Below are 72089 nucleotides of genomic sequence, written 5' to 3'. Positions count from 1 at the left end.
TTACCTGTTTAGACCATTACCCATTTAGATCGTTACCTGTTTATACCGTTACCTGTTACCTATTTAGACGTTACCTGTTACCTGTTTAGATTGTTACCTGTTTAGACCATTACCCATTTAGATCGTTACCTGTTTAGACGTTACCTGTTACCTGTTTAGATTGTTACCTGTTTAGATCGTTACCTGTTTATTTTGTTACCTGTTTAGATCGTTACTTGTTTAGAATGTTACCTGTTTATTTCATTACCCGTTTAGACCGTTACCTGTTTAGACCGTTACCTGTTACCTGTTACCTGTTACTTGTTAGACCGTTACCTGTTTAGATTGTTACCTGTTTAGATCGTTACCTGTTTAGATCGTTACCTGTTTAGACCATTACCTGTTTAGATCGTTACCTGTTTAGACCGTTACCTGTTTAGATCGTTACCTGTTTAGACCGTTACCTGTTACATGTTACTTGTTAGACCGTTACCTGTTTAGATCGTTTTCTGTTTAGATCGTTACCTGTTTAGATCGTTACCTGTTTAGATCGTTACCTGTTTAGATCGTTACCTGTTTAGATCGTTACCTGTTTAGACCGTTACCTGTTTAGACCGTTACCTGTTTAGATCGTTACCTGTTTAGATCGTTACCTGTTTAGACGTTACCTGTTACCTGTTTAGATTGTTACCTGTTTAGACCGTTACCTGTTTAGATCGTTACCTGTTTAGATCGTTACCTGTTACCTGTTTAGACGTTACCTGTTACCTGTTTAGATTGTTACCTGTTTAGACTGTTACCTGTTTAGATTGTTACCTGTTTAGATCGTTACCTGTTTAGACCGTTACCTGTTTAGATCGTTACCTGTTTAGATCGTTACCTGTTTAGATCGTTACCTGTTTAGACGTTACCTGTTACCTGTTTAGATTGTTACCTGTTTAGACCGTTACCTGTTTAGATCGTTACCTGTTTAGATCGTTACCTGTTTAGACCGTTACCTGTTACCTGTTTAGATTGTTACCTGTTTAGATCGTTACCTGTGTTACCTGTTTAGACGTTACCTGTTACCTGTTTAGATCGTTACCTGTTTAGATCGTTACCTGTTTAGACCATTACCTGTTTAGACCGTTACCTGTTTAGATCGTTACCTGTTTAGACCGTTACCTGTTTAGATCGTTACCTGTTTAGATCGTTACCTGTTACCTGTTTAGACGTTACCTGTTACCTCTTTGGATTGTTACCTGTTTAGACCTTTACCCATTTAGATCGTTACCTGTTTATACCGTTACCTGTTACCTGTTTAGACGTTACCTGTTACCTGTTTAGATCGTTACCTGTTTAGATCGTTACCTGTTTAGACGTTACCTGTTACCTGTTTAGATCGTTACCTGTTTAGATCGTTACCTGTTTAGACGTTACCTGTTACCTGTTTAGATTGTTACCTGTTTAGATTGTTACCTGTTTAGACCGTTACCTGTTTAGATCGTTACCTGTTTAGATCGTTACCTGTTTAGACCGTTACCTGTTTAGATTGTTACCTGTTTAGATTGTTACCTGTTTATTTTGTTACCTGTTTAGACCATTACCTGTTTAGACCATTACCTGTTTAGATCGTTACCTGTTTAGATCGTTACCTGTTTAGATCGTTACCTGTTTAGATCGTTACCTGTTTAGACCGTTACCTGTTTAGACCGTTACCTGTTACTTGTTAGACCGTTACCTGTTTAGATCGTTACCTGTTTAGACCATTACCTGTTTAGACCGTTACCTGTTTAGATCGTTACCTTTTTAGATCGTTACCTGTTTAGACCATTACCCATTTAGATCGTTACCTGTTTATACCGTTACCTGTTACCTGTTTAGACGTTACCTGTTACCTATTTAGACGTTACCTGTTACCTGTTTAGATTGTTACCTGTTTAGACCATTACCCATTTAGATCGTTACCTGTTTAGACGTTACCTGTTACCTGTTTAGATTGTTACCTGTTTAGATCGTTACCTGTTTATTTTGTTACCTGTTTATTTTGTTACCTGTTTAGATCGTTACTTGTTTAGATCGTTTTCTGTTTAGATCGTTACCTGTTTAGACCGTTACCTGTTTAGACCGTTACCTGTTACCTGTTACTTGTTAGACCGTTACCTGTTTAGATCGTTTCCTGTTTAGATCGTTACCTGTTTAGATCGTTTCCTGTTTAGATCGTTACCTGTTTAGACCGTTACCTGTTTAGACCGTTACCTGTTACCTGTTACCTGTTACTTGTTAGACCGTTACCTGTTTAGATTGTTACCTGTTTAGATCGTTACCTGTTTAGATCGTTACCTGTTTAGACCATTACCTGTTTAGACCGTTACCTGTTTAGATCGTTACCTGTTTAGATCGTTACCTGTTTAGATCGTTACCTGTTTAGATCGTTACCTGTTTAGATCGTTACCGTTACCTGTTTAGACCGTTTAGACCGTTACCTGTTTAGATCGTTACCTGTTTTGATCGTTACCTGTTTAGACGTTACCTGTTACCTGTTTAGATTGTTACCTGTTTAGACCGTTACCTGTTTAGATCGTTACCTGTTTAGATCGTTACCTGTTTAGACCGTTACCTGTTACCTGTTTAGATTGTTACTTGTTTAGATCGTTACCTGTTACCTGTTTAGACGTTACCTGTTACCTGTTTAGATTGTTACCTGTTTAGACCGTTACCTGTTTAGATTGTTACCTGTTTAGATCGTTACCTGTTTAGACCGTTACCTGTTACCTGTTAGACCGTTACCTGTTTAGATCGTTACCTGTTTAGATGGTTACCTGTTTAGACGTTACCTGTTACCTGTTTAGATTGTTACCTGTTTAGATCGTTACCTGTTTAGATCGTTACCTGTTTAGACCGTTACCTGTTACCTGTTTAGATTGTTACCTGTTTAGATCGTTACCTGTGTTACCTGTTTAGACGTTACCTGTTACCTGTTTAGATCGTTACCTGTTTAGATCGTTACCTGTTTAGACCATTACCTGTTTAGACCGTTACCTGTTTAGATCGTTACCTGTTTAGACCGTTACCTGTTACCTGTTACTTGTTAGACCCTTACCTGTTTAGATCGTTACCTCTTTAGATCGTTTTCTGTTTAGATTGTTACCTGTTTAGACGTTACCTGTTTAGACCGTTACCTGTTTAGATCGTTACCTGTTTAGTCCGTTACCTGTTTAGATCGTTTCCTGTTTAGACCGTTACCTGTTTAGATCGTTACCTGTTTAGACCGTTACCTGTTTAGATCGTTACCTGTTTAGATTGTTACCTGTTTCGACCGTTACTTGTTTAGACCATTACCTGTTTAGATCGTTACCTGTTTAGATCGTTACCTGTTTAGACCGTTACCTGTTTAGATTGTTACCTGTTTAGACGTTACCTGTTTCGACCGTTACCTGTTTAGATCGTTACCTGTTTAGATCGTTACCTGTTTAGACCGTTACCTGTTTAGATTGTTACCTGTTTAGACGTTACCTGTTTCGACCGTTACCTGTTTAGATTGTTACCTGGCATGCAGGTGTTAAAATGCTACATGTTGTTGCTCGTCATTCTACAGTCTCTCTGAAGTGTTGACATTTGAGATGTGGCCTGGCTCACCTTAACTACTTGGCGTCCTTCTCCTAGCCTGTCAGACAGACAGACAGACAGACAGACAGACAGACAGACAGACCAGCTTTAAGCACCAGCTGTCAGAGCATTTTACAGATCACTGCACCTGTACTTATTAGCCTATCTGTAAACAGCCCATCTATCTACCTACCTCATCCCCATACTGATATTTATTTATTTATTTTGCTCCTTTGCACCCCAGTATCTCTACCTGCACATTCATCTTCTGCCGATCTACCATTCCAGTGTTTAATTGCTATATTGTAATTACTTCGCCACCATGGCCTATTTATTTCCTTACCTCATTTGCACTCACTGTATATATACTTTTTGTTTTCTTTTGTCCTACTGTATTATTGACTGTATGTTTTGTTTATTCCATGTGTAACTCTGTGTCGTTGTATGTGTCGAATTGCTACGCTTTATCTTGGCTAGGTCGCAGTTGCAAATGAGAACTTGTTCTCAACTAGCCTACCTGTTTAAATAAAGGTGAAATAAAAAAATAAAAAATAAAGACAAACAGACAGACAGACAGACAGAGAGAGGGAGAGAGATAGATGGAAGGAGAGATAGATGGAAGGGATGGACGGGAGAGACAGAGACACAGATGCTGCACAGAGAAGTAATGCAAGGGACATTAACTTGAAAATAAAAATAAATGAAGGTTCATTGACAAACGGTCGGCTCGCTCTGCATAGGACATGACGGAACGTTCCTTGTATAGAGAGGGAAGAAGAAGAGGCTCCCAGGGGAAAATGTAACTCCTGGAGGGGGCTGGAACACACACACCACTGGTGCCTCAGTGATGTCTCCTTAGGACAGAGGGGGATAATTCATCCTCACATGGACACGTGTGGACATTGTAGGTTCCTCCTATGTTTCGTCTGGTCTTCAGATAGCGGTCCAGTATGCATGGTCTTTATGAACAAGCGTTTAATATCCTGGGATGAGACCATATGTCTTAGCAGAGAGACAGTTAAGGTCACTGTCTCAAACCATATGTGTTAGTCGCCTTGCATGAGTTTTGGCAAGCCAGATTGGCTCATGGAAGCAGGAGCCTATCTCCTCCTTCTATAGCATAAGGTAGCCTGATGTAAAATCCCCACACAGGACACTAGTCTCTTGCAGGGCCTTACTCCCAATCTATCTCCTTAAAGCTGAGGGTCAAGCAGAGAAACATTGAGTCCCATTTTTACAGTCTTTGGTATGACTTGACCAGGGAACAAACTCCCAACCTTCCAATCACAGGGAGGACACTCTAACCACAAGGCCACTGAGATGGTAATATATGTGTTTACTGATGTATTTTATATTTCAGTCTTACAGAACTGATGTCTGATGTGGACAATCAAATCTCCCTCACGTAGGTCACGATTCCAACCAATCTATTTAATGTATAACTGACAACTTAAAAATGCTAGCAAGGACCATTCTTCTTTCCTACAAGTACAACACATGCAGGGAACACATGCCATTTGCCGTGAAAAAGCTCAATGAACTGAGGAGGGCTCATCTCTGGGCCAGACCTCATTCCTCTTCGGAAACTGTCCCGTGATTTCAGTTGGCACTATACTGTATGGTCTCTCCACTGCCGCCAGACTGAGATGTGATGATTGGCACGGAGCAGGGTCATGGTCACACTCTGTGAAGGGAGAGGTTTGTCATGGACTGGTGCCAACTCAGAGTTGCGCAACCCTAAATCTGAGCTCACCTCTGTGTTAATTATGGAATGTGTATGTGCGTGTGTGTGTGGATCGGGGTGTTTTAGCCAGACCACTAGACCCTGTCTAAGAAGAAGACAGTCCAGAGAGAAATAGAGGTCTCAGAAGGAAAGAGGGGTCTCAGAGGGGTCTCAGAGAGAAAGTGAGGACTCAGAGGGAAAGAGGGGTCTCAGAGAGAAAGAGAGGTCTCAGAGGGGTCTCAGAGAGAAAGAGAGGTCTCAGAGGGAAAGAGAGGTCTCAGTGGGAAAGAGGGGTCTCAGTGGGAAAGAGGGGTCTCAGAGAGAAAGACAGGTCTCAGAGGGAAAGAGAGGTCTCTGGGGGAAAGCTAATTTGAAGTTTAACTGAGTTGAACTGAGATCACGGTTGGTCATGATAAGCCTCCAAACCTAGACAGACGCCCTTAATGCCCAAATAAAGGCCCAAATTGAACCCCACTCCCTCTGTAGTGCACTACTTTTGACCAGGACCCATGGGGAATAGGGTACCATTTGGAACACAAACAGAGACTTCAGAGACCTTTTCAACTGCCCAGCAAACAATTTCCAGTAAGTCTTCCCTTCCTAAAAACTTGTTTATTTGTAGGATCTTTCCTTGGTTTTTGTTATGATGGACAGTGAATGTAATGTGTTTAATGGATGGGTTTCTATTGTCGAATTTCTCCTTTTATCAGTCTGGCATCTAGGGAAATGGTTTGGGGTCTGTGTGAGTGTGTTTGTGTGTGTGTGTGTGCACGTGCGTGTGTGTCAGGACCCATTGAGATGGGAGATAATACAAGCCACCCTCTCTTCTTACATACATCTCTCTCTGGAATTGAGCTGTTGAGACTGATATAACACACACACACACGCACACAAGCACACGCACACACACACACACACACACACACACACACACACACACACACACACACACACAGACAGAAGAAGCCCAAAAACACACACACATGTATTTTGGTAACTTCATTTTTTTCAAAAAATCGCTTGAGACGTCCTTCCCTCAAAACAGCACTGTACTGAGAATGAGTCACAACTCTACTGTAGGCCTAAAGAGAAAATATAATAGATGTGATGTAGCCTAGATTTGAACCATGGACTGCAATGATACCTCTTGCACTGAGAGGCAGCACTTTAGACCGCTGAGCTACTCAGGATCACCAATGAGCTGACATGAACACATATAACATGTCATATAGGATATAAATAAGTAACTGTTGATATGGCATGTGTCCATCACTCATCATATGCCCAGGTAACTAACCGTGCAACTCTTGGACCCCCTCTACTGCAGACTTGGTAGAAAAATGGACAGAGAGAATCCATTCTGGAAGATTTGTCCATCTACAGCGCCCTCATGTGGTGATATAGGTGACAAAATGCCACAATTACAAGAAGAAAAAAAACACTTCACTACAATATCTATAAGAGAAAGTAAGAAAGAAAGGAAAAAGGTTGTTCCTAAGATTAATTATCATTCTGTCATTAGGTGCTTGATAGTATTTTGGTTGAGAGAGTGATCTCTCCTGCCATAGATGAATCACCTCAGATGCTGTATCAAATGGAAGGAATATGTTTTCTGTTATCCTTAAGAATTCCATGGTCAGCATGATGCAGAACCTCCCTGAGTTTAGTCTTCCAAGAGCGACCAAGATCTCTCTCTCTCTCTCTCTCTCTCTCTCTCTCTCTCTCTCTCTCTCTCTCTCTCTCTCTTTCTCTCTCTCTTTATTAAATTCAAAGGGCTTTATTGGCATGGGAAACATGTTTACATTGCCAAAGCAAGTGAAATAGATAATAAACAAAAGTGAAATAAACAATCAGAAATGAACAGTAAACATTACACTCACAAAAGTTCAAAACGAATAGAGGTATTTAATATATTATGTCTATATACAGTGTTGTAACAATGTGCAAATAGTTAAAGTACAAAATGGAAAATAAATAAACATAAATATGGGTTGTATTTACAATGGTGTTTGTTCTTCACTGGTTGCCCTTTTATTGTGGCAACAGGTCACAAATATTGCTGCTGTGATTGCATACTGTGGTATTTTACCAAATAGACATGGGAGTTTATCCAAATTTGATTTGTTTTCGGATTATTTGTGGGTCTTTGTAATCTGATTGAAATATGTCTCTAATATGCAGCTCAGCCTGTCTTCTCTTGAGAGCCATGTCTGCCTACGGAGGCCTCTCTCAATAGCAAGGCTATGCTCACTGAGTCTGTACATAGTCAAAGCTTTCCTTAATTTTGGGTCAGTCACAGCAGTCAGGTATTCTGTGTTTAGGGCCAAATAGCATTCTAGTTTACTCAGATTTTTTGTTTATTCTTTCCAATTTGTCAAGTAATTATCTTTTTGTTTTCTCATGATTTGATTGGGTCTAATTGTGTTGCTGTCCTGGGGCTCTGTGGGGTCTGTTTGTGTTTGTGAACAGAGCCCCAGGACCAGCTTGCTTAGGGACTCTTCTCCAGGTTAATCTCTCTGTAGGTGATGGCTTTGTTATCGGAGGTTTGGGAATCGCTTTCTTTTAGGTGGTTATAGAAGTTAATGTCTCTTTTCTGGAATTTGATAATTAGCTGGTATCGGCCTAATTCTGCTCTGCATGCATTATTTCGTGTTTTATGTTGTACACAGAGGATATTTTTTCAGAATTCTGCATGCAGAGTCTCAATTTGGGGTTTGTCCCATTTTGTGAATTCTTGGTTGGTGAGCTGACCCCAGACCACACAACCATAAAGGGCTGATTCATGTATTTTTCGGCAGATCCTAATTGGTATGTTGAATTTTATGTTCCTTTTGATGGCGTAAAGCCCCTTCTTGTCTCTCTCTTTCTCTCTCTCGCTCTCTCTCTCTAAATGTGGATGACACATTTCAGTTGAAATAATTCAGTTGTACAACTGACTAGGTATCCCTCTTTCCCTTTGTCTCTCAATTCAATTGGCTTTATTGGCATGGGAAACATACGTTTACAATACCAACCATTTCAATTGCTATATTATTGGCTATGTACAGTGTTGTAACAATGTGCAAATGGTTGAAGTATGAAAGGGAAAATAAATAAACAGATAAATATAGCTTTTATTTACAATGGTGTTTGTGCTCCACTGGTTGACCTTTTCTTGTGGCATTAGGTACCAAGCTTGTTGCTATGGTGGCGCACTGTGACACTTCACCTAGTTCATATGGGAGTTTATCAAGATTGATCTTTCTCTCTCTCATCAGAATCTTGGTGGCTCTGTTATTTTTGACTTGCATCACCAGACAAAAACAGGAACACATTTCTGTTGTTGTCTTCAGAATTCAGAGTGCACTCGAGCACTGTACTAAGTAAAAGGGACCTGTATGTACCAGAAGTTATACACGTATCTGTTTACATTTAGCATGTAACCGAGGCAAATTAAGCATCTGTTTAACAGTTTTGGTCTTTTTAAAATATTTTTTTCCTTTTTTGGAAAATCGATTCTATATGGTGGTCAGCTAGAATTTTCTACTGTTGGATCTATTCTCTTCATAAACCAAACAGCTCTTGAGAAGTCTGGTATGGTGGCGTAAATGTCTCTTGCATAAGAGTTTTGTAAGAGTGTGTCAGCATACTCTATCTTCCACTGGCTGAGAGCCCTCCCAGTCCCATCCACTACTCTGGCATGGTCCACACAGACACTTGGCCAAGCAACTTCCTGAACAACCAGCTGCAGCAGTAAGTGTGCTCTCCTACTCAGGTCTGTAGTGTGCTGCTATGGAAGATGCATAGGAATGCAGACTTTGGCCCATGGATGCAGTCTGCAGTCGTCTGGACTCCCCCACACGCGCCCCTCACTCAACAGTTGTGTAGTCTGCGTCTGTGGGGTTCAATTCAGTTCAAATGGCTCATATGGTTTTGTGTGTCCTATTTATTTGCAATCGGAGAGGAGACTGTTATGATAGAAGTACCGTTGCACTTAGTGGACCATAACCTCTGGGAAATACATTTTTCCTAAGTACAGGTCTGTGTGTGGGCCACCTTATTCCAACACAGTGATTTATAATTCAGTTTTACCTGGTGATGTCACTTCATCCATCAATGTTGTAAGGTGTCCTCAAGATGGCTCTGTGACTCTAGGCCTCTCTTCCACTCAGCCCTGCATATGTAAGCTACGACCGAGGTTCAAACCTGCTTATCCTGCATTCCACAAGGAAAGGATACTCATCATCACTAGTTTTGGGCAGAGACAACCACACCAAACAATCAAACAAGCACACAAATACTTCACTACATGACCAAAAGTGGACACCTGCTTGTCGAACATCGCATTCCAAAATCATGGGCATTCATATGAAGTTGTCCCCCCTTTGCTGCTATAACAGCCACTCTTCTGGGAAGGCTTTCCACTAGATTTTGGAACATTGCTGCAGGGACTTGCTTCCATTCAGCAGCAAGAGCATTAGTGAGGTTGGGCACTGATGTTGGGCAATTAGGCCTGGCTCGCAGTCGTTGTTCCAATCCATCCCAAAGGTGTTCGATGAGGTTGAGGTCAAGGCACTGTGCAGGCCAGTCAAGTTCTTCCACACTGATTTCAACAAATCATTTCTGTATGGACCTCGTTTTGTGCACAGGGGCATTGTCATGCTGAAACAGTAAAGGGCCTTCCCCAAACTGTTGCCACAAAGTTGGAAGCAGAATTGTTTAGAATGTCATTGTATGCTGTAACATTAACATTTCCCTTCACAGGAACTAAGGGGCCAAACCCCAACCATGAAAAACAGCCCCAGACCATTATTCCTCCTAAACCAATCTTTACAGTTGGCACTATGTATTGGGGCAGATGGTGTTCTGGCCTCTGCCAAACCCAGATTTGTCCGTTGGATTGCCAGATGGTGAAGCGTGAATCATCACTCCAGAGAACGCGTTTCCACTGCTTCGGAGTCCAATTGCGGCGAGCTTTACACCACTCCAGCCGACGCTTGGCATCGAGCATGGTGATCTTAGGCTTGTGTGCGGCTGCTCGGCCATGGAAACTCATTTCATAAAGCTCCCGACAAACAGTTTCAGAGCTGACGTTGCTTCCAGAGGCAGTTTGGAACTCGGTAGGGAGTGTTGCAACCGAGGACAAACGATTTTGACGCACTACTCGCTTCAGCACTCAGCACTGCCCTGTTTTGTGAGATTGTGTGGCCTACCACGTTGCGGCTGAGCCGTTGTTGCTCCTAGACATTTCCACTTCACAATACCAGCACTTACAGTTGACCGGGGAAGCTCTAGCAAGGCAGACATTTACGAACTGACTTGTTGGAAATGTGGAATTCTATGATGGTGCCACGTTGAATGTCAGTAAGGCCATTCTACTCCCAATGTTTGTCTATGGAGATTGCATGGACGTGTGCTTGATGTTATACACCTGTCAGCAATGGTTGGGACTGAAATTCCCGAATCCAGTAATTTGAAGGGATGTCCAGATACTTGTGTATATACCATATTTTGTATATTGTGTGCACTTTGTTATTTAACGGGGTCACATCAGTATTGTGAGGAGGCATACCGTTGGAGACAGTTGTCTGACTTCTCATCGCCATTGCATCAGGCTTCACCCATGGTGATGTTCTACTGATTCCCCAATCCTTTTAAATTAAAACAAATTCTCTTAACAGGCACAATAGCACAATCTGACTGCACTAAAGCTGACCAAACCTGTTCTATGATTATCAATCAATCATCCTTTTAGACAAATATTTTCAAGGATCATTTTTAAGATGCCCCAAAAACATACTGTATATCAAAACCGAAATACCAACGGTATAATTACTTCAACCCCCTCAGCTCCACCATCTACCAGAGGACTCAATTTATTTGGACTTAACCACACCATTTCATCAGGAATTGGGGCAATAGTCTTGTTTGCAATTCAGACTGACTGGGGACTGTGGGTCCCTGGTCCCACCGTAGCCTCAGTCCCATCTATCCACAGCCATCTAGTATTCTTTTGTAATGCTGCATTAACTGGAGAATATGGTGGGTCATCCACAATTCTCTTTATAGAAAGCAATGCATGAGACTGAGAGGCCCAAATGGGCTTATTGAAATAATGAGTGCATACATCCAACATCTGACACCCACTCTAAAAAACACAAAACAGAATCACAAGATGTTTCTCGCTTTTGAAGAGAACAAACACATCGGTGATATTTAAAGTATTCTGTTTATTTCTCTTCCTCAGATATCCACTGAAGAAGAAAACAATATTATTGCAGACTTCCAAAGCGGCCCTTGTCTGAAGTGAGTGAAACTAATCAGGCTGCTGTGTTGCCGGCCCAAGGTCTTCCCAATGTGATTAACATTGTTCAGCCCCCCAAGTCAGGCAACATGAAAGGGAGAGAGCACAGCAGCTCTAAAGAGAGCTCCTTCGTCTTTGCAATTTACTTCAATCCTGCTTGCTTAAACTTGTTTACAGAAAGATAAATTCCCAAACTCCATGGGCCAACATCACTATCTTGTCCATGATGAATAATTTAATTGGGTGATAACCTTAAACTTTATGTTTTGCCTCTTTAATATATCTCCCCAAACAATGCAGGGAAGCTCCAAACTGAATCTGTGTGCTCTTGCTTGGGCAGGGCCAAAAGAAGTAGCAAAATATAATTAATTGCCAATTCTATATCTCTCAATGTTTGTAGAACTTTCTAAATTTCAAATTGACTGTTAAATTCAAGACACATACCAAACCATGGAGACAAAAAAAGACAACAGCACTTTGTGTGTTGCTTTCGCAATTGAGAAAAACTGTAACATTTGAGAAATACTGTAACTGATATGACCTTTTCATTGTGAAACCAAAATGTACCCACATTTGAACTGGTTAATTGGCATTATACTGTGATACTGCAACCTATTTGTTAGTGGGTGTCATTAAATGTGAGAATGACTTGCCAAATGCGATGTACAGTGCCTTGCGAAAGTATTCGGCCCACTTGAACTTTGCGACCTTTTGCCACATTTCAGGCTTCAAACATAAAGATATAAAACTGTATTTTTTTGTGAAGAATCAACAACAAGTGGGACACAATCATGAAGTGGAACGACATTTATTGGATATTTCAAACTTTTTGAACAAATCAAAAACTGAAAAATTGGATGTGCAAAGTTATTCAGCCCCCTTAAGTTAATACTTTGTAGCGCCACCTTTTGCTGCGATTACAGCTGTAAGTCGCTTGGGGTATGTCTCTATCACTTTTGCACATCGAGAGACTGACATTTTTTCCCATTCCTCCTTGCAAAACAGCTCGAGCTCAGTGAGGTTGGATGGAGAGCATTTGTGAACAGCAGTTTTCAGTTCTTTCCACAGATTCTCGATTGGATTCAGGTCTGGACTTTGACTTGGCCATTCTAACACCTGGATATGTTTATTTTTGAACCATTCCATTGTAGATTTTGCTTTATGTTTTGGATCATTGTCTTGTTGGAAGACAAATCTCCGTCCCAGTCTCAGGTCTTTTGCAGACTCCATCAGGTTTTCTTCCAGAATGGTCCTGTATTTGGCTCCATCCATCTTCCCATCAATTTTAACCATCTTCCCTGTCCCTGCTGAAGAAAAGCAGGCCCAAACCATGATGCTGCCACCACCATGTTTGACAGTGGGGATGGTGTGTTCAGCTGTGTTGCTTTTACGCCAAACATAACGTTTTGCATTGTTGCCAAAAAGTTCAATTTTGGTTTCATCTGACCAGAGCACCTTCTTCCACATGTTTGGTGTGTCTCCCAGGTGGCTTGTGGCAAACTTTAAACAACACTTTTTATGGATATCTTTAAGAAATTGCTTTCTTCTTGCCACTCTTCCATAAAGGCCAGATTTGTGCAATATACGACTGATTGTTGTCCTATGGACAGAGTCTCCCACCTCAGCTGTAGATCTCTGCAGTTCATCCAGAGTGATCATGGGCCTCTTGGCTGCATCTCTGATCAGTCTTCTCCCTGTATGAGCTGAAAGTTTAGAGGGACGGCCAGGTCTTGGTAGATTTGCAGTGGTCTGATACTCCTTCAATTTCAATATTATTGCTTGCACAGTGCTCCTTGGGATGTTTAAAGCTTGGGGATTGTATCCAAATCCGGCTTTAAACTTCTTCACAACAGTATCTCGGACCTGCCTGGTGTGTTCCTTGTTCTTCATGATGCTCTCTGCGCTTTTAACGGACCTCTGAGACTATCACAGTGCAGGTGCATTTATACAGAGACTTGATTACACACAGGTGGATTGTATTTATCATCATTAGTCATTTAGGTCAACATTGGATCATTCAGAGATCCTCACTGAACTTCTGGAGAGAGTTTGCTGCACTTAAAGTAAAGGGGCTGAATAATTTTGCACGCCCAATTTTTCAGTTTTTGATTTGTTAAAAAAGTTTGAAATATCCAATAAATGTTGTTCCACTTCATGATTGTGTCCCACTTGTTGTTGATTCTTCACAAAAAATACAGTTTTATATCTTTATGTTTGAAGCCTGAAATGTGGCAAAAGGTCGCAAAGTTCAAGGGGGCCGAATACTTTCGCAAGGCACTGTATTTTTGTTGTTCGGACAAAGTTGTATTGTATTGTATTGTAAAGAAGTCAGCCGATTATTTAATTGTTTATTAAATTATATTCTTAGCTAAGAAATATTAATATTTAATAGTATTAGCCATAATTAATAAATGGCACCATGCAGGGTTCTATATGGAACCATTTAGGTTCAGTGAGGAACCTTCTAGGGTTCTGATCAAAGAACCCTAGAAAAGTGTTCTACAGTATATAGAACGTTTAGGGATACCATATATGAAGCAAGCAATACAACCCTATTTGTTTTTATAAGGAACCTTTTTTATAAGAGTAGCATACCTTTTTCAATCAAAGCACATATTTTGCCAAGTGGCGCGTGCTGTTGTGTTTTGGCATGAGAGAAAAATGTGACCATTTGTGCAATCATCCTTAAATCTCATAAGAAATTAGGTGCTGTTTTCGCTCTTGCAGTAAAGTAATACTATGATATTATATTCAGTTTTGTTATGTAGAATTGTATCATCATGTGATCTTGCATTCATTCAGCTTTGATCTGATTTTATTAAACGAGCACTGCACCATTCTCCATTCATCACTGAAATTCGCCAGAGTAGCCTGTTCTCTGGACAGCCGAACAAGTAGAACAGAGACTGTGCAGAGACTGTGAGTACAGTAGAGAATCCGGCACATGCGCAGAAGCTTCAGACTTCTAGCTGTTAGGAGGAGGGTTCCAGAGAATTCGGATCCACAGCCACTCACTAAAAACTATTAGGAGAGAGTTCATTCTTAAATCAGCTGAGCTGACCCTCCTTTGTTCATTATATACTTGAATATCTAGCTCTATTCTCTTCTTCTCCTTTTGATACATTGCCAATTGTTTGTATCGTGAGGGCATCATGTGTGAAATTACAATACATTAAATAGTCAGATAATATTTCTACATATTTTATAGAAACTTTTCCTCTCTGTGCAGCGGAGGAATATCGGCACAAGGTGGTATATGATCTCTTCCTGTAGCACTTTGAATTGTGCCGTCTCAATTTAGACCTATTAAACACTATTACATCAGCAATATGAAAATCATATTTTAATATGTAAAACGATTTTTTAAATACATATTATATTCTGTTTTAATTCCTAATATCAGTAAATATGGTATATTAGAGTCTTTAATACTCTTCAGAGATTAACCACCAGCCACTCGTTGCCTGTGTGCTTATGCAGGGATTCAGCTTTATCAAATATTAATTCTTCTAAACTTGCTCTTTTAAGAAGATTTCTTTGATGTTGCTTAATTTCGCACAGCCTAGGCAAAACTCTGCGTCTGGTGCTGGTATCCATTGGAAAGTAGACCAAGGGGCATGATTCATTGATGAGTAGTGTTGAACCATAGACTCACATCTGTATTTTATATGCTTTAAAACTGTCATTAATACAATTCAGTTATAGAAATCAGAAAACAATTTGTTATTTTGCTCACTATCTCTGCTTCTATTTCTTCCTGTCTCAGAGTTCTAAGGTATGGATGTCTGGGATCGTTCCAGTTTGTGTAAACGTTTGCGTGCAGATAAACTCGTAAACAATATCTGTTGTATCACAGCTGTGTCAAATGGGTTGTATATCAGTTGTACAACCTGAGCGTGTTCTAGGCCTTTGTTGAGGTGAGCAGATACTGTACAGACTGAGCCGTACTGAAAGTTGATATACAGTGCCTTGCGAAAGTATTCGGCCCCCTTGAACTTTGCGACCTTTTGCCACATTTCAGGCTTCAAACATAAAGATATAAAACTGTATTTTTTGTGAAGAATCAACAACAAGTGGGACACAATCATGAAGTGGAACAACATTTATTGGATATTTCAAACTTTTTTAACAAATCAAAAACTGAAAAATTGGATGTGCAAAATTATTCAGCCCCTTTACTTTAAGTGCAGCAAACTCTCTCCAGAAGTTCAGTGAGGATCTCTGAATGATCCAATGTTGACCTAAATGACTAATGATGATAAATACAATCCACCTGTGTGTAATCAAGTCTCTGTATAAATGCACCTGCACTGTGATAGTCTCAGAGGTCCGTTAAAAGCGCAGAGAGCATCATGAAGAACAAGGAACACACCAGGCAGGTCCGAGATACTGTTGTGAAGAAGTTTAAAGCCGGATTTGGATACAAAAAGATTTCCCAAGCTTTAAACATCCCAAGGAGCACTGTGCAAGCAATAATATTGAAATTGAAGGAGTATCAGACCACTGCAAATCTACCAAGACCTGGCCGTCCCTCTAAACTTTCAGCTCATACAGGGAGAAGACTGATCAGAGATGCAGCCAAGAGGCCCATGATCACTCTGGATGAACTGCAGAGATCTACAGCTGAGGTGGGAGACTCTGTCCATAGGACAACAATCAGTCGTATATTGCACAAATCTGGCCTTTATGGAAGAGTGGCAAGAAGAAAGCCATTTCTTAAAGATATCCATAAAAAGTGTTGTTTAAAGTTTGCCACAAGCTACCTGGGAGACACACCAAACATGTGGAAGAAGGTGCTCTGGTCAGATGAAACCAAAATTGAACTTTTTGGCAACAATGCAAAACGTTATGTTTGGCGTAAAAGCAACACAGCTCATCACCCTGAACACACCATCTCCACTGTCAAACACGGTGGTGGCAGCATCATGGTTTGGGCCTGCTTTTCTTCAGCAGGGACAGGGAAGATGGTTAAAATTGATGGGAAGATGGATGGAGCCAAATACAGGACCATTCTGGAAGAAAACCTGATGGAGTCTGCAAAAGACCTGAGACTGGGACAGAGATTTGTCTTCCAACAAGACAATGATCCAAAACATAAAGCAAAATCTACAATGGAATGGTTCAAAAATAAACATATCCAGGTGTTAGAATGGCCAAGTCAAAGTCCAGACCTGAATCCAATCAAGAATCTGTGGAAAGAACTGAAAACTGCTGTTCACAAATGCTCTCCTTCCAACCTCACTGAGCTCGAGCTGTTTTGCAAGGAGGAATGGGAAAAAATGTCAGTCTCTCGATGTGCAAAACTGATAGAGACATACCCCAAGTGACTTACAGCTGTAATCGCAGCAAAAGGTGGCGCTACAAAGTATTAACTTAAGGGGGCTGAATAACTTTGCACGGCCAATTTTTCAGTTTTTGATTTGTTAAAAAAGTTTGAAATATCCAATAAATGTCGTTCCACTTCATGATTGTGTCCCACTTGTTGTTGATTCTTCACAAAAAAATACAGTTTTATATCTTTATGTTTGAAGCCTGAAATGTGGCAAAAGGTCGCAAAGTTCAAGGGGGCCGAATACTTTCGCAAGGCACTGTATGTCTTCTCAACACCCACAAACATAGAGTTGAGATTAGCACAGGTTCAAGCTGCAGTGCGGCGCCCCTGGATGAAGAACATGCTGTGGGGTTAAGGGTCTTACTCAAGGGCCCAACAGTAGGGGAATGTTTTAAGGATGTGAACCCAGCGGCCCTCTAGTTGTCAGAACAATTCCACCTGTTTTTTTCCAGCGCCTGGCCCAGGATTCAAACCATCAACCTTTTGGCCACGGGTCCAACTCCCTAGCCACTGGGCTACCTAGCGCCAGAACAGTATGGGTTGTTGCCTGACTGATTCCAGAGAAGAAGAAAAAAGGAGCAAAAACATGAGTTGATCTTCAGAAATAAGCATGAGCTAATCTTCCAAAATGAGGACAAAATGTTATGCAGACATATAATTATTATGACGTAGAAGAACAACTATGAAACTTCATGAAACATAGTCCCCTCAATTGACACCACTGAAATATAAGTAACAATTAGCTAATTGCCAATATCAGGCTGGGTCTGTAGCTCTATTTGGCACATACCATAAAAAATTATGTTTATTTGAAATAGTTAGCTGGCTAGTTTCTGAAGTGGTGAATTAAAGTAGCCTAGATGTTTCCTAGTAGCCTAGCTAGCTTACGAATGTGCTCAAATTCGATTAACATTTCAACTTTGTGGTTAGAGCGAAAGGTTGCTAGATCAAATCCCTGAGCTGAAAATCTGTCGTTCTGCCCCTGAACAGGCCAGTTAACCCACTGTTCCTAGGCTGTCATTCTAAATAAAAATTTGTTCTTAACATATTTCAACCCTGCAGGCGCTACACAAAACGCTGAAATAAAATATAAAACATGCATTACCTTTGACGAGCTTCTTTTGTTGGCCCTCCAATATGTCCCATAAACATCACAATTGGTCCTTTTGTTCGATTAATTCTGTCCATATATATCCAAAATGTCCATTTATAAAGCGCATTTGATCAAGAAAAAAAACAGCTTACAAAAAACGCAACGTCAAAACAAAATATTTCAAAAGTTGCCTATAAACTTTGCCAAAATATTTCAAACTACTTTTGTAATACAACTTTAGGTATTTTTAAACGTTAATAATCGATCAAATTGTAGACGGGGCAATCTGTGTTCAATACAGGAATGAAAACAAACCAGCGCTACATTTCACGTCTTGAGCAACTCACAAAAGCGTTACCCAGTTCGTGGTTGGCCTACTACTTCATTGCACAAAAGAATAACCTCAACCAAATTCCAAAGACTGGTCCAGTGGAAGCGGTAGGAACTGAAAACAGGTTCCTAAGAAATATCCCTTGGCAATGAGAACTCAGGGAACAGAGAGAGGCAAAAAATAATAATTCTGAACATTTAGTCCTCTGGGTTTTGCCTGCTACATAAGTTCTGTTATACTCACAGACATGATTCAAACAGTTTTAGAAACTTCAGAGTGTTTTCTATCCAAATCTATGAATAATATGCATATCTTATATTCTTGGCATGAGTAGCAGGAAGTTGAAACTGGGCATGCTAATTATCCAAAAGTGAACATTCTGCCCCCTAGCCCCAAGAGGTTTTAAGTGACCTGCCTAGTTAAATAAAAACATCTAAAATCCTAGCTCATATGACTTTGGCTTCATACATTCAAATGAAATAATAAACTTTGCTAACCTTTATACATGGAAAAATAATGTGCATATTGGTAGGATACTTGCAAGTTGGTTCAACCACCATCCTCTGTCTGTCTTGCGTGGTCATGCTGGAATGTCAGTTGGGTTTTTAATTGGAATGGCAGTTACATTATGAATAGACCAAAAGGTTCTACATAGAACCCTTTTTTTGAGTGCATGCTTTTATTAAACAGATTATTTGCTCTTGCTTCGAGCTAGCATTTAGTTTCCAACAGCACAGGTTTATATGAACCTTGCCATTTGCCAGTCAGACCTTGGCAAAAATGTTGCAAAATATGAATTCGGTCTTCCCCCTGCCATAGAGAGCTAATGTGTTGGATGTCAGCTAGCCATTTTTCTGCCCTGGCGAAATCATGCAGTAGCATGATTGCAAAACAGTTGAAACAAATTAAAAGGGAATGTTGTCATTTCAGAGTTTAATGTGACTGAGTAAGCTTTTGTTAGCTGTTGTTTTCTGAAATCCCCATTACACTGGGGTAGGGATAGAACCATCAAGGTTCTTTGCCTTCACTGGGTATACAGTGAGGGAAAAAAGTATTTGAACCCCTGCTAATTTTGTACGTTTGCACACTGACAAAGAAATGATCAGTCTATAATTTTAATGGTAGGTTTATTTGAACAGTGAGAGACAGAATAACAACAAAAAATCCAGAAAAACGCATGTCAAAAGTTTTATTTTAACTTTGCATTTTAATGAGGGAAATAAGTATTTGACCCCCTCTCAATCAGAAAGATTTATGGATCCCAGGTGGCTTTTATACAGGTAACGAGCTGAGATTAGAAGCACACTCTTAAAGGGAGTGCTCCTAATCTCAGTTTGTTACCTGTATAAAAGACACCTGTCCACAGAAGCAATCAATCAATCAGATTCCAAACTCTCCACCATGGCCAAGACCAAAGAGCTCTCCAAGGATGTCAGGGACAAGATTGTAGACCTATACAAGGCTGGAATGGGCTACAAGACCATCGCCAAGCAGCTTGGTGAGAAGGTGACAACAGTTGGTGCGATTATTCGCAAATGGAAGAAACACAAAAGAACTGTCAATCTCCCCCGGCCTGGGGCTCCATTGCAAGATCTCACTTCGTGGAGTTGCAATGATCATGAGAATGGAATCAGCCCAGAACTACACGGGAGGATCTTGTCAATGATCTCAAGACAGCTGGGACCATAGTCACCAAGAAAACAATTGGTAACACACTACGCCTTGAAGGACTAAAGTCCTGCAGCGCCCGCAAGGATCCCCTGCTCAGGAAAGAGCGTCTGAAGTTTGCCAATGAACATCTGAATGACTCAAAGGACAACTGGGTGAAAGTGTTGTGGTCAGATGAGACCAAAGTGGAGCTTTTTGGCATCAACTCAACTCGCCGTGTTTGGAGGAGGAGGAATGCTGCCTATGACCCCAAGAATACCATCCCCACCGTCAAACATGGAGGTGGAAACATTAGGCTTTGGGGGTGTTTTTCTGCTAAGGGAACAGGCCAACTTCACCGCATCAAAGGGACGATGGACGGGGCCATGTACCGTCAAATCTTGGGTGAGAACCTCCTTCCCTCAACCAGGGCATTGAAAATGGGTCGTGGATGGGTATTCCAGCATGACAATGACCCAAAACACACGGCCAAGACAACAAAGGAGTGGATCAAGAATAAGCACATTAAGGTCCTGGAGTGCCCTAGCCAGTCTCCAGACCTTAATCCCAAATAAAATCTGTGGAGGGAGCTGAAGGTTCGAGTTGCCAAACGTTAGCCTCAAAACCTTAATGACTTGGAGAAGATCTGCAAAGAGGAGTGGGACAAAATCCCTCCTGAGATGTGTGCAAACCTGGTGGCCAACACTAAGAAACATCTGACCTCTGTGATTGCAAACAAGGGTTTTGCCACCAATTACTAAGTCATGTTTTGCAGAGGGGTCAAATACTTATTTCCCTCATTAGAATGCAAATCAATTTATAACATTTTTGACATGCGTTTTTCTGGATTTTGTTGTTGTTATTCTGTCTCTCACTGTTCAAATAAACCTACCATTACAATTATAGACTGATCATTTCTTTGTCAGTGGGCACACATACAAAATCAGCAGGGGATCAAATACTTTTTTCCCTCACTGTATATATATATAAAACCTTTTTTAGTAGGGCTTTTTAATCTCGTCCAAAGAACCAAAAGGTTTTTTATAAACTGGGTGGTTTGAGCCTTCAATGCTGATTGGCTGAAAGCTGTGGTATATCAGACCGTATACCACGGTTATGATCCCAAAAATATTTTTACTGTTCTAATTACATTGGTAACCAGTTCACAATAGCAATAAGGCACCTTGGGGGTTTGTGGTGGACGGCCAATATACCACAGTTAACGGCTGTATCCAGGCACTCCTTGTTGTATCGTGTGGAAGAACAGCCCTTGGTCCTGATATATTGGCCATATACCACACCCCCTCATACCTTATTGCTTAAATATAGAACACCAAAGAACCCTTTTTCTAAGAGTGTACAGCTTGTTAACACCATCTGCTCGAAAATTCTCTCACGGTATGTCCATTAAAACAACACTTCATAACTCAAGATATTCTCATGAAACTGATTGAGATAAAATTGTTGTCAAAAAGTTTCACCGGTAAACCTTGAGGAATTATCATTCACGATTGACAGTAAGAAATGTGAAGGGAGGGTGACCACAATATTTTTTTGTGTAAAGTAGAGGTAAAGAAACGCCTGTGCAGAAGGTGACCTGGATCTACAGCTCCGGAGAAGAGACTTCCAGGGGGGGTGTGACGGGGGCAGAACGGGGTGGTTACCTTCGCATCCACAACCTTCTTTTTAATGTTAAAATGTCTATCATGACAATACAAGTCTACTGTTTCCCCCTTTGGCAGTGTCAGAGGGAAGTATAGAAATGCTAAAACGGGACAGTAAAGGTGATTTCATTAGGCCAGAGAGATTCAGGCTAACACCTCTATAACACACCAAGGTCACTGTCCAATTAACATGCTAAAACGGCTAGAGGACTCCAGCCTGACTGAAGCTGCTATAGCCAACCTTTCTGAATAAAACATGGACAAAAACACAGGAAAACATGGTGATACCAGAGGGATTCGTCAAATAGATTCTACATTTTGAGCAACAGTCTTTAAGACAGGTGGCTGAACACACAGGTGACCTTGAGTTTATGGTTGATGCGTGTGTTGAGGCCTGAAACAGCTTTCATTAGTGACTCAGAATCTCTGTGCAGCAGGAAAGATAGGGTGTGACCCATATGCCACCCATTTCCCTATTTAGTACACTACTATAGGCCCTAGTCAAAAGTAGTGCAGTATATAGGGAATATGGTGCCATTTGGGATGCAATTCTTCAGTACAGGGGATGAAACACAGGCAAGAGCCTCCTCTCCATGCTCCACGTTAGAGGCAAATCTCCTCCCTCTCGTTCTCCCACTCGTCCTCCCTCTCGTCCTCCCTCTCGTCCTCCCTCCCTCCCTCTCGTCCATCCTCACTCACTCTTGTCCTGCCTCCCTCCCTCTCGTTCTACCTCCCTCCAGTCCTGCATCCCTCCCTCTCGTCCTCCCTCCCGTCCTGCCTCTTGTCCTGCCTTCCTCCCTCTTGTCCTGCCTCCCTCCCTCTCGTCCTCCCTCCCTCCCTCTCATCCTGCCTCCCTCCCTGCTTCCCTCCCATCCTCCAGTGAAATGGTGAACTCTGTAATCTTATGTATTCTATCGCTTGCCCCATGTTTTAGACTGGTTCTCTGCCTCTCTCTTTGTTAACTGGCTTCAGTATAATGGTGTAGTTTTCTGTGATGTTCTGACACCATGGCTGGAGGCAGGAGTCTGCAGCACCCAGGATCACAAAAAAAAGTGAGCCAGTGAAAAATGGAGAAAATGGCTCACAGTACCCCAAGGTAGGGAATAAATTGCCGAGGATAACTAGTAGCGTGAGGCACAAACAGCATAATAAATTGTCTGAGGTTTTTGAGCTACTCGTTTTGCAGACCAAAATCAAACTTTGGGAATGTGCGTACACTTGGCAGGCCATTAAAAGAATGATTTCATGTTCTGAAAACAGAGGCCTTGTGTCAATTCTGATATCTCTCAAAAAGAGACAACACTCTTTGGGAGGGATTACTACAGTACCATTATGCTATTGCTTCCATCTGAGTACATACAATGATACATTATGGGTGGCAGGTAGCCTAGCAGATAGAGCGTTTGGCCCGTAACCGAAAGGTCCCTAGTTTAAATCCTCAAGGTGAAAAACCTGTTGAGCAAGGTACTTAACCCTAATTGCTCCAGGGTCAGCATTGATCATTTCAGACCCTGGCCATGACCCCACTCTCTGAGGGTATCACAGTGGGAGTTGGGATATGCAAAACACACATTCCTAATACACACTTGTACATGTGTAAAATTTGACATGACCCACCTAATTATTATTGTATATGGGTTATAGAGAGACTGAGTAAAAAAAAAACTCTCATCTTATGTGAATGTATCTTTAAATACATACGATATGATGAATCTCTGAACTCCATCCATCCCTTAAATAAAGAACCATGCCTAAAAAATAAATTGGTATTGCATTGCAAATATTCCTAATTTTCAGCATTAATGATTAATGATCCACACATTTAATAATTTAATCAAAATATTTTGCACTTCCTATTAATATTCAATATGCCAAATACTTCAGACATTTCAGAATCTGTGTCCACACACTGTTTCTTGTAGATAATGGCTGTTGCTCCCAATATAATTATCTCCATACTTTACATACAGTACAAAGACTTTGCTCTAAACATTTGTTTCATTGAATGAATATTTCATAATGTAAGAAATGCAAGAGTTTTAGGGAGCTTGTTGTACCCACCCAAGGCTTGAGATATTTCCATATTTTGGTTGACAATATGATAGATGACAATTACATATTTTTGTGTCAAAGGTAACCTAGGTCATGTGATATACAGTAGTGTATTCTAAGATTTACCTTGCTTTCATCAGATGGTGAAATTAGTTTTTCAATGGGGCATGCAAGATCCAGTACTAGATTCACATTGGTAGTGTGACAGGACAGACATAAAACCTTTAGGGATAAAAACATAATTACTACTGAAGAACAAGCCCCTGATTCATCGATACAAAATGTTCACTATTGTTACCATTGCACAGTTAGCCATTCCTTGATATACATTTAAATTACTAGTATTATTAGATTAGACTAGATTAGAAAGAAGGACAGGGATTGGCTAAATCAAATCTGACCTGAGAGATGGTGGAAAAGAAGAACAAGCAATTTCCCAGGTATTACTGCTATATTTGCTCATGGCAGAGGCTATTATCCAGAAGGTACTGTTTAACTGTAATTGAGGCTCTGTCAGCAATATCATTTGGAAAAAAAATTCAACAAAGGTCTTTAAAATCAAACCATTTATCGCCAGCTTGTTGGAATTTATCTTGTGATGAAATATAAATGAAGTCTCATGCTGGAGTAAACAAGACCCTAAAGATAAACAATTTAACAGGAAATTAAAACGATCCAGATTGCAGGATAAGAAAAATAACCATATGGAGGACTGTACAGAGGTGCCAATTGGAAGATGTGGTATCCATGCTGTACAGTATGTAGTAAAATGGTATATTATGACTCTCATGTGTAGCTTGAAATGCCCAACTTGAACCATATAGTAGCAGTCTACACATTTACTCTGCAACTTTGTCCCTAAAATAATTTGAGCAGAGATACACCATAATGTTGCAGATGATCAACAGTAATAATATTGATATCAAAGAGCGTCCACCATTGGTTCAGTGTAAATCTAACTAGCCTGTTGAAAACACACTGCCTATCTGACACAAGAGGATTGAAACATATTGAAAAGCTTTATTGTGGAAGCATTTGATATGCTGTTTACTTATACATAACATAACAACAGCAACGGTAACGGGATGGATGGTTGGGGTCATGTGCTCGGTCAAATAAATAATGCAATCACATCAATAATGTACACTCAGTCTGTTATCATCATTATACAATATACATGAGGGTTAAAGCTGACTGGTTTACTTGTGTGAGAGCAGCGAAGCATTAAAAATATAATAGTAGCACATTTTCACCAGTAAAATATTTAATATGGAATATTCTAGAATTCACTTATATTCTAGAATGATTATCTCATTAGGCAAATGTGCTGTATACCCCATTCTATCCAACAGCCCAGTGGTTCCCGAACTTTGGGGCACGCCCCCAGAGGGGTTGGCAGGGGGTGCTTGGGTTCCCACGTTTATATATATATATATATATATATATATATATATATATATATATATATATATATATATATATATAATGGTGTGTGTATACAGTAATGTCATTTTCCCCACCCTTCCAATATATATATATATATATATATATATATATATATATATATATATATATATAAACGTGGGAACCTGAGCACCCCCTGACAATTTTTTTTTTTTTTTTTTTTTTTGTCACTCAAATATCATATGAATACACATTAGACATGGCAAAATGTATAGAATTGCAAGAAATAAGCTTTAAACCTGAAAAATTATCTCCACCAACAAGAAGGGTGTGAACCGTTTGTATCATGAACAGTGCTTGTGCCCATAGAAATAGACATGGCACGTGCGAGCGCATGCAGTGGGGGCGCAGGATTTTCCCCAATGCTGGAAGGAGGACCCTGAGTGAAAAAGTTTGGGAACCCCTGCAACAGCCGGCTTCGACAGCATAGTCATAATCAGGGGATATAACGACATACGTATCAAAGTCATCAGCCTTGTAGTCCCATACAAGATGATTTTATACACTATAATGCTGTGCTGGCTGGCAGCTAACTTTACTGTCTTTTAGATCCCCTTGAACTTAATAGATAAGTCAAGATAGGGTAGAATAGGCCTACCTGTGCTTTGTCGAGGATTAGCCTGATAAATTGCAGACCCTGCTGAATCTTGTATGCCACTGCAATAAGGTTGTGGCAATTCACAAATACATTGGTTTGAAAATATATCTACACTAGCCTTGTTACTAATGACTCTATAAAGAGCTTCATGTATTTTCCTGATTTATATAGTCACTCAGGAATGGATACCTAGAATAGAATAGATTTCAGAACATTTTAGCAGACAATTATCCAGAGAGGCTTACAGGAGCAACTAGGGTTAAGTGCCTTGCTCAAGGGCACATCAACAGATTTTTTCACCTAGTTGGCTCTGGGATTCAAAGAAGCAACCTTTCGGTTACTGGCCTAACACTCTTAATCACTAGGCTACCTGCCGCCCCAGTTACTTGTAAACTTGTGTTCAAAGTAAAAATATGCTACTACAATAAAACAATGTAGTATGATGTCACATTTTAATTTGAGAGGAGAAGGGGTACAATCAGGAAGCTAATGGTGTGTGTATACACTAATGTCATTTTCCCCACCCTTCCAATAAAATGTTGAGTGAAATCCATGTCCAGCACAATTAATTTAACATTTGATGGTGTCTGGCTACAATGTAACATTCCACTGTCTAACAAACATTTTCCCGTGTGTGTTAGACAACATTATCACTCTACCCCTACAGTTATTGCCATCTTCCAAGCTCCATTTAACCCAACGACTTTTCTACAGTGGGTCTGGGATGGTCCATATTTTGAATAGGGGACCGCTAGTTTTTGTCATGAAGACCATTGCCATAAATCGAACATGAATGGAATAAAATACCGATTCTATTACATTTTGTTCATTGCCTTTTGCAGTGTCGGCGAAAGAGAAGAAGTCCTATGCGCTGTGCTATTCAGCTAACGTTAACATTTATTTCCTCCGCTGCAAACATCCCTCTCAGAATTATAGTTTAACCTGCAGAATTTTAAGCAAAATGGCGACACTGTAATGGATGGAGGACGAAAAACGTACAGTGTCAAGTGTAATGACAAACTTGCTAATTGTTATTGTTTCCTGCATTGGGAAGGTAGGTCTCATGCTTCGATACACGCGTCTATAGACAATATATTATTATTTGGGGTATCTGGTTTATGTTTAGAGGTTCGTGGTAGCCCTGGTTTTATTGAGCACGGAATACAGCGGACACACTGGCACCATACTGGCATAGAGATGAGATAACGCAAGACGTTGGCTCGACATGCATAATGGTCAGTATGGACTGATGGACTTGACTTCCATTCACCAATTTGTGCACTGTCAAGTTACCCGATCCTCACTAAGCACTCCATTGTCCTGTATGTTGTAGTTAAGCACCGTTCCAAAAGTTCTTAGTTTTCAGCTACTCAATAGACTCTTTGTTGTTTCTTTAGCTACGCAATGGGGCTGTAGCCTACCTGTACCCAATAACTTAACACAGAGGGCTATACCTTTTAATTAAAGGGGGTGTTGTCAAACTCCAGACAGAGCTATACGTGTCACATCTGCAGCCAGTCTGATATTTTAGTCATTTGACACTTCAAGTATTCAAACAAGCATGGAGCAATGCATTCCTCAACTAATTAGGTCAGATTTGTAGCCACTACCCTAGGCTACCTCCTCAACTTTTTAGAAGACTTACATGAATCATGCACTTGACCTATTTGAAACTTAGACTGATTGTTTCAAAGTATTAAATACTATTATAATCGATTCCCACATTTTTTGGGGGGGTTCTGCTGTCATGGAATGCCTTTCCCATACTGAAGATAGACTCATAGAATCAAGTGCTATTTACATGTATAAATATCTCTTTGCTCCACTGTGTCCATTCCATTCAAACATGAAAACAATATGTGAAATGCATTATATGGGTATCATGTCTCTGCATGCCCTAATGTTAACTGGAAACCATTGTTCTAGAAACAGATTCCTGCAGTACCCTACTTTAAAGGCAATGGGATCTTTGCACTTTGAAGGTAATCTGCCACAACAACTGCTAATTAAGTATGCCCACATTAATATAACATTAATAACACCTTTCAGTTGTGGGAGTCACTCACCTCAGTTACACTGTACCTGGAATTCATGCAAATTCCGAAGCATTTATAACATGTTATGATAATCTATGATTATGACTTACCTCAAATAATATTGACTTTATGTGAAAGTTGATCTACAGTTGAAGTCAGAAGTTTACAGACACTTAGGTGGGAGTCATTAAAACTTGTTTTTCAACCACTCTACAAATTTCTTGTTAACAATCTATAGTTTTGGCAAGTCAGTTAGTGTATGACACAAGTAATTTTTTCCAACAATTGTTTACAGACTGATTACTTCACTTATAATTCACTGTATCACAATTCCAGTGGGTCAGAAGTTTACATACGCTAAATTGACTGTGCTTTTAAACAGCTTGGAAAATTCCAGAAAATTATGTCATGGCTTTAGAAGCTTCTGATAGGCTAATTGACATAATTTGAGTCAATTGGAGGTTTACCTGTGGATATATTTCAAGGCCTACCTTCAAACTCAGTGTCTCTTTGCTTGACATCATAGGAAAATCAAAAGAAATCAGACAAGACCTCATAAAAAATGGTAGACCTCCACAAGTCTTATTCATCCTTGGGAGCAATTTCCAAACGCCTGAAGGTACCACGTTCATCTGTACAAACAATAGTATGCAAGTATAAACACCATGGGACCACGCGGCCGCCATACCGCTCAGGAAGGAGACGCATTCTGTCTCTTAGAGATGAATGTACTTTGGAGTGAAAAGTGCAAATCAATCCCAGAACAACAGCATAGGACCTTGTGAAGATGCTGGAGGAAACAGGTACAAAAGTATCTATATCCACAGTAAAACGAGTCCTATATCGACATAACCTAAAAGGCCGCTCAGCAAGGAAGAAGCCACTGCTCCAAAACCGCAATTAAAAAGCCAGACTACGGTTTGCAACTGCAAAGGGACAAAGAACGTACTTTTTGGAGAAATGTCCTCTGGTCTGATGAAACAAAAATAGAACTGTTTGGCAATAATGACAATCGTTATGTTTGGAGGAGAAAGGGGAGGCCTGCAAGCCGAAGAACACCATCCCAACCGTGAAGCACGGGGGTGGCAGCATCATGTTGTGGGGGTGCTTTGCTGCAGGAGGGACTGGTGCACTTCACAAAATAGATGGCATAATGAGGAGGGGGAAATGATGTGGATATATTGACGCAACATCTCAGACATCAGTCAGGACGTTAAAGCTTGGTCACAAATGGGTCTTCCAAATGGACAATGACCCCAAGCATACTTCCAAAGTTGTGACAAAATGACAGCAAAGTCAAGGTATTGGAGTGGCCATCACAAAGCCTTGACCTCATCCCATAGAAAATTTGTGGGCAGAACTAAAAACGCGTGTGCAAGCAAGGAGGCCTACAAATCTGACTCCATTACTCCATCTCTGTCAGGAGGAATGGGCCAAAATACACCCCACTTATTGTGGGAAGCTTGTGGAAGGATACCCAAAACGTTTGACCCAAGTTAAACAATTTAAAGGCAATGCTACCAAATACTAATGTAGTGTATGTAAACTTCTGACCCACTGGGAATGTGATGAAAGAAATAGAAGTTTAAATAAATAATTCTCTCTACTATTATTCTGACATTTCACATTCTTAAAATAAAGTGGTGATCCTAACTGACCTAAAACAGAGACCTTTTACTAGGATTAAATGTCAGGAATTGTGAAAAACAGAGTTTAAATGTATTTGGCTAAGGTGCATGTTAACTTCTGACTTTAACTGTACACTCTGGCGTCACGCACACGCAAGCACACACACACACACACACACACACACACACACACACACACACGCAAGCACACACACACTCACACACACACACACACGCAAGCACACACACACACACACGCAAGCACACACACACACACACACACACGCAAGCACACACACACACACACACACACACACACACACACACACACACACACACACACACACACACACACACACACACACACAGTAAATTCCTCCTTGTAAACCGATTTCCCAGTTTGACTTAATAAATGAGATGGACTAGGCAAGTTATCCTCATTGATTATATGTAACTTGACAAGGTCAAATGTAAGACGCCAGAATACGCAGAATGCACGGCATAGCAAAACATCATGTGTACAGAATTGCATCCCAAATGGCACCCTATTCCCTACATAGTGCACTACTATTGGCCAGGCCCCATAGGCCGCTCTGGTCAAAGGTAGTGCACTATGTAGGGAATAGGGTGACATTTGGAACACAACTTGAGTCTGCTGTCTTGACGCGCTCATACTGCTATAAATGAAGACGCCAGGGACTACTGTAACGGGAGTACACTGCCCTGAATTATCAACTCAGATGAGCAGCTGCAGTGAGAGATGAGATATTTTAGTAATCCTTAGGAAGGATATAGTACCAAGGACCACATATCTTTTAGTAGCAAAAGGAAATAAGGGCAGAATGATTGGATGATGTGGCATACATTGACAATATCCTCTTAAAAATAAATAAATAAACCATTGAATCTATAGGAAAGGTCCTATTGCAGCTACTTCAGTAGCCAACACTGCCATTGTACCATTGCCATTGAAGGGAACATTTGTGTATCACTTTTAAAACTTTGATACTGTATGCTACATTATATTAATGTGTGGATACATAAAGACCATTTTTATTTCTTTATTACAGGTGGGTTTTCAGAAGACCGTAGAGTGGAACCAATGGTTTGGAACAGATTGGTAAGGAATGACTGCTTTGGAATCATCTATTAGTAAACCACAAGCATTAGTAACATGTCTACAATTGTATTTTGTGCTGAACCATATTAACCATAACCTTTTACTGTAGTGTGCTAAATCAGGGTTTTGGTAGTCTTAAACAAATCTAATTTGAAACCAAAGTATACACTTCACACACATGGTTATGGGCTTAAGAATACACCTGTACCATGACATGTACCATGTCAGATATGTCAGCTATAGAGTTGAAATGTATTCAATTTTTTGTTTTCTTCCCAATATTACACTTTATGATTAAAATATAACAAAACCATTTGACAAAGAAACACAATATTTTAAGCTGTTTAAAAATATATATGTTTATTAATTATGAAATTATAAAAATATTAACAACATTCCACCCATGAGGCTGCTAGTCATTTGACTGCAGGAAAGGGCTACTTATCTTTGTATACTTCAATGAATGTATATTAAATTCAAAATTTAAGAAGATGTCATGCATGACTGATCATTTTTTTCAGGTTATATTGAAGGAAAGGGATCTTAACGCACAATAATGTTGTTGAGGTGTGATGATTGTGAGACGCAGTTGTGTTTCTCCATACATACTGCCATAACACCTGAAACTGTAGCTCAGAGCTGTGAATTGCTCTGATACTATAGCTAGGTGTGATTAGATTAAGCAGAGTCAAATTAAATCTCAGATGTCACTTCCGTCTCTGGATCCCAAATTGCACCCTATTCCCTACAGTATATAGTGCACTAATTTTGACCAAGAGCCACAGGAAATAGGGTACCATTTGGGACACACACCATTTGTCACTGCCATCTCCAACACTACACTACACTACACCACACTTGGCAGGTCATAGGCAGTGTTAAGTCTATTTCCTGTTACTCTGATTATACCTCCAGTCATACACATAGACCAAGAAGAGATTGACACAAAACAATATGACTGTGATTTTAAGTGTTGTTATGTGATCTAGTAATATTGTAATATTGAAATTAATATTCTATTTTCTTGAATGACATACATTCATGCTACGTTTGATCTATATCCCAGGTAACAGGGGACGTCCTCAGGACAATCACAACATTCACTGTTGGTCCCTTACTGGGACTATATAGTGCATCATGTGTAGAGAGAGGGTTCTAGCCCCTTGCAGGTCTCCTGGGGTTTTGACCCCAAAACTCACTGGGCACTCCAGTAACACAGGCTTGTTGAAGTATCTCTACAGTGTCAGCCAATCTGTCTGTTCTCCTCAAACATGTCTGTCTGGTTACAGAGCGTTCCCACCACTAAGGGGCACAATATGATCACTAATGCTTTAATTAACCCCCTCATTCAGATGAGTTGAGTTACAGGTCTAGATGAACAATGGCACATAACAATAGGCAAGCATTACAGTGATTAATTACTATTTTTGATTTGTCATTGCAGTCTATAATTTTTAGAGAAGTATTTGTAGAGTCTGACAACAGTGAAGGTGGACAATCACAAAAAAAAGCAATATTTCAGAGGAAAAAAGGATTGAAACATTTTCATTGTGTTCCATACTAAATTAAACTACATTTCTAAGATGCTAACTGTATACAAGATTTACTTATGACTGAATAGATACGTCTACACCAAGTCTACAGTATATTGAATGCACATATAAATACAGGTACGTTTAGTGATATTTAAAAGAAATAGAAAGTATTTGTATTTCCATTCTGTAGCTTTGTAGTAATAAATAATCTTCATATTGTGACCACATAATGTAATCCAAATTAACCACATGCTAGACCACAGACAAGAAGGCCCAATCAGAAAAGACGTTTGAAAATTCTTGTGCAGATTCCAGGATCAATACAACCAAGGCCGGAAGAATGTTCTATTGATGTGGAACCTATTCACTCATTGAGCGCCAATTAACCAAAAATGTAAGCCCTGTGTTTGTATTGATTGAGAGGGTAACAGCAGAAGTTTGCCACTAAATTAGTAAAAAGACAGCTGGACCTTTCTGTGATATCTATCAAGGTTGTGGCCGTCCTAATTAAATTTCCCATTTATTCTCAGAGTTGGATGTGACATTTTTGAGATTTGAGCATAGGGCTACACAGGCTAGACTTGGCGCTCCGGTACCGCTTGCCGTGTGGTAGCAGAGAGAACAGTCTATGACTACGGTGGTTGGAGTCTTTGACAGTTTTTAGGGCCTTCCTCTGACACTGCCTGGTGTAGAGGTCCTGGATGGCAGGAAGCTTGGCCCCAGTGATGTACTGGGCCGTTCACACTACCCTCTGTAGTGCCTTGCGGTCGGAGGCTGAGCAGTTGCCATACCAGGCAGTGATGCAACCAGTCATGCTCTCGATGGTGCAGCTGTAGAACCTTTTGAGAATTTGAGGACCCATGCCAAATCTTTTCAGTCTCCTGACGGGGAATAGGTTTTGTCGTGCCCTCTTCACGACTGTCTTGGTGTGCTTGGACGTGTTCATTTGTTGGTGATGTGGACACCAAGGAACTTGAAACTCTCAACCTGCTTCACTGTAGCCCCGTCGATGAGAATGGGGGCGTGCTCGGTCCTCTTTTTCCTGTAGTCCACAATCATCTCCTTTGTCTGGATCGCGTTGATGGAGAGGTTGTTGTCCTGGCATCACATGGCCAGGTCTCTAACCTCCTCCCTAAAGGCTGTCTCGTCGTTGTCGGTGATCAGGCCTACTACTGTTGTATCATTGGCAAACTTAATGATGGTGTTGGAGTCGTGCCTGGCCGTGCAGTCATGAGTGAACAGGGAGTACATGAGGGGACTGTGCACGCACCCCAGAGGGGCCCCTGTGTTGAGGATAACCGTGGCGGATGTGTTGTTACCTTCCCTTACCACCTGGGAGTGGCCCGTCAGGAAGTCCAGGATCCAGTTGCAGAGGCAGGTGTTTAGTCCCAGCTTATTGATGAGCTTTTCGGGCACTATGGTGTTGAACGCTGAGCTGTAGTCAATGAATAGCATTCTCACATAGGTGTTCCTTTTGTCCAGGTGGGAAAGGGCAGTGTGGAGTGCAATAGAGATTGTACCATCTGTGGATCTGTTGGGGTGGTATGCAAATTGGAGTGGGTCTAGGGTTTCTGTGATAATGGTGTTGTTGTGAGCTATGTCCAGCCTTTCAAAGCACTTCATGGCTACAGACGTGAGTGCTACGGGTTTGTAGTCATTTAGGCAGGTTGCCTTAGTGTTTTTGGGCACAGGGCACAGGCTATGGTGGCTCCTTGAAAACGGCAGCTCTAGCCTTTAGCTCAGTGAGGATGTTGCCTGTAATCCATGACTTCTGGTTGGGGTATGTACGTACGGTCACTGTGGGGACGATGTCATCAATGCACTTATTGATGAAGCCAATGACTGATGTGGTGTACTCCTCAATGCCATTGGAGGAATCCCAGAACATATTTCAGTCTGTGCTAACAAAACAGTCCTGTAGCTTAGTGTCTGTTTCATCTGACCACTTTTTAATTGATCTAGTCACTGGTGCTCCCTGCTTTCTGAGCCTACCGTTATACTTATGGTTAGTTGTTACATAGTGATGAACCTTCCTTTCTCTCCTCTCAACCATCTCAGGGAGACAAATCCTCATCTAATCAGCTCCTTCTAGACACATTCCTGCCAGCTTGATTTATAAATGACCTTCAAAAGGATAGATCAGGGACATTTTTTCATATTATATTTTTGAAGGATTTGTATGCCATTTTTAGGGCAGTGCAAATGCTCCCTTAAACTAAGTCCTGTTCTGATTTGAGTATTATTCACTTCTTAAGAGGGGTAAGATCGCTGCATGGTCAGCTGTTCATACTAAACTGCTGGGAATCTCATTATTCTGACTGCAGAGGTTATATTACAAATCTTTAAAAAATTGCATTGAAGGACTGCTACCTGGTAAATTACAGTATCCTACTCAGACATTTGGAATACGTGTTTGATATTATGAAGATAGGAGTAAAAAAATATATTTTTATCATTGGTATAGTTATTCTTCTAATCACATCAATGTTTATTGTTCACGTACACAGATTAGCAGATGTTATCGCAGATGCAACGAAATGCTTGTTTCTAGCTCCAACAGTGCAGTAATAACTAGCAAAAAAAACAATACTCACATAATCTAAAAATAACGAAATTGAGAAATATCAGAACGAGCGATATCAGAGTCCGGTATATAAATAAATATATATAGTGGTGTGTATAGACAGTATGAACAGTATGAATAGATAAGGTGTGTACAGCAGTAGTTATATAGGATGAGCCATGACTAGAATACAGTAAATCCATATAAAGTGGCTCATATATAACATCATGAAGTACACAGAATCGTGCCTTTCATAGTTCAGTCTTCTAGTGTTGTGTTGTGTGTTGAGTTTCTGCCTGTGAAGTGTTGTGTCCAGTCCACCTGTGTGTACAGGACAGGAAGGCTGCAGCAGGGCCATCTGTTGGTATTGGAAGAGGTCCAGTTATACACATGATCAGGTTACAGTAATATACCTCTCATGATACAAATCTGACAAGTACTCCCATGTGACTATGACAATCATAGATTAATGTTAGCTCAAACCAGGACTCAGTTATCTGATAGATAACTTGTAGGGGTAATTGAGGATTTGGTCAATCTCTACTTTATTACTCATATCTTGCTCTATTGATGTAAAGATATAAAAATACATATTTAAACAGAAAGCGATTAAGGGAGTGTGTCTTACAGATACACATGTTCAGCTGGTTGAGAGTAAGGATTGATAGTCTTAAACTGAATCGTTAGAGATTCAAATATTTTGAACGAGCTATAGTTTCAGACTCTCACTCTGCATGTTTGACTGATTGATAGTGACTAATAGTATTTAACTGTAATAAACTGAATCGTTAGAGATTAAAATATTTTTAAGGGCTTCCAAATCAGGTTTTCAATGTGAGTAAATCTGATGAAAGCACTGCCTGGCGAACATTTGACTGAGAGTCTTTGAAGAGTCAACTTGAAATGAATCCCACAGCATCGGAAAGTTAGTGAGAAGAAAAGAACAAACTAACAAATTCAATAAAAGGAATGAAAGATTAAATCATCCTTCACGAAAACAGTATTCTGTGGATATTTTTTCTGAACGCTCACAAACTGATGCAATCACGCTCGCAGCAGCATAATAGATGAAGTTATATCATGTTATAGTCATATCATGCATTAGCAATAGATGCCATAAGCTCTGTCTATAATTCATGAATCTATATTTAAAATCACAGATAGCAGGTGGAAGAAGACTACTTCCAATGGTATTTAGTACAGTTGTAATGTTGCTACATCCTTACAATAAAATAATATATCTGAGAACAATGGGGGGGTCAGTCAGTCTTCAAAAAAGGGACATTTGTGAACCTCTTTGATTTTTTCTGATTTCTTTTGATCTGGAAATGAGAGGGAGGGAGGTTTTTAAAATCTCCTTAAACTCCCCCAGGCCTGACCAGCCTCCCATAGGGTTAATGACCGGGGCCTAGTGTCTGTTGATTAATACACATACTCATAGGATGGACGTGGAGTGTGTGTGTGTGTGAGTGTGAGTGTGAGTGTGAGTGTGTGTGTGTGTGTGTGTGTGTGTGTGTGTGTGTGTGTCAAACCCTCGCCTGTGATCAGTGGCTAAGGGTTAGACGGTAGACGCCAGCCCACCCCACCTCTCCACGGTGTACCTACATTGATAAGATTATATTAATTGGTATGAATAGAGAGCACTTTCTCCTCCTACTCCACCTCTCCTTGTATACGTTTACCATTATACTCATTAGATTCCCCAGTGCGGTGCCTCCCAGCCAGCTTCCCTTGTCCTCCACATCCCCCTGGGGTCTCCTGGGAGGCAATTTGCATCTCTCCATGGAGCCTCTCTGGGGTTATTGAGGAAATATTAGCCTCTTTTCTTCCCCGGCCGACCCTTTGATTTATTTGGAGGCTGGGCTGGTAGAGTGGCAGGCCCATGTTAATGACTGGTCCTGGTGCAGAACCCCTGGTGCAAGCCACTCTTTGATCCACGCTGGAAAGGTGCAATTGACAAGCACCACTGAATAATCATGTTATGTGTGTGTGTGTGTGTGTGGGGGGGTGGGGGGGGGGGGAGGTCTGTGTGTATATCTCAATGTATATGTATGTGTCTGTACTGTATGCACAGCTTAGATAGGTGGACCTTGAGAAATGACAAGAGGGAATCCCATTGCTGTCAGGGTCAGTGCGTTCAAGTTTCTCAGTGTCTCTGATCACCCAGAGTGCATTGTGGGTTAGATTATAAAGGTTAATACATACAATTATGTTTGATTGGAAAGGTTTGTGTTTACTTACTTGTATCCCTAGCTATATCTATGTGTTTTTTATTATTTTATTGTTTGCTTGGAAGGGGAAAGTTATTTTCCTTCCTTCGAACCAGGAACAGTTCATGGGCAGTTGTTATTATTATTGTTAGTCTTTGCAGATAATTTACTTCTTGTTTATGGGCCTAGGACAAAGGACCACATCCCCACTTCTGGCCAGCCATATAGTTCAGCTCAGCTGCCACACAGTAGGTGTAGCAATCTAACAACACTCTAACGGCCTGCTAGATTACACGTTCTTTACCTGGCGAATACACTAATTGCCGAAAGTATTTTAAAACGGAATAATATTATCGGAGAACACACAGATTTAAAGGTATAAAGTACTTTAAATGGGGGACAATGCTCTGTTCTACTGATGATGAATAATGCTGAATTAATTGAGTTTGGGTTGCTTTGTACTGTAGCTAGCTAGTGAGAGGTCCTTGTTATACCCCCTTCTGCCTGATCCATCCTTGCCATGTACTCTGTACTACTGACGGAGCCAGATATTCATGTTATGTTTTTAAAGAAAGGTAATGAGAGGTTTTTCATCCTGATATGTGCGATGCTTGACATTCCTCCAGATGTAAGCGTGCTGATGCCTGCTCATTCGGCAGAGAGAGGAGCCTGTCCTCCGTTTGGAGAGGAGTTTGACACTGACATCTCTTTCATGTGATTGGTCACGTGTGTGACTACAGAAAAGTGGCAGTGACAAAGTTTTATAGGCCTATATTTTATATAATTCCATCTCAACAAAAAGACAGGGTGCAATCTGAGCATGCCCGATCATGATCATAGCAATTGCTTGTATCATGCATATAGCCCCGAAGTATTTATATATGGTGAGCTCTCACATTTATTAAAAGCCAAAATCCATACAACTAATAAATAAATTAAATAAATAAATAAAAATAGCAAAGCTACCAATGCATTCTACGTCTAGGCCTACATCACACATTCAAAACAGATGAGACGATATGAATCAACAGCTCATGTCATGAAGGATGCAACAAACACAGTAGTACATGGAAATGTGCCATTTTCAACAGGCATGAACAGCACTGCACAGCTTGCCAGAACCAGCCGAGTAGATGAGTGTGGCGGCGATATGCTTTAGTTAGAGTGTGTCCCAAATGGCAACTTATTCCCCATTTAGAACCATAGGGCTCTGGTCAAAAGTAGTGCACTACTGTATATAGGGAATACAGTGCCATTTGGGACTTAGCCAGTGACTGTTTTCTTCTCAGTATTTGTGTGTATCTAAACAGAACAGATATGATGTTCATGAACCATCTGTCTGCTGTAGTATTCACAGTGACTGTGTCCCAAATGGCACCCTACTCCCTATATAGAACACTGCCTTTGACCAGAGCCCATAAGGAAAGTAGCTGCTCCTCTGTGGCCACTGGCCCTGGTCTCCTCCTCATTGTTAGAGAGAGAGAACTCACTAAAACGGTCACATGAATGCTTGAAAAAAACCTCAGACCTAAGATTTTTTTCTTCTCCTTAAAAAGGAGAGAAGTTTAAAACTAACAAAGCCCAGGGAAATCCCCATCAGACATCCCTCCCTTAATCCATTTAATTTTGAAAGGTATTGTTTAAAGCTTCAAAGTTTATATAGTTTAATCCCCTCTCTAACACTACGGGCAGAAAATGAGGCCATGTCAGCAGTTTGAACAGATATAATCTACTCCACACAACAGAAAAGCCTTGTGCTAGACAAGGTTGCATAGGTTCCCTGTGAACTCAAACGTTTGATGTTGCTACCTGCTATTGAACATGACTTCTGTCTTAACCCAACTGTCACTCGCTCCCTGTCCTCTTTTATCACTCCCAATGTTCTCTCTACACCTTTTTTTCATCAGTAATTCTTCCATCACAGCCATTTCATTTATTCTCTTTCTGTTTTTTAGAGAAAAGGGCATGAAAAGGTTTGGGGGTTTGGTGCGAGGTGTAGTTTTTTACATGCTCTTTAGTCTTAACTCTGTGAAAGGAAACTAGCCCACTTGGTTTTTACTGACAGGATGTATTATTCTTTTGTTTAGTGAAATTCGGGGCTTGCTTTCAGAGCATGTTTCTGGCTAGTTGAATTTGAGTCCACTCAACATTGCCACAACTTTACATCACTATTGCCTTCATGGTGTGTAATCAGCATTTTTTTCTCTCTGTTTTTGTTATTGTTCCATAGAATAGAAAGAAAGCTCAAGGCATGTTCTATTATTCTTACATTCTTCCGAACCTTTGTTTACTGAGTCCAAATATACACACCACAACCTATTTTAGAACATAGGCTATTGATATATAATTTTAATCTATAACAGTGTCTGTGTCCCAAATAGTTCCCTATTCCCTATATAGTACACTACTTTTGACCATAGCCCTGTCAGCCCTGGTCAAAAGTAGTGCACTTGTGACTAATGCATTTCTTCTCATTAGAACTGTTTGAGTCAAATACATGTCTTTTTACTCTAGCAGTGGATGACATTGTTTGGTTATCAAAGGCTTTGTGTAATTACATTACCATGATTCAGGCTGACAAGACTGAGTGCAGTGCGTCTGCTCAGGATACAGGCATACGTAATCACACCCCGAATCAGGATACAGGCATACATAATCAAACCCTGAATCAGGATATAGGCTAGAGGTTGACCGATTAATCAGAATGGCCGAACAATCAGAAATCGGTATTTTTGGGCGCCGATTTGACGATTAAAAAAATATATATATTTTTTTTACACCTTTATTTAACTAGGCAAGTCATTTAAGAACACATTATTATTTTCATTGACGGCCTAGGAACGGTGGGTTAACTGCCTCGTTCAGGGGCAGAATGACAGATTTTTACCTTGTCAGCTCGGGGGATCCAATCTTGCAACCTTACAGTTAACTAGTCCAACACAATAACGACCTGCCTCTCTCTCGTTGCACTCCACAAGGAGACTGCCCGTTACGCAAATGCAGTAAGCCAAGGTAAGTTGCTAGCTAGCATTAAACTTATCTTATAAAAAACAATCAATCATAATTATAAGTTAACTACATACACATGGTTGATGATATTACTAGATATTATCTAGCATGTCCTGTGTTGCATATAATCTGACTGAGCATACAAGCATACAAGTATCTAAGTATCTGACTGAGCGTTGGTAGGCAGAAGCAGGTGCGTAAACATTCATTCAAACAGCACGTTTGTGCGTTTTGCCAGCAGCTCTTCGTTGTGCGTCAAGCATTGCGCTGTTTATGACTTTAAGCCTATCAACTCCCGAGATGAGGCTGGTGTAACCGAAGTGAAATGGCTAGCTAGTTAGCGCGCGCTAATAGCGTTTCAAACGTCACTCGCTCTGAGCCTTCTAGTAGTTGTTCCCCTTGCTCTGCATGGGTAACGCTGCTTCGATGGTGGCTGTTGTCGTTGTGTTGCTGGTTTGAGCCCAGGGAGGAGCGAGGAGAGGGACGGAAGCTATACTGTTACACTGGCAAGACTAAAGGGACTATAAGAACATCCAATAGTCAAAGGTTAATGAAATACAAATGGTATAGAGGGAAATAGTCCTATAATTCCTATAATAACTACAACCTAAAACTTATTACCTCGGAATATTGAAGACTCATGTTAAAAGGAACCACCAGCTTTCATATGTTCTCATGTACTGAGCAAGGAACTTAAACGTTAGTTTTCTTACATGGCACATATTGCACTTTTACTTTCTTCTCCAACACTTTGTTTTTGCATTATTTAAACCAACTTGAACATGTTTCATTATTTACCTGAGGCTAAATTGATTTTATTGATGTATTATATTAAGTTAAAATAAGTGTTAATTCAGTATTGTTGTAATTGTCATTATTACAAATAAATAAAACAAAAAATTGGCCGATTAATCGGTATCGCCTGTTTTGGTCCTCCAATAATCGGCATCGGCGTTGAAAAATCATAATCGGTCGACCTCTAATACAGGCATACATAATCACACCCCAAATCAGGATACAGACATAGATAATCATACCCCAAAATCCCTCTAGAGAGAGTGGATGCTATTATGATGTAGATTACCTTTTGTTGACAAGCTATCTGGATGATAAAAATGAACTTAATCAAGCCAAACGTCATGTCATGTACAAACGTCATGCAAGTCTGGGACCAACAGGGCCCTGCACAGCTTCTACCCTCAAGCCATAAGACTGATAAATAGCTAGTTAAATAGTTAACCAAATACCTACCTGGACTATCTGCGTTGACCCCCCTTTGCACTAACTCTTTTGACTCATCACACTGCTGCTACTGCTTATTATCTATCCTGTTGCTTAGTCACTTTACCCCTACCTACAGTATATGTACAGATCTACCTCAATTGCCTCGTGCCCCTGCACATCGACTCTGTACTGGTACCCCGTATACAGTATAATCAAGTTAGCGTTACTCATTGTGTTTTTATTCCTTGTGTTATTATCTTTCTATTATTTTCAATTTTTCTCTCTGCATTGTTGGGAAGAGCCCTTAAGCAAGCATGTCACTGTTTGTCTATACCTGTTGTTTACCAAGCATGTGACACATAACATTTGATTTGATGTATGAAACTGTCCACTTTATTCTCTTTATTCTCTTTACAAGCACCATTGAATTTATTGTAAATTCATAATTGTGAGCTCTAAATTTACAGTAGTTGCTGAATAGCTGTGTTATTATTACTGTGTTGTTATTACTGTGTTATTATTACTGTGTTATTATGAGAGTTGTAGGGTACACTAATCTTTTTGGGCCTGTTTCTCTTGTGTCTCTGCATGGCTCTGTCTGGGTAAAGGTGCAGTCTGTGATATTAACTATCATTTGTTTAAGTATGTATATAACTTGTTAATGCCTCAAAAGCTTACCCCATCCTAAGCAAAAATATCTGGTGTCGCTGGGTCTATGTGGTTATTGGTTAACTGTAGGCTTTAGACCACACTGCAGCATATGAACTGAACCAAGCCTTTCCCATTCACTGTGGCATTGAGGAGAACAGTGCTGTGTTCTCCTCTCATTGGGACTCCTAAAGAGTCAGACTGAATCTCTGCCTGTTTATTTTGATCCGTGGGTTTTGATACTCACACTTCGAGAGGCAGCTTCATAAATTCACTATGTGTCAAATAAATCAATAGTTCCCATTAGCTGAGGAAGTTGTGGAGCTGCTGCAGTACTTGAGGGGCAGCGCCGCCCCCCCTTGTTGTTTAGATGTGTGTTTTCTCTCCCACTGAAGGCAGAGGCAGAGACATACTACATGGGGATGGGTGGCTGTCTGTTGATCCATCCAGACAGCTCCAGCGGTTGAACTGGTCTGGTTGACTGGTCCTGGTTGGGAAGAGGGAATTCCTTTGGACACTAGTCCCAAACTCAAAAGCCTTTTGCACTGATTCTCTACTGATGTTAAGACTGGCTAGCCTGGCACTCTTTGTTTTGTGATGTTTTCAGGCTGTTCACATTAAATTTTAGCCATTTCCTGGACATTATGATAAATATGGTGATGAATGGAGCAACAGAGATATTTTCGTTATTTTTCTAATTGTAACACAAAATTGCAATAAAAAATGTAATAAATTTGCAGGTTTTGGTGAGGGTCAAGAGTAAGACGTTTAAAGTTTTAAATGCTTTTCTACAATGCTTTTAAAGATAATGGGTCGTTGAGACAAGCTGGTTATTAAATATCTCAGAAAGGTTTATGTATCTTCAGGGAATCCAGAATAATAATGATAATATGCAATTATCGCCTCCCTTTTTCTTCTGTAGTAACCTCAAGATAAGGTGCTATACGAGTGTTCCTGAAAGTGCTGATAGACCCGTAAAAAAATACTCAAAGAAAGAAAGAAAAAGCCAAGTAACATATTATACATATCTGGGAGGTGTTTCAGTAAGAGCTCTTGTTATTCCTTCAGTAGAATTTGGCTGAACATAACCATTCCATTTCAGAGAATTCTAGAACATGATGATTACTGAACATTCTCTCATATAAGATGTCTTAGGGAATGATGCAGAGCTGGATTAATGGTAATACATCTCATTGATAAGATACAGATCGATCTATGCATATGGCTTAAATGTATTTAAGATTATAATCCTTGCAAATAGCTTCCAGAAAGGCAAAGTCAGCCTTTTAACATTGACTAATGAAGTAAATAGAAGCAAAAAATATGTTTTCAATCGCATCCCTGTTGAACCCTGAATGTTTGCTTTTGGTTGTTATATATGGAGCAGAGAGAGAGAGAGAGTCATATCGCATGCTAGTAGCCCCACTAATGAGCCTTTAAAGCTGAAATCATATTCTGATGGCTTTGCCATCCTGCTGTTCGGGGGGTAGCAGTGAAGTTAGCTTAAAATGCAGAGCGTCTGTTCTGCCTCTCCCTCCCTGCTAACCCAAGCCCCTACAGTAACACCACAGCAGACGGAGGGAATAGGGAGCTCGGAAGGTTTTACCTCAGAGGTGGTAACAGTGAAGCCACTCATTAACACTGAATTTACCACTTTGTTAGCGACGTAGCTTCCTGCAGAGAGCAGCCAACATTGGATCATGTCAAATCCACTGAGCATACATTATAGACTACACAATAGTTCCATCCCAAATGGCACCCTTTTCCCTATAAAGTGCACTACTTTTGACCAGAGCCCTTATCGGCCTTGGTCAAAAGTAGTGCAGTAAATAGGGAATAGGGTGCCATTTGGGATGCAGTCTATGTCTATCAGCTTGGGTTACAACAACCCTGCCTGGACACTTCACATTGTACCAAGCTGTAAAATACATCACCTCGCCTCAGTCTCACAGCTTGGCTATTACAAGGCTGGGAAGAGTGTTAAATATTAGAAGATTTTATTAATGTATTTTCACTCTCTTAAGTCGCTTGTTTAACATGTTCAACAGTTGAGTCTATATTACATTTAGCAATCTGTCAAATGTTGATTTCTGTTTATATGTTTGTTAGTGATGGGGGGGGGGGGGAATCGAGACAGTAACATATTGTGATATTATTTTTCATTATATCGGTATTTGACTCAAAGTATTGATTTGTTGGCTGCACCTGTGGCAAAACTTGCATCCTTGGTGTTCGTCTTCCAAAATAGTTTGCCAACATGTTTTCAGCATTTTATTTTTCTGACTGATCAAAACTTGTTTTCTCATAAACCTATAGTGAGCAATATGTTTGGAGCATCAAATCGCAATACATATAGAATAATGAGAATTGTGAGAATAGTAATACATACCTTATCAGCACCTGAGTATTGTGATAATATCGTATCGTGAGGTCCCTGGCAATCCCCAACTCTAATGTTTGTGTGTGTGTGTGTGTGTGTTCATGAGTGTGTGTGTGTTTATTGATGTATGTGTGTTTATATCTCTTTATGTATGTGTATATCTGTGTGTGTGTGTGTGTGTGTGTGTGTGTGTATGTGTGAGGGAGTGTTTCCATGCGTGTGTTTGTGTGAGTGTATGTGAGACAGACAGATTGTGTAGCCCGACGCATGCCAATTTGTCAGGTTTGGAGCAACAACAGTGTCATGCTGGGACCCGTGTTAGCACCATCACAGAGTGCTAAGACTGAGTATGATCTCATTGGAAGTCTACTTTGTTCACATGGAAATTGGTCAATTTTAGCAGGCGTCTGGGAGCGTTCGGGGGAGGAACAGGAAGGTTGTATCCCAGAGGTGTGCTATGGTAATTAAGAGCCCTCACTGGGGCTAACAGCAGGGTTTGTTGTGAAGAGAAGTGGTGGACTAGGGTGTTAGGAAAATCATAATGCAGTACCAGAGAGCCGATCAGAAGAGTACTGTGGATGAAACTCTCATTGTGTGGAACAATTGGAGAGAAAGTAGGCAGAGCTGACACTGAACACTGACTGATTTTCTGTGTGTATAAGGAATAATAATTGTTTGTTATTCAACATAATATTAGCCTGCATTTTGACTTTGAACCAATACAAGTGTTATGGGTTGGGCTGTATATATTTCCTTTTGCCACATTTAGACTTGTTTTAATCATCCATTTTTCATCGCCTTTAGCCCTCAAAACACAATATAAATTATTGAGTATGTTTTAAGCTGATTTGGTGTTTTTTCTCTGTTTCTCTCTTCTCAGAACATACTGGGGAGATGGCTGATATAAAGCCAAATGCACAAGAGGACAAAGAAGGAGATGTGGTGGAACCATTGTGTAATAGCTCCTTTGCCACTCAGGAGCCATTACAGCGTCACACATCCTCCCTTAAGAACAATGCTGCAAGGTTGTCAGAGCAGCTGTCCTCTGACAGACTCCCAAACCCTTTAAATGGAGCACAGCCCAGTCCAATTGTACCCAGCAGTGTCCCTGCTGTTCCCCACACAGCCCAAGCAGCCCATTCACTACCTTTCGTAGCACTTGTTAATGGACCTGCTTCACACCCTAACTCAGAGGAGAGCTGTGGCCTGAACAAAGACAGCACAACGCCCAACAATGTCCTGGTGGAGGCCCAGGACACCCAACTATGGCAAGTAGAAATGGACACAAGCCCTCAGGTGTTACCGCCACCCAGTGAGTTTCAATCAGACGCCCTGAAGAACCCAGCAGGGCCAGGGCCTGTTCTGAAAACATTAGCCACCACGCAGCCAGAGGCCAACAACACGTCACCATCTGACTCTGGGGAGAGTGAGGCTGAACTTCCCTACCAGGCCCGTAACACCACCTTGTCAGACCACAGTCCACAGCCTCACCAAACGCCAATTAACCAAATATGGACGGCTGAGGGAGTCAAGGCTAGAGCTAGATCTATATGGGACTTACACACCACAGAGTCCTCTGAGAGCTCGTCGGACGGTTCAGACGGGGCTAACTCACGACACTGGGATTCTCAGAAAGAGCTCATACGGGTGTTGTGGAACAATCGTAACGTTGACAACAGCTTACAGGAAAACACTGCGGGAGTGGGAGTGATGCCTCAGCTTACCAGCCAAAGACAGAGGAAGCGTAAAATACACCTGGTGGGTACGACAGGCTCTCCTGAAAAAGTTTACAACAGCAGCTCGAATCACACCTACAAAAAGTGGCATATTGAAGAGGAGGAAGATGATGACGAGGATTTTGACATCGCCAACGTAAATGATGAGGATTTCCCTTGTAAAAAGGCTGATGTTCAATCTTCTGTGAATTCATGTCAAGAGCATCCCAGTGACAGTCCTGTAATCATCAAGAAACTGATTATAAGAGCAGATTGCCACGAAGACAATCACTCCGACTCCCTCTTTAGTAGAAAACCCAAGCAGCTAAAGACAGAGCAATTCGAACAAGAACCATCGTTCTTCCCATGCACAAAGTGCAATGTTAATTTCAAGGAGAAAAGGCATTTGCATAGACATATGATGTATCATTTAGATGGGCATAATCATCAGATGCGCCACCACGAGAACGTTCCAAGGCCTTTTATATGCAGGGAGTGTGGGCGTTCGTTCCGCGATCGCAACTCCCTCCTCAAGCACATGATTATCCACCAGGAGAGACGGGAGAAACTTATGGAGGAGATACAGGGACTCAACAAACTCCGAGACGAAGGCAGGAACGCCAAGCTGCAGTGCCCGCAGTGTGTGTTCGGGACCAACTGCCCCAAGACGTTCGTCCAGCACGCCAAGACACATGAGAAGGACAAACGTTATTACTGTTGCGAGGAGTGCAACCACATGGCCCTGACAGAACGGGAGCTTGAAGCACACCAGTACGCGGTGCACTGTGACACACTGCAGTACAAGTACAAGAACATGATCAAAGATGAGGAGTCAGAGTTTCCTACAAATAACAACAAAGATAATGAATCAAGATCTGTTGTGTTTCACTGTAAAGTGTGCCCTTTCAGCACCCAGAATCAAAATGACCTGAAGACCCATTGTGACCTAATACACCAGTTTTGTGAAGATGAATGTGAAAGTCCACCGTTTAACAAAGCATCTGACCATCAAGATCAATATAGGCTAGCTGGCCCGTCCAAAAAAGCAGATTTAAAACTCCTACAGCTGAAGCAAAAGTTCTGTATTAAAAAGCCTGCTTTCTGGAAAAGAGCAGATTTGCCCTTTTGGTCTAGTAGTGTAGCTGACTTTTACACGAGAAACAAAGCAGACGCACAGAAGTATTATAAAGATCTTACCGCCTCCCAGTTCAAATGTAGTCTTGGCAGCTCAACAAACAAGCTGTCACCATCTATGTGGAGGAGCGACAAGCCAAACAAATTATCTCCCAAACCAACAGAGAAAATAGACGTGACAACAGGTCTCCCTTATGTTGAGGAAGACAATCAACAATACGACCATGTCATTTCAGGAATCTCAGAAAGGACAAAATATCCCTCAAATGTTGATGTCTTGGTTACATCCAAGATGGCTAAAATAGGCCAGATGCTAAATCATAGCTATGACTCTGACAAGAGTCAGGGAGATAGCAACGACTTGACCTGCAGGAAGTCAGAGCCCCAAGCTGTTACCCGAAAGTCTCCATCCAAACGAAAAATGTCCACACCCTTCCGCAACACTGTGGACAAGGTGGTTGATAATGTTTTTCCAAAACTGAACCCAAAGTTAAGAGAGACTACCACTCCTGAAGACACAGAAGATGATGATTATGAGGACACGTATGACTTTAGTGCCTACACCAGCGAGGCTACAGCCAATTTCCTGGATAGTAGTGAGAATGAGAGGAATCCCTATGCCCGTAGCTACTTCATACGCAGACAGAGGGGTTCTTTTGTTAAAGAAGATCCTGCACCTGCTGCTGATGTCGGACATTTTGAAAAGAACGCTACTCAGGCTGACCACCATTTTGAAAAGACTGAAGTCAAGGAGGGGGAGTATGACAGCGATGACATACAGAAGCTTATCATCAAAGAGGAGTGTATAGAAAGCTCAGTGTGTGACGATTCTCCGGAGTCACCCACCACCACCAAAACACACAACCAAAGTCTCTCCTATGAGTATGACGTCTCCCCTCCATTTGGGTCAGAAAGAAAGTCCTGCCCCTATTGTCCTGCTGTGTTTGAGTCTGGGGTGGGCTTGTCCAATCACGTGCGAGGGCACCTGCACAGGGTGGGGCTGAGTTATGATGCTCGCCACGTGGTGTCACCTGAGCAGGTAGCTTCACAGGACCGACAGCCACGCATACGCAGGAAGATCCCCTCTGTGGCACGGAGGATCAAAAAAGGTGAGCAACTTATTATATTTTCCCTGTCTTTATTCAATTACTTATTGTTTCCTATTGTACTGTAATAGGGTAATTAATCTGTAATAAAAGTAATCTGTAATCACATCTAACAGTATTTGTGACTGCTTCTTTCACAGTCAAGTGTGTCATGTTATTCTTTTATAGATAGTGTGTAATATTCAAAGTTACCACAAAGTTACATAGTAATTTACCTAGATCGCTTTGGGTAAAAGCATCTGCTAAATTACTAAAATGTTCATGTAAATATAGATATTGTGTTAAAACCTTTTTTTAATCTTCATGTTACAGCTGAGAAGCCGGAGTCTCAGGCGGAGCACACCTGTCCCTTGTGCTGTGGCTGGTTCGACACCAACACGGGCCTCTCCAATCATGTGAGGGGACATCTAAAGCGGATAGGGAAGACCAGCACCACCAGCACCAGTAAGAGTCCAGTGTGTATCCTTAACGAGCTGCTGCAGGATGAGCAGGAACACCAGAACATCCTCCAGACCCTCAACAGGTACTATAAACAATTCCTCCACAAGTTACTGTTTACACCTTTTAGGGATGTAATAGAATATTCTATCTTATATCAGCTATATATTTATTTTGAATTTGTCTTCATTTTAATGTATTTTTCATTTTGTCTACTTTTATGTCATTGTACTTTTTCATGTACCTCCCTGGCTATATGTTGTGACTAGTGTATCCTATATCATTGTTGTGTTTCATTTGAAATCTGAACAGGAAGCAGTTCCTCTCTCGACCAATCATCTCCCAGAAGTTCATCGGGAGTGATGGGCTCTTCCTGACACCCACAGGGTTCCCAGTGAAGATCCAACATGGCTGCCAGCCAGGCCAGGATGGCAATTCCACATCATGGGGGCCCAGTGCAACTACACCCAGGCAGGAGGAAATTAAGGGAGAGGAGTTATTTTCTGAAAGGAAGAGTATAGAGGTACAGTTGTTGTGTTGTATTTTGGTGCTATGTTCTTTTGTGTGTTGTACTTTTACTCTTAGTTATTTTGCTTATAATTAAATATTTTTTTATTCTGTAAGTGTCCTTGGGTATCTTGAAAGGCGCAAGTAAAATGTATTATTGTTATTAATATTATTATTATTATTACAGATACGAGGGGTCAGGGAACCTTCCCAGGGCACTTTAGTAGAGCTGCTGAGGAAGAGGAAGTTGGACAAGGAGCAGGGGCAGCTGAGGGATAACAGCAGATCGTATGATGCAGATAGGAATCACTTTACTGTGACCAAAGAGAGGTTTGAGGAGGGACAGAACCAACAGGCCAGCAATCTGGAACCACACTGGGCCCAAGGTAAGCAGATTCACAACTAATTTGTATACAAATCAGAATATCATGTATTTTTAGCGACCAGAAAAATAATACTTTTTTTTATTGTGATTAGATTTTGAACAGTGGATAAAAGGACCTAGATAGCCAAAATATAATTTGTTTTCTGCGAAGTAACAGAGTGAAAAACTATACAGTTAAAAACTACAGAGTTACTTTATCTGCCAAATATATTTTATTAATGGTACTGATTATTGTAGTGCAACAAGGCCCCTCTGTGACAGCAAAACATATATGACATATGATCAGTCTGTTTCAAGTGATGTAGAATCAAAGAAGACAAGAAAGCCAGTTAAGCCAGATAGATGATGGATAGAAGTGACAGACAGCTTTATTAGCTTAATTGGGTCGCCAGTCTGTTCTTTTCACAGTGTTCTATCATTATTCATAGGCTTGATCAGTTTAGTCCTTTGCAGATAGGTATGATTATTTTAGGTGATCTTTAGAACAGTTTCATTGAGTGCAATGATACAGAGTTAAGATAGTAGTTTACCCTCCAATTACAGTAGATCAGCTTGCCATAATGAAACACAAAATTGTCTTGTTCCGCAGCTGTTTTGTGTGTTTTATTACCTGTACAGATTTTCATTATTTACAGGCGCTCATGTTAAATCACAAAATGTAATTCAAATTGAGCTTCATTAAATATGTATGTGAGCATCATCATAATACCCCAGTACTCTGTCTGCTCTTCTGTCAGCAACCTTGAAGTCACCAGGAAACATTATTATTGTAACGCACACAAAAATAATAAATTGGCTTTGAAATTGAAATTAAAACCTGTCACGTCCTTTTGATGTGGTTCTGGGAGCACATCAGCTGTGTTTACACACCTTTGTTTAATCTCTGTCCAAATAACAGTTTCCGTCTGTTTCGCAGAAAGATTAATAAAGATGTCTAAATCAGATATCGGAGCCTCCCGAGTGGCGCAGCGGTCTAAGGCATCACTACAGACCCGGGTTCGGTCCCAGGCTGTGTCACAACTGGCTGTAACCGGGAGTCCCATAGGGCGCAGCACAATTGGCCCAGCGTCATCCGGGCTAGTGGAGGGTTTGGCCGGGGGGGCCGGCTCTGTAGTTGGCTCATTGCACTCTATCAACTCCTTGTGGCGGGCCGGGCACCTGCAGGCTGACTTCGGTCGTCAGTTGAACGGTGTTTCCTCCAACACATTGGTGTAGCTGGCTTCCGAGTTAAGCGGGCGGGTGTTAAGGAGCGCGGTTGGGTGGTCATGTTTTGGAGGACGCACAACTCGACCTTCGAGTCTCCCGAGCCTGTTGGGGAGTTGCAGCAATGAGACAAGATCGTAATTGAAATTGAGAAGGAAAAGGGGGTAAAATACAACAACAAAAAATACAAAAGAAATATGGATTTTTTTAGATGTCCATCTCAATTCTAATGATTGGCCGTTCTGTGGCTGACATTGTTGAATGTCATAGTGACTTTTTACATTATAGCTGAAAGCTGAAACCTTAAAAGGGAGAATAGACTGACTGTGACATTCAGATTTAATCACCTAGCTAAGGCTTTTACACCATTTTGGTGTAATCAGTGTTATGTTAAATGGAGATTTAACACATACAGTGGGGAGAACACTGTATAATATATACTTAAGCTTTTTATGGGCATTAGTTAATTAATCAAGAAGAGATTCATTTTGCACATGCAATTGTTGCAAACGATTTGCAGGTAATTTAAATAACCTTTAGTGGCTTGTCATGGTTAAAAAACACCTCCGTAGCAGATGTTTTCCCCCCTATTAGGTGTGAAATGAATGGGAAGCTGTCTCTATAATTTTCACACCACTGCCAGTAGCTTCAGGACAGCCTGCATAGAAACTTGGTGTGGGCTTGTCATCCAATCAAATCTGCTCTAAAGGGTGTACAGAGAGACCTTTCCTAATCAAACGCTTCTATGATTTAACATGCTCTAGATGTAGCCTGTAGTGACATGCCAAACTATTGTAATTCATGTGCAATATTGACACAATCAGCACAGTATGAATTTCTTATCATAGCCTATATCAAATTCTAAACCCAGGTGAAAATAGGCACCCTGGAGTTCTTAGATTGTGATAAACATTACTCTCAACAATACATCTCCAACTGCAGAGTGCAAAACAGATCATTCCAATATGAAAACAGATGGAGGAAGAGGTGATGGCACTCAGGGAATAGCAGTTTACTTCATGTTCATCTGTATGTGCTCTGTAGTCACTTTTAGCCATATTTCCTTACAGTCACCTCAACTCACCTCCAGATTATATTTGTCAAAGACGCTCATCAAAGACCCTGAAACCAAACAATTTATTTAGATGTAATGTGTGTAGAAGTTGAACAAACAAAATGTCTCTAATGGAAGATAACTGTTAATGAAGTAAAAAAACGAATGGAGCGAGGTAATCCGGAGGCTTAGTGGCATTTGAATAAAATGCTCTACTCTTGACACTATTTCAAAGGCATTCTCTTGCAAGAAAAGTGTTGTTAAGGAGTGTTTTGAACATATTTTACATTTTGAACTGAACTTGTGTGTGCTTTGCTTTCTTTTGAAATGTCTCTTTCCCTTTCACATGTCTCACTTTTCCAGAGAGAAATGAATCTAATAAGAAGATGTGCATTCACTGTAACACAACCTTCCCCAGTGCTGTTAGCTTGTCCAATCATCTTCGCGCTTACGCACGCAGGAAGAGGGTTGCCATGTTGGAAGGAACAAGTAAGTTCTCTAAGCCTGGTCAGAAAAATCTAGAAAATAAAGGCACATTTCTGAAATTACAGTATTGAATGTTCCTTGTAGAAAATGTACACAACAATGGCGCCCTATTTTCTATATAGTGGACTACTTTTGACCAGAGCCCCATAGTGCTCTGGTCAGAAGTAGTCCACTATATAGGTAGTGCTCTGGTCAAAAGTAGTCCATTATGTAGGTAGGGCTCTGGTCAGAAGTAGTCCACTATATTGGTAGTGTTCTGGTCAAAAGTAGTCCATTATGTAGGTGGGGCTCTGATCAGAAGTAGTCCACTATATTGGTAGTGTTCTGGTCAAAAGTAGTCCAGTATGTAGGTAGGGCTCTGGTCAGAAGTCGTCCGCTATATAGGTAGTGTTCTGGTCAAAAGTAGTCCATTATGTAGGTAGGGCTCTGGTCAGAAGTAGTCCACTATATAGGTAGTGTTCTGGTCAAAAGTAGTCCATTTTGTAGGTAGGGCTCTGGTCAGAAGTAGTCCACTATATAGGTAGTGTTCTGGTCAAAAGTAGTCCATTATGTAGGTGGGGCTCTGGTCAGAAGTAGTCCACTATATAGGTAGTGTTCTGGTCAAAAGTAGTCCAGTATGTAGGTAGTGCTCTGGTCAGAGATAGTCCACTATATGCAGTTGAAGTCGTAAGTTTACATACACTTAGGATGGAGTCATTAAAACTTGTTTTTCAACCACTCCACAAATTTCTTGTTAACAAACTATAGTTTTTGCAAGTCTGTTAGGACATCTACTTTGTGCATGACATAAGTAATGTTTCCAACAATTGTTTCACTTATAATTCACTGCATCACAATTCCAGTGGCTCAGAAGTTTACATACACTAAGTTGATTGTGCCTTTCAACATCTTGGAAAATACCCGAAAATTATGTCATGGCTTTAGAAGCTTCTGATAGGCTAATTAACATAATTTGAGTCAATTGGAGGTGGACCTGTGGATGTATTTCAAGGCCTACCTTCAAACTCAGTGCCTCTTTGTTTTACATCATGGGAAAATAAAAATAAAAATCAGTCCTCAGAAAAACATTTGTAAACCTCCACAAGTCTGGTTCATCCTTGGGAGCAATTTCCAAATACCTGAAGGTACCACGTTCATCTGTACAAACAATAGTATGCAAGTATAAACACCATGGGACCACGCAGCCGTCATACCACTCAGGAAGGAGACGCGTTCTGTCTCCTAGAGATGAACGTACGTTGGTGCGAAAAGGGCAAATCAATCCAGCAAAGGACCTTGTGAAGATGTTGGAGGAAACAGGTACAAAAGTATCTATATCCACAGTAAAACAAGTCCTATATCGACATAACCTGAAAGGCCGCTCAGTAAGAAAGAAGACACTGCTCCAAAACTGCCATAAAAAAAGCCAGACTACGGTTTGCAACTGCACATGGGGAAAAATATGGTACTTTTTGGAAAAATGTCCTCTGGTCTAATGAAACAAAAATAGAACTGTTTGGCCATAATGACCATCGTTATGTTTGGAGGAAAAAGGGGGAGGCTTGCAAGCCAAAGAACACCATCCCAACCATGACGCATGGGGGTGGCAGCATCATGTTGTGGGGGTGCTTTGCTGCAGGAGGGACTGGTGCACTTCACAAAATAGATGGCATCATGAGGAGGGGAAATTATGTGGATATATTGAAGTAACATCTCAGACATCAGTCAGGACGTTAAAGCTTGGTCGCAAATGGGTCTACCAAATGGAAAATGACCCCAAGCATACTTCCTAAGTTGTGGCAAAATGGTTTAAGGACAACAAAGTCAAGGTATTGGAGTGGCCATCACAAAGCCCTGACCTCAAACCTATAGAAAATGTGTGGGCAGTACTGTAAAAGCATGTGCAAGCAAGGAGGCCTACAAACCTGACTCAGTTTCACCAGATCTGTCAGGAGGAATGGGCCAAAATTCACCCAACTTATTGTGGGAAGCTTGTGGAAGGCTACCTGAAACATTTGACCCAAGTTAAACAATTTAAAGGCAATGCTACCAACTACTAATTGAGTGTATGTAAACTTTTGACCCACTGGGAATGTGATCAAAGAAATAAAACCTGAAATAAATAATTATCTCTATTATTATTCTGACATTTCACATTCTTAAAATAAAGTGGTGATCCTAACTGACCTAAGACAGGGACTTTTTACTAGGATTAAATGTCAGTAATTGTGGAAAAACTGAGTTTAAATGTTTTTGGCAAAAGTGTATGTAAACTTCCGACTTCAACTGTAGTGGTCAAAAGTAGTCCATTATGTAGGTAGGGCTCTGGTCAGAAGTAGTCCACTATATAGGTAGGGCTCTGGTCAGAAGTAGTCCACTATATAGGTAGGGCTCTGGTCAGAAGTCGTCCACTATATAGGAAATAGGGTGCCATTTGGAACACAACCTGTGACTCTCTCTGTCCTGGTGTCCATCAGTTGTACGGAGTAAGTCTGTAGTAAGTTGGTCTGAACTGACTTGGCCTGTACTGAGATGGTCTGTGTTTTCCAGCCTATTCCTGTATACAGAAGAAGCCTAGGTTGAGGGCTGGACCAAAGAAGAAACTATTCTCAGCTCTCCCACCTGCTGTTGAGGAGATGTACAGACTCACCTGCAGGTATGTAGGACCACAACAAGCTTCTGTCACTTGTCGGTTTTGTTGGCGTCTTGATCTGTTGTGCGTATCATCCTGTGGCCACAAGGCACAAATATATCCTGGATTACCCTTTTAATAGTGTGAAATGGTCATGTATTGGTTCTAAAATATACACTACATGGCCAAAGGTATGTGGACACCCCTTCAAATGAGTGGATTCAGATATTTCGGCCACACCCGTTGCTGACAGGTGTATAAAATCGAGCACACAGCCATGCAATCTACAAACAGTAGCAGTAGAATGGCCTTACTGGAGAGCTCAGTGGCACTGCCATAGGATGCCACCTTTCCAACAAATCAAATCAAATATATTTATAAAGCCCTTCTTACATCAGCTGATATCTCAAAGTGCTGTACAGAAACCCAACCTAAAACCCCAAACAGCAAGCAATGCAGGTGTAGAAGCACGGTGGCTAGGAAAAACTCCCTAGAAAGGTCAGAACATAGGATGAAACCTAGAGAGGAACCAGGCTATGAGGGGTGGCCAGTCCTCTTCTGGCTGTGCCGGGTGGAGATTATAACAGAACATGGCCAAGATGTTCAAACGTTCATAGATGACCAGCAGAGTCAAATAATAATACACAGTGGTTGTCGAGGGTGCAACAGATCAGCACCTCAGGAGTAAATGTCAGTTGGCTTTTCATAGCCGATCATTCAGAGTATCTCGACCGCTCCTGCTGTCTCTAGAGAGTTGAAAACAGCAGGTCCGGTGAACAGGTCAGGGTTCCCTTTGCGCAGGCAGAACAGTTGAAACTGGAGTAGCAGCACGGCCAGGTGGACTGGGGACAGCAAGGAGTCATCAGGCCAGGTAGTCCTGAGGCATGGTCCTATGGCTCAGGTCCTCCGAGAAAGGGAAAGATAGAAAGAAAGAGAGAAAGAGAGAGAGAATTAGAGAGAGCATACTTAAATACACACAGGACACCGGATAAGACAGGAGAAATACTCCAGGTATAACAGGCCCAAGACACATAAACTAAGGCATAAATACTGGAGGCTGAGACAGGAGGGGTTGGGAGACACTGTGGCCCCATCCGACGATACCCCGGACAGGGCCAAACAGGCAAGATATAACCCCACCCACTTTGCCAAAGCACAGCCCCCATACCACTAGAGGGATATCTTCAACCACCAACTTACCATCCTGAGACAAGGCCGAGTATAGCCCACAAAGATTACTGCCACGACACAACCCAAGGGTGGGCGCCAACCCAGACAGGAAGATCACGTCAGTGACTCAACCCACTCAGGTGACGCACCCCTCGTAGGGACGGCATGGAAGAGCTCCAGTTAGCCAGTGACTCAGCCCCTTTAATAGGGTTAGAGGCAGAGAATCCCAGTGGAGAGGGGAACTGGCCAGGCAGAGGCAGCAAGGGCAGTTCGTTGCTCCAGTGCCTTTCCGTACACCTTCACACTCCTGGGTCAGACTACACTCAATCATAGGACCTACTGAAGAGAGGAGTCTTCAATAAAGACTTAAAGGTTGAGGCCGAGTATGCCTCTCTCACATGGTTAGGCAGACCATTCCATAAAAATGGAGCTCCATAGGAGAAAGCCCTGCCTCCAGCTGTTTGCTTAGAAATTCTAGTGACAGTTAGGAGGCCTGCGTCTTGTGACCATAACGGACGTGTAGGTATGTACGGCAGGACCAAATTGGAAAGATAGGTAGGAGCAAGCCCATGCAATGCTTTGTAGGTTAGCAGTAAAACCTTGAAATTAGCCCTTGCCTTAACAGGAAGCCAGTGTAGAGAGGTTAGCACTGGAGTAATATGATCACATTTTTGGGTTCTAGTCAAGATTCTAGCAGCCGTGTTTAGTACTAACTGAAGTTTATTTAGTGCTTTATCCGGGTAGCCGGAAAGTAGAGCATTGCAGTAGTCTAACCTAGAAGTGACAGAAGCATGGATTAATTTTTATGCATAATTTTTGTCAGTCAGTTTGTCAAATGTCTGTCCTACTAGAGCTTCCTCAGTCACCTGTAAGTGCTGTTATTGTCAAGTGGAAACGTCTAGGAGCAACAATGGCTCAGCCGCGAAGTGGTAGGCCACACAAGCTCACAGAACGTGACCCCCCAAGTGCTGAAGCACGTAGCACGTACAAATCGTCTGTCCACGGTTGCAACACTCACTACCGAGTTCCAAACTGCCTCTGGAAGCAACGTCAGCACAATAACTCTTCGCTTGGGAGCTTCATGAAATCGGTTTCCAAGGCCGAGCAGCCACACACAAGCCTAAGATCACCATGCGCAATGCCAAGCGACGGCTGGTGTTGTGTAAAGCTCGCCACTCTTGAGGGATGAATCATGCTTCACCATCTGGCAGTCCGAGGAAGAATCTGGGTTTGGCCAGGATAACGCTACCTGTTTGGTGAAGGAGGATTAATGGTCTGGGGCTGTTATTCATGGTTTGGGCTAGGCCCCTAAGTTCCAGTGAAGGGAAATCTTAACACTACAGCATACATTGACATTCTTGAAGATTCTGTACTTCCATCTTTGTGGCAACATTTTGGGCAACTGTTTCAGCATGACAATGCCCCATGCACAAAGCGATGCCAATACATAAATGGTTTGTCGAGATCAGTGTGGAAGAACTTGACTGGCCTGCACAGAAGCCAGCGGCACCAATGTGTCAGAGGAAACACTGTACAACTGGCAACCGTGTGTGCATGTGCACACATGTGCATGTGCCTGGCCCACCACAAGAGTCGCTAGAGCGTGAAGGGACAAGGACATCCCGGCCGGCCAAACCCTCCAGTAACCTGGACGACGCTGGGCCAATTGTGCGACGCCTCATGGGTCTCCCAGTCGCAGCCGGCTGCGACACAACCCGGGATCGAACCCGGATCTGTAGTGACGCCTCAAGCACTGCAGTGCCTTAGTCCGCTGTGCCACTCGGGAGGCCCCAAAACTCCATATTAAAATGTCCATGATTCTGGATTGAGATGTTTAACGAGCTTGTCACCACATATTGTATTGTATAAATAGTGGTGCCTCCTCAGATACTAAGTTGTAGGGGTGTAACTGTACATACCAAACCGTTCGCTACCAGGACCTCGGTTCGGTCTGCCCTGTGAACCATAATGAAAACATTAAAAAACTATATTTACGCAATAAAAACACTAGGCCTATAGGCCTCTGCCTCTTGAGTAAATCAAAAAAACATTTCAGGCTATTCCGTTAAAACAACTAGAGCCTATGCACATGTTGTAATCAAAATGCGAATCTTAATTTGTGCATTTCATACTGTCCTTTTGTGAGGAATTAGTTCTGTACGATGGTGTGTGGTTGGGTCGATAAACCAGAATTGGAGTATCCTCCATCATCGTTTAAATCTCCAGTTTGGGAACATTTTGGCTTCCCAGTAGATTACAATGGCGATGGACAGAGAGTTGTGGATGCAACATAAACAGTATGTTTCCACACTCAACGAGACTAGCCTATGCAGCTGCCAACACCTTAAATATGTTGACACATTTACACCGATATTACCCCAGTTTACCGGAGCAAGACGGAAACGCAAATATACAATAACTCAACATCGTCTCCCCTCTGCATTCAAGCTGATTCTGATTCTGACCGGACCAAAGCTGATTCTGACCGGGCTAAAGAAATTACAAGAGTGATAGGTAGGCTATGTTTATATTTTTTTACAGCCATTGATTTATAGCTGCGCATATGCACCCATTCTCGGAGGTTGAGAATATAGGGTTTCAGCACCTTGTGAAAGTGCTCGAACCACGTTATGAACTTCCCTCTTGCATTGCACCCATTTCAGAAAACATGTAGTATCCGCTCTATATAAGCAAACCAAAGCCTAAGTTTACAATGAATTGCACGCATTGACCACCTATCACATTACCCCGGAGTGGTAGATGTACCGTGCTACAGACACAGCATCATTATAAGATTCACAAGTGCATATCTGGTACTGAAGGAGGCAGTTGCATGGTGCGTTCGAACCAAGTGGGAAGTGGGAATTTACCACATACGACTGGGGAAAATTTTTTACTCTAACCCCCCTCCAACTGGTATATACTAGTAGGAAACTTGTCTATCATCCTGAGCACCCACTTCTCCCACATGGTATCCTCTGATGTCACTTACTAAGGAAATGGCTTCTATAACAACATTTTCAGCAGTTATATGCAACAACAAAACATTTATAAAAAGCAATCTATTAATGTGGTTTTTGAACTCTATCATTTGTTTACAAGCATGATATCTGTACTTTTAGTGTATGGTTGACACAGCTTGTTGGCCATTAGCCAATCAGCATTTCTGAATGCATCCAACTGGTATTTATGACTTTACAACTGGTAGATTCCCACTTCCTACATGGTTACAAATGCAGCATCAGAGTGGAAACTTGAGAGGCCCAACATAACAATCCGGTCACAACAGACAATGCAAGTAACATTGTGAATGCTGAACAATGTGAATGGCATTTCATTTTACCACTGTACCAAAACCAAACCGCAAAATGCACCGAACCGTGGGTTTGGTGAACTGTTACACCCCTACTAAATAGTATCCATGTCTGCAAACCAAACCTAACCTAGCGTAGCCTAGCCTATCCTTCCTTAACCAAACCTAACCTAGCACTCTCTCCCATGCAGATTCTGTGACCTGGTCTTCCAGGGTCCTCTGTCCGTCCAGGAGGATTGGATCAAGCACTTACAAAGACACCTCATGCACACCAGTGTCCCTCATACAGGGGCTGGCATGGTAGAGGTCCTGGGACTACACAAAGAGATGTCCTCCTTTCCCCCCCAGCAGCACCCCTGTCTGAAGCACCCAATGTCCAAATTGCACCCCACAGCCCACGAGCCACTGGAGCACCATGGGCACCCCTGCTTGGAACACGCTGAAACCCACGAGCACCCTGAGCCACATGATGAGCACCCCTTGCATTATGCATATCCCTCATCCAATGAGCACCCCAGCCTGGAGCAGCACATGGCCACGCCCCCTCCGGAGCTTCTTCCAGTGGCTTCCTGAGCTAAAGGGTTGTTTACAACATTTTCACTTTAGATCTTTATCCTGCACATGTAAATATGGATAGATACATAGAAATATATAGAGATAAATACAAATATTCTAAAGCTATACATATGTTTTTCTTAATATGCACATGGACCTACTAGCCCTTCTCTCTATTTTTTAAGACTGGTATCTATACTATACTGTAGATGATAAATCTTGTTACTTAGACGTACAGAAACGTTACAGAATTTACAGTTACAGAGAACTATACTTGAGATGCAAAAAGGCCAACAACATTCGCTGAAGCTAGAACAGCTGTCAGTTCAGAACCTTGTATCTCAATTTTTTTTACCTAATGTATGCAGTGCAGTTACCTCTTCTACGTTTAAGTGAAGTTTTACTTACAGATAATCTTGCCATATTGCAACATGGACGCATGTTAAATGTGTCTTCTTGTTTCCTTCTTTACACTGTTTAGCAGTCAGTCAGAACTTTGAACCCAATACCAATGGGGCGGCAGGTAGCCTAGTGGTTGGACCGTTGGGCCAGTAACCGAAAGGTTGCTAGATTGAATCCCTGAGCTGACAAGGTAAAAATCTGTCGTTCTGCCCCTGAACAAGGCAGTTAACCCAATGTTCCTAGTCAGTCATTGTAAATAAGAATTTGTTCTTAATTGACTTGCCTAGTTAAATAAAAAATAAACCAAAAGAGACAACTCACACCTCAACATTCTGATAATAGTAAATGCTTTGCCCATTACTTTGAGGCTTTTCTCATTGACAAGCATTTAAGGAGACAGCGTGATAAGATTTAAATTTACACAATATATACAGTACCAGTCAAAAGTTTGGACACACCTACTCATTCAAGGGTTTTTCTTTATTTGTACTCTTTTCTACATTGTAGAATAATAGTGAAGACATCAAAACTATGAAATAACACATATGAAATCACATAGTAACCAAAAAAAGTGTTAACCAAATCAAAATATATTTAATATTTGAGATTCTTCAAAGTAGCCACCCTTTGCCTTGATGACAGCTTACACACTCTTGGCATTCTCTCGACCAGCTCCCACCAGGAATTATTTTCCAACAGTCTTGAAGGAGTTCCCACATATGCTGAGCACTCGTTGGCTGATTTTCCTTCACTCTGCGGTCCAACTTATCCTAAACCATCTCAATTGGGTTGAGGTCGGGTGATTGTGGAGGCCAGGTCATATGATGCAGCACTCCACCACTCTCCTTCTTGGTCAAATAGCCATCACACAGCCTGGAGGTGTGTTGGGTCATTGTCCTGTTGAAAAACAAATGATAGTCCCACTAAGCGCAAACCAGATGGGATGGCGTATCGCTGCAGAATGCTGTGGTAGCCATGCTGGTTAAGTGTGCCTTGAATTCTAAATGAATCACTGACAGTGTGACCAGCAAAGCACCCCCACACCATCAAACCTCCTCCATGCTTCACAGTGGGAACCACTCAAATCAAATTGTATTGGGCACATACAGGTGCAGGTGTAGCAAAATGCTTGTGCTTCTAGCTCCAACAGTGCAGTAATATCTAACAAGTAATATCTAACAAATTACACAACATATACCCAATACACACAAATCTAAGTAGGAATGAATTAAGACTATATACATATGGACTAGCGATGTCAGAGTGGAATGGACTAAGATACAGTAGAATAGTATAGAAAACAGTATATACATGAGATGAGTCATGCAAGATATGTAAACATTACTTGTTTGAATGAGATACCGTAGAATAGTATAGAAAACAGTACATACAGTTGAAGTTGGAAGTTTACATACACCTTAGTCGGATGTTTACATACACGTTTACATACACCTTATTTTAAGAATGTGAAATGTCAGAATAATAGTAGAGAGTGATTTATTTCAGCTTTTATTTCTTTCATCACATTCCCAGTGGTTCAGAAGTTTACATGCAGTCAATTAGTATTTGGTAGCATTTCCTTTAAATGGTTTAACTTGGGTCAAACGTTTCAGTAGCCTTCCACAAGCTTCCCACAATAAGTTGGGTGAATTTTGGCCCATTCCTCCTGACAGAGATGGTGTAACTGAGTCAGGTTTGTAGGCCTCCTTCCTCACACACGCTTTTTAAGTTCTGCCCACACATTTTCTAAGTAGGAATGCATTAAGATAGGATTGAGGTTAGGGCTTCATGATGGCCACTCCAATACCTTGACTTTGTTGTCCTTAAGCCATTTTGCCACAACTTATGTAGTATGAAGTATGCGTGGGGTCATTGTCCATTTGGAACACCCATTTGCGACCAGTCCCCCCTGCAGCAAAGCACACCCACAACATGATGCTGCCACCCATGTGCGTCATGGTTGGGTTGATGTTCTTTGGCTTGCAAGCCTCCCCCTTTTTGCTCCAAACATAATGATAGTCATTATGGCCAAACAGTTCTATTTGTGTTTCATTAGACCAGAGAACATTTCTCCAAAAAGTACCATCTTTGTCCCCATGTGCAGTTGCAAACCCTAGTCTGGCTTTTTTATGGCGGTTTTGGAGCAGTGGCTTCTTCCTTGCTGAGCAGCCTTTTAGGTTATGTCGATATAGGACTCGTTTTACTGTGGATATAGATCATTTTGTACCTGTTTCCTCCAGCATCTTCACAAGGTCCTTTGCTGTTCTGGGATTGATTTGCACTTATTGCACCAAAGTACGTTAATCTCTAGGAGACAGAACGCTTCTTCTTCCTGAGTGGTATGATGGATGTGTGGTCCCATGGTGTTTATGCTTGCGTACTATTGTTTGTACAGATGAACGTGGTACCTTCAGTTGTTTGGAAATTGCTCCCAAAGATGAACAAGACTTGTGGAGGTCTACAAAAAAAAAAAAAATAGGTCTTGGCTGACTTCTTTTGATTTTCCCATGATGTCAAACAATGAGGCACTGAATTTGAAGGTAGGCCTTGAAATACATCCACATGTACACCTCCAATTGACTCAAATGATGTCAATTAGCTTATCAGAAGCTTCTAAAGCCATGACATAATTTTCGGGTATTTTCCAAGATGTTGAAAGGCACAGTCAACTTAGTGTATGTAAACTTCTGACCCACTGGAATTGTGATACAGTGAATTATAAGTGAAAATATCTGTCAACAATTGTTGGAAAAATTACTTGTGTCATGCACAAAGTAGATGTCCTAACCGACTTGCCAAAACTATAGTTTGTTAACAAGAAATTTGTGGAGTGGTTGAAAAACGAGTTTTAATGACTCCAACCTAAGTGTATGTAAACTTCTGACTTCAACTGTACATATGAGATGAGTAATTCCAGATATGTAAAAATTATTAAAGTGACTGGTGTTCCATTCCTTAAAGTGGCCAGTGATTCCTAGTCTATGCCTATAGGCAGCAGCCTCTAATGCTCTAGTGATAGCTGTTTAACAGTCTGATGGCCTTGAGATAAACGCTGTTTTTCAGTCTCTCTGTCCCAGCTTTGAAACACCTGTACTGACCTTGCCTTCTGGATGATAGCGGGGTGAACAGGTAGTGGCTTGGGTGGTTGATCTCCTTGATTATATTTTGACCTTCCTGTGACATAGGTGTCCTGGAGGGTGGGTAGTTGGCACCCGTGTGGAGATCATCCGTTCACCTACTTTGCGTCTCACAACGACACGGTGGTTGGAACCAAAAATCTAAAATTTGGACTCATCAGACCAAAGGACAGATTTCCACCGGTCTAATGTCCACTGCTCATGTTTCTCAGCCCAAGCAAGTCTCTTCTTATTATTGGTGTCCTTTAGTAGTGGTTTCTTTGCAGCAATTCAACCATTAAGGCCTGATTCACGCAGTCTGAACAGTGAGTGTTGAGATGTGACTGTTACTTGAACTCTGTGAAGAATTTATTTGGGCTGCTATCTGAGGTGCAGTTAACTCTAATGAACTTATCCTCTGCAGCAGAGGTACCTCTGAGTCTTCCTTTCCTGTGGCAGTCCTCATGAGAGCCAGTTTCAGCATAGAGCTTGATGGGTTTTGCGACTGCATTTGAAAAAACCTTTGAAGCTCTTGAAATTTTCCACTGACTGACCATGTCTTAAAGTAACAATGGACTGTCATTTCGCTTTGCTTATTTGAGCTGTTCTTGCCATAATATGGACTTGGTATTTTACCAAATAGGGCATTTTTCTGTATACCACCCCTAACTTGTCACAACACAACTGATTGGCTCAAACGCATTAAGAAGGAAAGATATTCCACAAATGTACTTTAAATAAGGCACACCTGTTAATTGAAATGCATTCCACGTGACTACATCATGAAGCTGGTTGAGAGAATGCCATGAACGTGCAAAGGTGACATCAAGGCAAAGGGTGGCTACTTTGAAGAATCTCAAATATTATATTTTGATTCCATATGTGGTATTTCATAATTTTGACATCTTCACTATTATTCTACAATGTAGAAAATAGTATTTAAAAAAAACAAATTAAACCTTTGAATGAGTAGGTATGTCCAAACCTTGACTGGTACTGTATATACACTTTCTGGCTCTGCAGCTCCAAATCTACCGTAAAAATCAGTATCACAGTTATCACTGACCTTGTAACCTTGCGTACTGTTCGACAATGCAAACAACTTTCCTCTAAAACATTAGTTACACTTGAATAATGCAACGATTCACAAGCATATAGACAATTAAGGGGTTTATTTATGTTCGTACACGCATTAAATGTAGCTTGCAAGACAATGACACAGATAGCATGTTAGCATATCAAACATGAACAATTCCCCCTCTCATTCGAATATAAAAGTACAGTTTCAGCACATTAAAGTTACCTTAGAACAAACCAGGCTTTATCTTATCAGTATCATGGAAGTCATTATATGAGGTAAATGCAAAATTGCGAATGAAAACGTTTTTCCTGGTGAGTTGATCAGCTTCTTGTTGCATGCTTCTTGACTGGATTGTGACTGAGCAGCCAAAGCAGGAAAACGCAGTTGAGCTTCCCTTTCTTAAAGCTACGGTGACCATTTCAGAACGTAACCGGCTGTTACTGCAATTTCAGGTGAAAGCTCAATCAAACAAGTCTCAAATATAGTGAAAATGTCTTTACATTTCAGCTGTTTCAAAAACATTGTTCTGATATTAGTATGTTTAATGTTGGGCTCAGCGAGACAATTATGTTTACACTGCCCTGCTCAGAGGGAGGAAACTGTCGGGCGAGTGTCATGTGCGAGCTCCGGAGGTAGCATTCGAGATGTGAGAAATAAGCAAGTTTACATTACAGTTATGTCTCAAGAATCGATACCTCTCAAGAATCTCTCGAGATGATCCTTAAAGGGATATTTCGGGATTTTGGCAATGGCCCCTTATCTATTTCCCCAGAGTCAGATGAAATATTGGATACCTTGTGTGACCAGTATGAAGGAAGTTAGAGGTAGTTTCGCAATTCATTGCTAACTAGCATTAGCGCAATGGCTGGAAGTCTATGGGTATCTGCTAGCAATGACTGTAGTCTGGGTATCTACCCATTGACTTCCAGCCATTGCGTTAACTCTAGGTACTGTAGCAATTGCTCTAGCGTAAGTTAGCGACTTCCTTCATACTACATACAAATGGTATCCACAAGCTCTGGGGAAGTAGATAAAATCACGAATTATCCCTTTAATTCTCATCAATGAGAATTTACCCTTTAACTGTAGCCATAGGAGTCACAATCCGAATACAGGGTCAATCATTCATATCACAAATTATACGCATTGCTAAAACTGTCCTTATTGTATGTATGGACACAATATCTGCTTTCTCACCAACGTTTATGCTGATTATTTACTATTTGGCTTGTACTGACTTAAACAGTAGGCTAACTGTAATTACGATATGTTCTAATTTTATGTTAATCAAGCAAAGATCTCAAAGATCAATATTAGATTTTATTTACTGAAATATTCTAAACAAGTTTTAATGTTGGGTTACTGGATTTGTGTAGAGTGTAAACTGAGTAGCCCATCAATATCATGCAATGCAATCTTACCTCTGAAGTGTTTCATGGGAATGGACTTGCTTCAAACCAATGCTTCATTAGTTTAACTAGCAACCTTTGCTAATTTGCTAACGTTGTCAAATAAGCATACAGAAGCAGTGGATTGAAGCTACCTACTGCCGCACACTGGTTGAATCAACGTTGTTTCAATGTAATTCGTCAACGTATTGTGACGTGGACTCAACGTGGAAAATACATTGGATTTGAAAGAAGTCACAAACCAGTAGTATTTTCATCTAATTTCAACCAGTGTTGTAAACACATTTACTTAACCCGATTAATAGGTTGTTACACCAATTAAATTTCTCCATAATCATAAAAGCAATGTATACGTTGAAATTGTGTTGAAAATGTAATAGAAATGTATAAAAAAAAATGTCATCCTATATTCAATATGCACTGAGTATACCAAACATTAGGAACACCTTCCTAATATTGACTTGCACTCCCCCATTTACCCTCAGAACAGCCTCAATTCGTCGGGGGATGGACTCAACAAGGTGTCGAAAACGTTCCACATGGATGCTGGCCCATGTTGATTCCAATGCATCCCACAGTTGTGTCAAGTTGGCTGGATGTTCTTTGGGTGGTGGACCATTCTTGATACACACAGGAAACTGTTGAGTGTGAAAAACGCAGCAGTGTTGCAGTTCTTGACATAAACTGGTACTCCTGGCACCTTCAAAGGCACTTAAATATTTGATCTTGCCCATTCACCCTCTGAATGGCACGCATACACAATCCATGTCTCAATTGTCTCAAGGCTTAGAGATCCTTCTTTAACCTATATCCTTCCCTTCATCTACACAGATTGAAGTGCATTTAACAAGTGACATCAATAAGGGATCGTAGCCTACTGGTATATGAGTAATGCATTTCAGTGAGAAATAATCTACATTGCCAGATGCATACCTCTTTGTACCCCGCTTAGTTTTGGAAACAAGCTGTGTTTGTTTCAGCTGAGCTACCATGTCAACACATTTAGACATTGATCAGCTTCCAAACTCATTTGCGTAGACTACCTAAATAACATTGAATATTTGAAAGTAACTCCTCTTCACAAGCAGTATGTGAAAGTAAATTCACAGTGAGGTGGGTTTATGTAGGCTACATCTGATTTGCCCAAAGGACACCATAATTTCAATGTGAAGCTAGGTATACTATCATTCATCCATGGTTGATTGGATCTTTGGAAGTTTAGAAGTAGTTACCATTACCATTACTATTACCATACCGTTCAGGGTGTGCAAGTGCTCCTTCAAATGTTGATCATTGATATTGGGTTGTGTTCACAATTCAATATCCAGTTTATCTTCAAATTACTTATTAATATGTTGGATTCACATCTCCATGTAAACCAAAAATCTGAGTAAAATGGTAGCACTAAATCAAATCAAACTTTAAATGCACTTCAAATAAAGTTGAGTATTTTTCAACTTAGATTTTTGGTTGACATGGAGACGTGAATCAAACATATTAATAACTTCTAGATTACATTTGAAATCAACCAATCATCCTTCATATTCAAAACAATATCCAAAACAATATCCATAATACACTAAAAGTGTATTATTAATATAATAAATTTGGCATCCTATTTATAGGGCTAATGGTAACTACTTCTAAACTTCCAAAGATGCAATCAACCTTGGACGAATGACGAATGATAGAATACCTAGCTTCACAATCAAATGTTAATGTAGCCTACGTAAACCCTACCTCACTCCAAATTTACTTTCACAATCAGCTTGTGTGAGAAAAGTTAGTTAGGGTATTTAGTTATTTGGGCCTAGGTTGTCTACACAAATTAGTATGGAATCAATGTGTAACTGTCTTGACATAATAGCTCAGCTGAATCGAACACATCTTGTTTCTGAAGCTAAGCAGAGTACATAGTGTTAGGTATCTGGCTGGTAGACTTGTTCTCACTGAATTGCATTACCCTTTATATAACAGTAGGAGTCAATGTTCAGGCAGGACTTGTTGGACGGTAGCTTCACATTTTATTTCAATATACCTCTTTATTTATGTCGATAGCATGACGTTGAAACAATGACGTTGATTCCAACATACCATTTTACCATTCAGTTCAAATAAAATGTCTAATCAAATATGAAATTCAACAAAATATGTTTTATGTTTTCAACATAATTTTAACATTTACATAGGTCTGATGATTATGTTGAAATTAGATTGATGTAACAACCTGTTAGTCAGGTTAAGTCAATTAATTTAAGTTGAAGTTTTACCCTAATTTCAATGTTTAAGTTAAGACGCTGGTTGAAATTAGATGAAAACAGTACTGGATGATGACATTCTTCAAATGAATTTTCAAAGTTGATTCCACGTCACAATACGAATTACATTGATTCAACCAGTTTGTGCCCAGTGGGTAGTCTCTCTTCCATAAAAACATTAAGATGTAAGACAAAATATTAAGCAAGGCTGAGATAGTGGTGAAATATTGCTTTAAGGCATTTATTAGGCCTAGTTAATGAAGCACATTCTTCTGTACTGTTCTTTGATGGTTCAACACCACCAAGCACTACTTTCTAATATTATGGAGAACTTAACTTTCCCTTCCCGAAATTGATTTTACAGCCCAATAAAAGGACTAGGAGCATTTTAATCTAAGTCAAGTTACAATGTAAATCACATTTTCATGGCGCTTAAACTTCCAGATATATATTATATTATGCTAAGTAAAATACATAAGCTTAATGTTTTATTCATCTGGACAGCACTAGATGATGTCTGAGAGATGTGAATGTACTGTAATAAGGTCTGGTTGGTTTAACATCCATACCTCATTTTGGATGTATTAAGAAAGAAGGCTCTATATACCATGTATTCATTCAGCTTTCTGTAGTAAATATAGCAAAAACTTGCTGAAATAAGATACTGAAATAAAATACTTGAATTGGCCTTTTTACTTGTTAATTTGCTTCATATATTTTAACTTGTTGAAGTACATCAAGTACATTTTTCCCCCAATTTTTGTTTTGTGTTTTTTTTTATTATTGGTCTCTCACCCCCTAACAAATCCTGCTGACTTGGTCTATACAGCTGTGGCTCTACAGAAGAAATATACACTGATTTTATATAACCTGCCATTCACCTTTTGTTTTTAGCTTTTGTGAGTAGAATGTTTGGTTGGTGTGACTGCTGTTTTATCATAACCATTTCTGGGTTCCTCGTAGGGCCCTGGTCAAAAGTATTGCATTATATATGGAATAGCAGGCCATTTGGGATGCACGCACATCTGCTAGAAACCCAACCCATGGCACAGGGGGCCAACCCTGCAGTTTATCCTGGACGATCAAAGCTGTACAAACCAATTGTCATCATGTTCCTCTGGAGGGGATTCTCAAGTACATTAATGCTCCTTCTCAGGGAAATAATTGTGCCACTCTGCGACTTCATTAGGTCTCCTGGCTGTTTCAAAAGATGATCTCTGCGGAGGTTGGGAGCCACGTCGCGGGCAGACAGCGTCCCAAGGGGCCCCATGAATAAAAAACAGAGAGAGATTATAATGAGATTGTGCCAGCCATGACCAGGAGTGTAGTTTTTATTATTTCACTGGCAACCAGGAGAGAGAGAGAAAGAGAGAGTGGGAGAGAGAGGAGGAGAGGAACATAAATGTGTTATGGTGGATGGCCATCTGCCATAGTGGTGCGGTGATAGCTAGTAGCAGACCATGCTTCTGCCATAGTGGTGCGGTGATAGCTAGTAGCGGACCATGCTTAGGGCCCGAGAGCATTAGGGCCCGAGAATCAACATCATCCCCTTATTCCCCTGATTGAATAAAGAGAAAACATGTAACGTATATGCAGCGAGTCAGGAAGCAGGTGAGTTTAATAATAATAAACATGAAGATAACACAAAACAGGAGAAGCTTACTAAACATAACCAAAACCAATACTGCCTGATGACTGAGGCTACTGAGGGCTATATGAAAAGAGAGTAATCAGGGTGGTGATGAAGTTCAGGGGAGCAGGTGTGCACAATGTCGGTTTCCAGGACCGGTGGTTAGTGGACCGGAGACGATGAGCGCTGGAGGGAGGGAACAGGATTAGACGTGACAGTACCCCCCGGTGCATGGCTCCAGCCGTAGGATGACGATAGCCAAGAGAACAGCCTCGAGGGCGAGGAGCGGACTGGTCCGGACGGCGGAAATGGAAATCCCGGATGATGTTAGGGTCCAGGATATCCGCCACCAGGACCCAAGTGCGCTCCTCAGGACCGTACCCTTCCCAGCCCACCAGGTACTGGAGCCAACCCCCACAACATTGGGATTCCAGGAGGGACCTAACAGCATAGGTGGGGGTCCCCTCAATGTCCAGGGGAGGCGAAGGGATGTCGCGGGGGACGGCATCATCCAGGGGACCAGGAACCACCAGCCTGAGGGAAACTTGAAAGGGGGGTTAGATTCAGTAGTTAGTGGGGAGTTGTAATCTTTAGGTTACCTCATTGACCCTCCGGAGGACTTTGAACGGCCCCACAAACAGGGTCAGCCCAGTGGAGGAGTGATGCAGTGAATTCTGGGTGTACTCTGCCTAGGGAAGGAACCGGGCCCATTCCTCCTGACGGTCCTGGCAGTGACTCCTAAGGAACCTCCCCAGGTCTTGGTTCATTCTCTCCACCTGCCTGTTGGACTGAGGCCGGTACCCAGAAGTGAGGCTAACCGTCAGCTTCTCCATTAGGACTCTCCATACCCATGATGTGAATTAGGGGCCACGGTCGGAGACAATGTCCTCCGAAAGGCACAGAGCCCGGAAGACCTGCTAGAGCAGTGCCTCAGCGACCTGGAGAGTGGTAGTGAGACCAGAGAGAGGGATACAATTGGTTCCCTCTCCAAAGCCTGGCGGATTTCCACGTCTACATCCCAAAGCATGGGGACAACGAATCGGGAAGGCGCTATGATGGGCGCACTCAGGACAGGAACCTCTGGGCGGTATGACAGGGTGATGTTGAATCTTCAGCCGTCTCGCTGTCCGTATGTACTCCAGGTTCTAATGGTCGGTGAGGATGAGAAACGGGTCCTTGTTGCCCTCCAACCAGTGTCTCCACTCTTCTAGTGCCAACTTCACCGCTAGGAGCTCCCGGTTTCCGACATCATAGTTCAGAGTAGTAGGAGTTTTCAGAGTAGTAAAAACATGGATAAAATGTTGTGGATGACCTTGATGTTGTGACAGAACGGCCCCCACGCCCACTTCTGAGGTGTTCACTTCCACCACGAAGGGCAGCATAGGATCTGGGTGTTTCAGCAATGGGGCAGAGGTGAAACGCTCCTTCAGTAGGCGGAAGGCCTCATCGGCTGCAGGACTCCACACCACCTTTGAGGAGAGAGGTGAGAGGAGAGGCGATGGTGCTGAAGTTGGGACTGACCATGACCTGACTGTGTTGACCAATGATGGTTGCCAGGTGTGCGCAATGTGGGTTGCCAGGACCGGTGGTTAGTAGACTGAAGATGTTGAGCGCTGGAGGGAGGGAACATGAGTAGGCGTGATAAAACAATGCATAAAAAAATCCATAAATGTAGCCTATAATTCCTGTGCAATTCATATCTATAGGTGACACTGAGGTTTTACTTTAATTATTTGTATCTGGCATTAGTCTGTAAGCCTAAGCTTTAGGGCCTAACTGTATGCTTGCCAAATACATGCCAATCCCTAAATGCTTTTGGGAACTTGGGCAGAAAAAGTTAAAGTCGATCCATTGAGGGAAAAAGGACAATGTGGGAGTTTAATTCAATAAGAGAAAAGCTGTGAAATGGAGAGTTGAAAATAAATGGAAGGGATGGCCAGAACAGTAGTTTAACTCATTTTTGGGAAAGATTTGGTGAAGTGTTAAAAGAGGATGATAGCAGTATGTTATGTGTGATGATTGTGAGGCGCTACACACATTTGACAGTCACAAGATGGGGACTTTAAATATGGCACATAAAGGGAACTGTAGTGTTCAGATGGGTTAAATGGAATAGGAACTGAAATATTGACCCTGCAGGTCTATAACCGTTCACATAGCTATAACCTTTCACATTATTCTCTGTCCCCAACGCACTAGACGACCAGTTCTTATAGCCTTTAGCCGCTCCTTGGGATGTTTAAAGCTTGGGAAATCTTTTTGTATCCAAATCCGGCTTTAAACTTCTTCACAACAGTATCTCGGACCTGCCTGGTGTGTTCCTTGTTCTTCATGATGCTCTCTGCGCTTTTAACGGACCTCTGAGACTATCACAGTGCAGGTGCATTCATACGGAGACTTGATTACACA

At 41.2% G+C, this 72089-nt stretch overlaps 1 protein-coding gene across 3 annotated transcripts; it reads left to right on the top strand.

Annotated features, from left to right (window-relative positions):
• The first annotated feature begins 26682 nt into the window (after window positions 1-26682).
• On the top strand, window positions 26683-60514 carry LOC139409391 (zinc finger protein 644-like). 3 transcript variants are annotated; one of them, XM_071154485.1, is made up of 9 exons: window positions 26683-26808; window positions 30489-30538; window positions 44988-48065; window positions 48375-48585; window positions 48813-49023; window positions 49195-49393; window positions 52013-52138; window positions 54665-54770; window positions 59421-60514. In XM_071154485.1, exons 3-9 carry the CDS (start codon window positions 45002-45004, stop codon window positions 59800-59802), a joined length of 4299 nt encoding a protein of 1432 aa, XP_071010586.1. In that variant the 5' UTR covers window positions 26683-26808; window positions 30489-30538; window positions 44988-45001; the 3' UTR covers window positions 59803-60514. The 3 variants fall into 3 exon arrangements, 2 of the variants coding, with proteins under 2 accessions (XP_071010586.1, XP_071010587.1); XR_011634398.1 differs by having other exon boundaries at window positions 26700-26808; window positions 52068-52138; window positions 59421-59613; XM_071154486.1 differs by having other exon boundaries at window positions 26709-26989.
• The last annotated feature ends 11575 nt before the right edge of the window (window positions 60515-72089 follow it).

The sequence above is a fragment of the Oncorhynchus clarkii genome, chromosome 5, assembly GCF_045791955.1.
Source record: "Oncorhynchus clarkii lewisi isolate Uvic-CL-2024 chromosome 5, UVic_Ocla_1.0, whole genome shotgun sequence".
Classification (NCBI taxonomy): domain Eukaryota; kingdom Metazoa; phylum Chordata; class Actinopteri; order Salmoniformes; family Salmonidae; genus Oncorhynchus; species Oncorhynchus clarkii.
Note: the sequence above shows the minus strand (reverse complement) of the source record. Positions and strands in the feature narration are given on the sequence as shown.

What these genes read in the sequence shown, in the direction of transcription:
- LOC139409391 (XM_071154485.1), top strand. Translation starts at nt 45,002, where the DNA reads ATGGCTGATATAAAGCCAAATGCACAAGAGGACAAAGAAGGAGATGTG. An exon ending in GGCACGGAGGATCAAAAAAG is followed by an intron (nt 48,066 to 48,374) that starts GTGAGCAACTTA and finishes TTCATGTTACAG; the next exon opens with CTGAGAAGCCGGAGTCTCAG. An exon ending in TGCCATGTTGGAAGGAACAA is followed by an intron (nt 52,139 to 54,664) that starts GTAAGTTCTCTA and finishes TGTGTTTTCCAG; the next exon opens with CCTATTCCTGTATACAGAAG.